General features: G+C 39.2%; 3 protein-coding genes and 1 long non-coding RNA gene across 5 annotated transcripts; all 4 read left to right on the top strand.

Annotated features, from left to right (window-relative positions):
- The first annotated feature begins 8,028 nt into the window (after window positions 1-8,028).
- Window positions 8,029-14,397, top strand: LOC104420087 (disease resistance protein RPV1). The gene is made up of 5 exons (XM_039301887.1): window positions 8,029-9,640; window positions 11,659-12,367; window positions 12,460-12,738; window positions 13,655-14,265; window positions 14,367-14,397. Exons 1-5 carry the CDS (start codon window positions 9,168-9,170, stop codon window positions 14,395-14,397), a joined length of 2,103 nt encoding a protein of 700 aa, XP_039157821.1. The 5' UTR covers window positions 8,029-9,167.
- Window positions 14,398-14,462: 65 nt separating this feature from the next.
- Window positions 14,463-20,088, top strand: LOC120288213. 2 transcript variants are annotated; one of them, XR_005546536.1, is made up of 3 exons: window positions 14,463-14,987; window positions 15,106-15,582; window positions 19,842-20,088. It is a non-coding gene; the product is annotated as an uncharacterized LOC120288213 (long non-coding RNA). The 2 variants fall into 2 exon arrangements; XR_005546535.1 differs by lacking the exon at window positions 14,463-14,987 and having other exon boundaries at window positions 15,051-15,582.
- A 10,184-nt stretch (window positions 20,089-30,272) lies between these two features.
- On the top strand, window positions 30,273-33,143 carry LOC120288243 (TMV resistance protein N-like). Its single transcript, XM_039301886.1, has 3 exons — window positions 30,273-30,540; window positions 32,258-32,961; window positions 33,093-33,143. The coding sequence occupies exons 1-3, from the start codon at window positions 30,273-30,275 to the stop codon at window positions 33,141-33,143; spliced, it is 1,023 nt and encodes a 340-aa protein (XP_039157820.1).
- Window positions 33,144-57,057: 23,914 nt separating this feature from the next.
- Window positions 57,058-57,516, top strand: LOC120288242 (toll/interleukin-1 receptor-like protein). The gene has a single exon (XM_039301885.1). It carries the CDS (start codon window positions 57,058-57,060, stop codon window positions 57,514-57,516), a length of 459 nt encoding a protein of 152 aa, XP_039157819.1.
- Window positions 57,517-72,089: the final 14,573 nt, after the last annotated feature.

Below are 72,089 nucleotides of genomic sequence, written 5' to 3'. Positions count from 1 at the left end.
GTCCCCGCCGCCGTGAGCCGCCGTCGACCTCCGCCCTAGCCCGCCGGAGCTTCGCCTTGCCTCCGCCGCCCTTGGCCGCCCGAACCGGCGCCGGATTTGCTCCCTCTCGGCCCCGAACAGCAACCCAGAAAATGGGTATGGCAGCCCCTTCGTGGCCCGTTTTGCCGCCTTCCCGAGCCCGGATGCTCGGCCCGCTTTGAGGAAAGTTGTTCTCCTCGGCGTCCCCGTCGTTTTGGTCCGCTCGGTTCGTTAATCCGGTGAGTTTAACTCACTAAACCTCGCTTAGAGGGTTAATTATGCTTTAGGTGTGCTTAGTTTATGTTAATTGTGATTAGGTGGTTGGTTTAATTTATTTAAGTGTGGATTATATCAATGTGTTTAATTAGCTTAAAGTGAGTTTAATTTAAGGCTAAATGAAGGTTTATATTAATATAAGCATTGATGTGACATAAAGGAATTTACTTTTGATTTATTTAAATATCTCGAAATTATTGAATAATTTAATAATATATTATTATTCGAAATTATTAAAATATTATTATTTACTTATTTTCGGAATAAATTTAATTATTTATTAAATTCCGAAAATTTTTGTCGAGCTTTAAATTCTCGGAATTTCGTCCGGTCGGTCTTTGTGTAGTCAGAATTTTGAAATTGACGACTGGATTTTATAAATTAAGTGTGGATCGTGAAAAATATGGATATTATTATTTAATTGATTTCGGAATAAATTTAATTATTTAATAAATTCTGAAAATTGTTTTGGGACCCTAAATTCTCAAAATTTCGTGCATTCTCTTTGTGTATTCAGATTATGAATTTGATGATTGGATAATGCAAATTGTTGTTGATTGTGAAAATGATGGATTTTGTTTAGAAAATCCCAAGTGTCGAGTTCGGCATTGAAATTGGTTTGTTAATGGTTAATATTGTAATTGGATTATGTGAGTGAAATGTAAAGTATCCAAGGATTGGTATCGAATTGTCGTGTGCTAGTTGAAAGGCTCGGGTCGCTTGATGAGTGGCTAGGCCGCGGATCCTTATTCTCGCTAGAAATGCCGTCGAGAGAGTGACGTGGCTCGGGTCGCGCAGAGTGGCTAGGCCGACCGGACCTTTGTTCTTCTAGAAATGCCGTCAAGAGAGTGACGTGGTGCCGATCGCTTGAGTAGAGGTGGGCCGACCGGATCGATGCTCCTTCGGGAATGCCGTCGACGTAGAGACGAAGCCGTGCTCCAAGGGGAGACGATGCTCCTTCGGGAATGCCGTCGACGTCTTGGGCCGCGCTCCATGAGGGGAGGCGATGCTGGCTATATGCGGTAGATAGCCCGACTGCGAGTAGGCTATGCCCTTGTGTGGCAGTGATTAATAATTGGAACGCATGATGAGTGAATTTGATGTGTCGGATTATGGGACGGAATTGTGTGGCATGGAATGGGACGTGTCATAACGATTTAGTCTTATAATCAGGACCCTGTGGTTGTTAGTTATATGAAAGTGAATGCGATCCGGTTGTTTAAGTTCTCATTATTGCATATGATTGAGTGATATGAACTGTGCTAACTGCAGAAGGAATTGAGGCGAGGTAAGTTCTCTGTGTCTTTGTGGCTAGGCCACCCAGGTGTATTTTCTTTCTAATAGGGGTTTAGGGGTTGAACTTGCTGAGACGTTGTCTCGGTGGTTATTGAATAACCATTTCGGGTCCCCACAGTGGATGAGCGGACGAGATAGCTTTGGTTGGCCTTGAGGAGTTGGAGAGGTGAAGTCATAAGGATTGGAGATCGTGTACGACTTGTAGGTCGTAGGATAACCTCTTTTTAAGGGCCAGTCTTTTGTAGACTGTTAGCCGTAAATCCCTGTTTGTAATTCTGTTGAATTATGTTTAAGTGTTATGTTGTGGTTTTGCTTCCTGCTTTTCTATCCCGTATTTTGTTGTCAGGGGATTTGTTTCGCTTCTGCATGCGTAAATAAATGAATGGGTCGGCGACGTGTCCTGGGATGTCGCATATTTGATCGACCGCTGTGGGATGTGCGCGCGCTCGGGGTTCGGGGCGTGACACTTTTTCAGGCCCTGTCCGCGACAATGCTCAAGCTATATTTAATCCTACACAAAAAGCACTTGCAATTTATCAGGGCACCACTAATCAAATGAACAGAATCTTAGCAAGCAAGATAGAGGCACATGACTTAGAGCTGACCAGTTAATAACCTAAGCATGCGCAACCAAGACAAAATACATAACAGGCCCTCGTCCTACAAGCTACAATCAATCAAGCATGTTAACCTTAACTTTTCATTAATGGGTAAGTTGGTGATTTTAAGTATGTAGGTTATTTTAAACATGTAGCCTTAGGTGATGGCGAGGTTAATTCTTTAGGTGCACATTTAGCCATTGACCAAATTTGACACAGGATATGTGATATGGTATACTTTCCATGAACCACTATATCTTTTACACGATTTTCCCTGGAAACACTATATATTTTGCCCAATTTTCCTCTATTCCCACATGTAGTTGCATGAGTGCGGGGAGTTAAGTATGGACCATTCCCATCCTTTCAGGAATGTGATTGGTGGTAAGAACATAAAAAACATGTCGCTCAAAAGGTCAAGGGGTTCCATCCAAAATAAGCTCCAGAAGCGGGAGTGAAGAGATGACAGCACGGGGCACTTCAAGCCAGCAGAAATTGAGAGTATACGTATGTACTTATGCATAAAATTGACAAGGGCAGCTTCCTCCGACATGCTAAACCAAAACAGAAGGTATAAATTCCAAGATTATAGTGCTTGAAAAGCTCAACTCTATAGAAGACGAACTGCTGGAAATAACAAATGGGAAAATGAAACATACCAAGGTTCATTGCAGAGATTGTATTGTATTAGAACTTCTCGTACAAACTGTTGTTGCCGCAGTGCATTCTAAAGGACAAAACCAATTTTATTAGATTAGCTAATTAGCATGCATATAGAGAATAATATAACATGATACAACAATGAATTCAATGGTAATCATGAAAATGAATTTGCAATCCCCAACACCTGACAACAATAGCTAAAGCCTTTTACGAACAAGGGATCCCTACATGGTTTCCCCCGGCAGAACCCAAGGCCTCATGTACCTTTTCTCAATACAGTCCCATCAAAATGTACATCTTCTGGCAAAAAAATCTCAAGGTCATTGTTTCACTTGTCCAAACCACTTTAACAAGCTTTTATTGTCTTGTCATCCTTGATAAACCGTCACCAATTCAAGTAAATTCCCTTTTACTGTATCACTTGTAATGTGCTGAACGCTGTTAAAAATTTCCCAGGTTATTGTAATTATATGGAGAGAGTTTGATGGGCAACGAATGCGAGAGAAAAGAAAGATTCCATGGTTGCTAACCCACGCAAAACCAAAGTAAAACAAAATGAGTTGAGATCGATGAGTCAAGGAGATCCTGAGATCGGGCACATTCAAGAACTGTAAGAATCCTTTATGCGTTTGGATTGTCCTTTGTTTATTTTCTTGTTGGGCTTTTAAGGTGGAATCCCGTGTGTTCTGCGTGCGTTTGCAGAATTTGATATCTGCAGGGATTATGACACCTGAAATAGTTTTTTGGTAATGTGGGTCAAGATTGAGCGCTCTGTTTTTGTTTTTCTACGATGAACCAAAATCCATGTGATGGAATGAAATCTGCTTGCTATTCGTTTTGAGTATGCCGTCCAGCTATAGCGAAATGAATGAAGAGAATATTCAGTGTCATGTAGAACGATATTGGTGGGATGATCTATTTCTTACATGATTTGTTTTTCTGCCTTCTTCTGTATGTTAATGATTTTGGGCAGTCAAGGAGATCCTGATTGAAGTCCAAACCATATGCATAAACTTTTCACGGATAAGGGAAACAGCTGGGCTATTTAGGCTTCCCAAAACGATGGAAGGATAGATTCCTTATTTACCCATCAAATTCTCAGTTTCTTCCGAAAGTTGCATGTTTTAGTTGATGATGGTTTCATTGCGAGATTTGAAGGAATTGTTGCTTCTCTCTCTCCCTCTCTCTCTAGTTGTAATAGAAAAAAGAACATTTTGAGGTTCTGTGGCACCATCTGATTGGTTCAGCCAAACAAGCCATTCTTGCACTTTGATTGGCCACAAACAACGGAGTCGTCAATGCTAGTAGAATCACACAAGCTAATATTGTTATTGGCCTTGCCGGTGGCGATTTCGGGTCATGGAAGTATTCTATCGTGTCGAATTAAAGAGCATATTGTTCTATATAAGGTTGATCCGATTATGTGCAAAGACACCTACGATCACTCCATTAACCAGGTAATTCAAGCTAACGGAAATGATCTGCTTGACTAAATACGTCAAGGGCGAACCAAATCGTTTTCATTTCATCACCTTCATCGTCATTGGCACCATTCTGTGGGCACCACGAGCACTTTCGCTTCTGTAATTGCTCGCCTGCCTGCCGTACCATAACCATGATTGGGGGTAGGTCTGTTGAATGGATGGGTGGGATTAAATGGTTCAATCCAAATAGATTTATAGCTTGTTTTGACTCATTTTCACAAAGTACAAATCTAATAATCCGTATGCGCTCGACTTATATTGGTAAAACAATTTGATATTTAATCCAATCTACGAAAACTCATTGCCAAACTGAGATGAAAGTGCGAAATGAGTGAGTGAGAGATCAAGTGAAGGCCAAAGGGACTAAAGAAAAAGTAATAGAAATGGGTTGAGTTTAAGTAAGTTGTAAATTCATTTATGACTTTTTAATACTTATATATGACTTATTTACTTAATATTATTATATCATATATAACTTATTTAACATCCATATAGGTAAAAAAAAAAAAGGATTTATGAGACATTTTGACAGGTTCAATCGCTTCAATTTTCATGAGGGTCCCCAAAGCATGAACTCAACCACCGCCTTCACTATGAACCATCACCTCAACAACCCCCAATTCCATCATCCCCTAATGTCCCGGTTATATTTTACATTTTTGGTTCCACTTCTTTGGTAGAATAGAAGTAGATTTCGATTGCTTAGACAGGCGAGTGGTCCGGGGGCTTGAATAAGTAAAAATTAGTTAACATGAGTAATGGTTCACACTGCAATTTTTTTTTTTTTAAAAGAGAGAGAGAGAGAGAGAGAGTAAAAACTACTAGACACATCCTTAACATAGTCATGCGTTGTCTAATCTCTCATAATAAAGTAAAAGAAATGCACATGGTAGATAACTTATGCAATACTCACGAACAAATTAGAGAAAATTATAAAAAAAGAAAAAATCACAAACCTATTGTATTTCTTGGTCTGCCATAGTCCAAGCCTTTGTTCTCAGCCATACTAACATTTACGTCATTCACTCCTCACATAACTAAATTGGAACAAAAAGGTGTGGGTAGGAAAACTAGCAAACACCGTTAAGAGAATGCCCAACTTCCTTCATTTCCATTTTTTCAGCTCTTTCAAGAATTTCCATCGATATACATGCCTTACCAAATAATCAAGAACCTAGTAAATTCAAGGAAAAAAAAAAAATAGGGAAAATTCCAAATAAGGACCCAAAATGAATCTATTTTCTCAAATAAATACCCAAAGTGAACTTTGTGTCAAATAAGAACCCGAAGTGGACCCATTGTTTCAAAGAAGGACCTGAAGTGAATTTTGTATCAAATAAGGACCCGAAGTGATCAAGTTAATCTCTATTAAGGACCTTAGCTCGCTAGTAGACATTTTCCATCCATTAAAATAGGGGCAATTTTGTCAAAAATTTGTTATTTGAAAAAAAATGGAAAATTCTAAATTAATTAAGTTTAGGTTATTTATTTAGATGTTTATGTTTTCTTCTTTCTTCTCCCTCGCTGTTCCTCAACCAAATCGCTGCCCGGTCGTCGTCATGACTCGATTCTCGTCACTCCTCCCCTTGCTCGACCGGCAAAGAATTTGGGTCTCCGCAAACAAAGAAAGAAGCATGGTTTTCTTCTTGTTTTTTAATCCGTGCCTCAACCGGCAGAGAATTTGGGTCTTCGACTTTGCGAAGGATGGGTACAAGGAATGGGGAGAACTTCGGTCTTTGACTTTGCAAAGGACGGGTACAAGGAACGAGGAGACCGTAGAAAACCTAGGTTTTTTTTTTTTTTTTGTTTCTGTTTTAGGATTTGTTAATTTTCCTTTTATTTTTTGGACAAAATTGCCCAAACTCTAGTCATTAGAAATGTCACATGCTCGATAGTCGGCAAATATTTGGTTGACCACTAAGCTCAAGTTCTTATTTGGAATTGATTCAACCACTTCGGCTCCTTATTTGAGACAATGGGTTCACTTTAGGTTTTTATCTGACACAAAGTTAATTTCGGGTCCTTATTTGAGAAAATTGGTCCACTTCAGATCTTTATTTGGAATTTTTCCAAAAAAATAGCAATGCTTCCTGACATCGGTTACTTCTTTATTAACCCTTCCACCGCAACTACTATTAAGGCACTATTTTGGACATAGGGTTATTTCAAGCATAGTGTTTTTTCTCTTTTTTTCTTAAGGGTGATTTTGTGGTTGATTGGAGATTAAGAAATCAATTAAGGTGTATTTGGAAAGAGCACATTGAGTGCATCCTCAAGAAAGATGTTCAAGTTACTTCTGTCGATCCATTCCATCCTTGTTGTGCAGCAATAACTTTATGATCATCAAAAGGTGACTAGTGGCTTCGTAGCTTATCATTCTAAGTCTAATAACTACGTTAAAGGCTCCTGGATACTCAGCTAATCATATCTAATCATATGTCCTTTCCTCATGACACGATTCAATATCATACCATTAGGTACATTAGAGATGCTTATTTTGTAAATTAAAAAATTCCCAGTGTGTATCTACTATTTTTCATTTTGATTACCTCTTCAGTCATTTAGAAAGTTTATTTGTATTTTTGTTGCGTGCACACAATTCCGTTTACTTTTTTCACAGGAACCGTGCCTCTTCATTTTTTTTTTCTTTCCTTTTCACTAGTTGCCAATCTCAAGCGACGGCATCCACAGCGACCCTTACGCGTCGACCTTACCTAGGCCGGCATCATCCACAAGTCTCACCCAATCAGAAGCCGGCCGGCGTCTTCGATGCACGCTCACTCTCCATTGTCAACCCCATCTCCGGAGGACACCTACGCATATTTTGCACATGACGCAGATACCGGGACGGTTGGAGCCGTTGACCCTTTTGAATCTCATCCTATAAATTAACTGATGCTTTGAGTAAGAAAAATCGAAATCTCACCTCCATATCACTCACTGACCCTTCTCTCTCTCCATCTGCGTCTCTCTCTCCGAGCTCGCGCGATCCTTCGCACTCTCAATCGCAGCATGCGATTCTCTCTTTCTCTTCGAGCTCGTGCGATCCTGCCTCTCTCTCTCTCTCTCTCTCTCTCTCTCTCTCTCTCTCTCTCTCTCTCTCTCTCTCTCTCTCTCTCTCTCTCAATCGCAGCCTGCGATTCGCAGGAACCCTCTATACACAGCCAACCTTTGCCCAGCAACCCTATATCCACCGCACCCTCGCCAGTCACCACCATCATCGTTAGCCGATTCGCCTCTTGTTGGTGCGCCGCAGGAACGCACCTCTTGTCTTCTTGTCGCTGGGCCCAGACTCGCCGCCATTGCCTCTCTTTCGCAGCTCGCCCACTCCGACACAGCTATTCCAGAGCGAGGTGAGTCCGGAATTGAATTTTTTTGGTGAACACCTTTTCCCTTTGCCTTTTTGGGAGGGTCGGAGGTTCGGTTCCGAAGGATTGGATGATCTGGGCTTTGCGGTTGTATGTTACTGACCTAAAATATAAGATTGCTCTGTTGAGAGAGAGAGAGAGAGAGGGAGAGACAGAGACTGGTGAGAGACCCAATGAGCAATATCTTACGAGGCCTCAGAGACCAGAAGTGTTACAGCTTAGAGACAAATCAAAGAGGATGAGAATTTAGGGATACGGTTGTGGTTGTATCTCTATCCTGTGGAATAACCCAAAGAAAAAAAAAAAGAATAACCCAAAGAAATATATGACGACGAGGATCCTGTGGGTGCTCAAATTCTTATATGGCACTCTTGTAAAATCTGGGAGATATGCTTCTTTTAGACCTTTGGTGGGTCTGTGTTTTTGGGAAGTACCTGGGGAATTTCTGCTTCACTAGGCCCCTCGGACTAGTTTATTATTGAACTGCTGATTAAACAATGTTTGTGTAGCTCAGTGAGAGAGAGAGTCATCCTTGTAGTCTTAAGGAAACTACACTTTGTGTTTTAGCTATGTGTGCATATTGAAGCCATGCATGTTTCACATGAAAAGCAGTGGAAACTCTTCATGCTTAACCCATCTCCTCCATTCGACCAAAAAGAAAAGCTATCTCCTCCATCACGCAAGCGCAGAGTTGATGATGATATATAAATCACAGACATTATCTAATCATCATACGTATCTTTATATACAGCATTTGGAGTAGGTATGTTAGGAATATCTTGGGAAAGCAACTTTGATGACCTTCAGTTGATTCCTTACGGTTCATGTCCATCATCAATTTCTCCAAAGCTGATGCGAAGATTCTTATGATTTCCTCACAGGTCTCGGTTGCGCTTATCTGGGGCTGGTTTGCCAAAGTTGGTAGGTTCGATTCAAGGTCTCTAGACAGCTTGCACCCTTGAAGAATTACAAACTTGGCCTGATCTTCCATAATTTGGTTGAACTCTGGGATTGTCTTGCTCTATTGGTCAGCACAAATAGAGCATTTGGACATTATTACAACTGCATGCTCCAGAGGACATATAAACTAATGGGGTGTTGATTTCCATGTTGCTGAACCACATTATTTGGCGCTTAATGTTTCAATAAAAATTAGGAGGATTACGTTGTTTTATTGCATATTAATGTAAAATTCGAAGCCTTATAGGATATCGGACGATTGTAAAACAAGTTCCAGTGGAAACAGGGTTGATCCTAGAACCGGACCAAACAGGGTGGTTCTAAAATATGGTCTAGTACAAACAGGGTTTGGTATAAGGTCCAATAAAGAAGAACCGATTATAACAAGGTCAGTACAGGGTCCATGTTTGGAACCTACCCATCCTGGACCCGATTACCCCTAGAAAACACAGCTTCAAATCTTTAGCTCACAATCATTGCCGATTACTAAACTCCATCATCCAATGGCTTCTTCATTGAAACCCAAAAAGATTTATGACGTCTTCTTAAGTTTCAGAGGGGCAGAACTGCGTCTCAACTTCATCGGCCATCTCTACCAAGCTTTAATCCGGGATGGAATACACACTTTTAGGGATAGCGAAGAACTGGAAAAGGGTGACCAGATATCGCCGATGCTTATGGAGGCCATTGAAGAATCGCACATCGCAGTCATCGTTTTCTCCAAGGACTACGCTTCTTCAGGGTGGTGCTTAGAAGAGGTGGCAAAGATTATGGAGTGCGAGGAGCAAGGGAACCTCACTGTTCTGCCCGTGTTTTATAAAGTGGACCCAAAAGAAGTGAGAGAGGGAAGAGAGAGTTATCAAAGAGCTCTAGACAAGCACGAGTCCAAGTTCGGGAAGGATTCGGACAAAGTGAAGAGATGGAAGGAAGCTCTTTTCAACGCCGGTAGCTTGTCCGGATGGCATTTGAATGATGAGTAAGTAGAGTGGAGTCCATATTTTGTGTAAGAAACTAATCTTTACAAGTACGTATAAAGATTGTTTTCACAAAAATAAATTAATTAGTTAATCAACGTACACATGATTGTAACTTTGTAAGTATATGTATAGATGCTTCATCTTGTAAATCCTAAAAATTCTTAAGTTGCTTAAGTTAAAGTTAGTAATTTCGTACATGAGTTGGTAAATCTAAGATATAGTTAAAAGCATAAACAAAAATATGGCAAAATATAAGATGAGTTGATAATTAAAAGAAAAATAAATTTGGCGAGTAATTCAAATGAAAATTGATGCTCAAAATTAGTTGATATGACAAAAGTTGGTAAATAGAATGAGGTCGTGAGTAACTCAAATGAGGCAATTTTTAAAATGAGGTCGTGAGTAACTCAAATGAGAGTTGGTTATCCAATAGAAAAGTTGGGAAATTAAAAGAACAAATAGCATTGGTAATTTGTAAAAGTTGGTAACTTCAAAACTAGTAGGTCATTAGTTAATATGACAAAAGTTGGTAAATAGCTCTAATTTATGTTGGTAATTTCATATAAAAGTTAGTAGATTGAAGGCTGTAAGTAATGAAAATCAGTTTTGTTAAGTTAGTAATTGGTTATCTGCTAATTATAAAAGAATTTGGCAATTTCATAAATTTATTAGTCTTTTTCCACCGACAATATTTTTGGCACCGAAGAAGTTATTGAAATTCACCGGCATGGAAACAAAACATCTATGAGCATGGAACAATATTATTCTGCTTTTGGCTGTTGCTAAGCCCCGTTTCATTCGGTAAGGTCTATGGCTCTTTCTTTTGGATCCTTGTTGCCCTCCTCAAAGTATAATAAAAGCTCTAACTGTTTTGTTTGTGAACTATTTGATTTGTTTGCATTTCATTTGGGTCAATTGAGTTCGACATATTTTCAATTTTGGCAACCCAGTGTTAAACTCAGTAATGGTGGAATTTTTAGTTCGAAAAATCACACATGGCTAACCATGAAATAGACTCGACCAAAAAAAAGAAAAATCATAGAATGGACACGTGGCTCTTTCTGGTAATAGAAATTAGAGATTAGGACTTTATCAGCTGAAAAATTTACAGGCTCAGTTGCAAAAGATAAAACATTAAAATTTAATCAACCAATGGACAAAATGTTTAAGTAATGTTATTGCACTTACCCCATTTCTTCTTCGGAAGGAATAAAACAGTTAGCAACGCTTGATACAGGATAATTAGTCTATACAGACCGTGTGAGGCTATGACTGCGTGCTTCAGTGTTTTTTAATAATTTTCGGATCGTAATCTTAATTGCCGTTCAAAGTTCGTCGTAAATAGCTCCTTTTGGTTAAGTGCATAAATTAATCAAAAAGAAAAATAAGTGAATCAAGAACATGAATCACTTATGTAGATAGATACATGAATCGGTTGACTAAAAGTTGAATCCTGAGCTTGTTCTCTCGGAGTTCTAATTCAACTAAGAGGGGAATACATTTTGTTTTGGCTGTAATTATCTAAAAATGTGACACACTACTTTGTTATTGTTGGCTGGTGATTGCTCGTAATTGCTTATTCAAATTGCTAAAACGATGCTATAACTTCTTTTTCCGTTTTTGTCAGAGATGAGTCGAAGCTTATACAAGACATTGTGAAACGGATCTCCAATGACCTTAACCGAATGCTTTTGCATGTTGCTAAGCACCCGGTTGAGATAGAATCTCAAGTGGTTAAGGTGAAATCAATGTTAAACCTTGAATCTAATGATGATGTTGTCATGGTGGGATTATGGGGACAAGGGGGTATAGGGAAGACAACCTTGGCGAAAGCCCTTTACAATTCTATTATGACACAATTTGAGGGTTCTTGTTTTCTGGCAAATGTTCGAGAAACATCGAAAGATTGCAAGGATCTAGCTACTTTGCAAGATATATTACTAAAAGATACATTATTACTGCAGCAAAGATTAGAAGTATCCAATGTTGATAAAGGTATTGAAATAATACAATGCAGACTTGGTCGCAAGAAAGTTCTCCTCATCCTTGATGATGTGGATGACCTGCGCCAGTTAAATGCTTTAGCAGGAGAAGGCAAGTGGTTTGGTAATGGGAGTAGGATCATCATTACCACAAGAGATAAACAATTGCTAACTTGTCAGGGGATATATCAAGATCATGTGTATGAAGTTAAAGTACTAGAGGACAGTCAAGCTCGTGAGCTGCTGAGTAAGCACACTTCTCAGATGCACCAAATCAGAATAGATCTAGTAAATGGGGCTCTGAATTATGCTAAAGGTCTTCCTTTAGCACTTGAAGTGTTGGGTTCCTTATTATGTGGTGGAACAGAAGATGTATGGAAAAGTACACTAATAAAACTTTCCAGGAGTCCTGACAAAACCATCAATAATGTGCTCAAAATTAGTTATGAGGGATTAGATGTAAATGAGAAAGAAATCTTTCTCCACATTGCCTGCTTCTTTAGGGGGTGGACAAGACAGTATACAAAGAAAATTCTCCAAAGTTGTGATCTTGAGACAGCTGCAGGATTTGAAATTCTTGTTAAAAGGTCCTTGATAAAAATTGAGTTTGACATCCTAGAAATGCATGACTTAATTCAATTGATGGGTAAGGATATTGTGAACCAAGAATGTCGCGAAGATCCCAGAAGACGCAGCAGACTATGGTTGTATGATGATGTTGACGAGGTTCTGTCACATGACAAGGTAAGAATTACTATTATGATCAAAGTCGTGCTCCTTTTCTTTGACTATAATTACTAAAAATATGTATAACCTAAATAATCTTGTGTGTGCAGGAAGATTGTGCTGTAAAAGCCATAGTGTTGAGGCTACCTGAGTGGACAGAGATGTGTATCCATCCTGATGCTTTTACAAAAATGAGAAGGTTGAGATTGCTCATCTTGCACAACCTGCAGGATTCTTTCAGAGGTCCTTTATGTCTTCCTGAGGGGCTTAAATGGTTTGAATGGCCTGGATGTGCTTGCCGGAGTATAGAATATTCCCCTGGTTCAATGAAATTAGTGGGAATTGATATGAGCAAAGCCAATTTCGGAGTAGTGCTTGAACAATTTAAGGTGAGCATTTACCTACATAGACCTCTTCATTGTCTACTTCATTTGTATGTGTATATGTGTAGGAAATATGTTTACGTGCAGCAAAATTGGCATTTAAAAATTAAGTGAAACAACTTTATTAGAAACTAATACACAATACAAAGAAATTTTATAAACATATGCGGAAGAAAAAGAATTTTCAAGGTTTGAATGCATTGCGCCGTAAAACAAGGCATTCTTAAATGCTTAAATGAGTTTGTGAAGAGCAGCATTTCTAAGTGGACGAAATTAATTATATATTAGAAACTTTGCCTGTAATGCGTGTGTGTTTAGAAATAATTTGATATACAAGATCCACACGGTATACCATACCGCTAGTTTCCTAATTGAAAGTCAAAGCTAGGTTTTGAGTTGAATATATGAACTTTTTTCTTCGAAATGTTTTAAAACGTTGGTTTCATTGTCTTTAAATGGCTTAAAAAGTTTCTTAATTTTTGGGAAAATTCATTGTGATAGAATATATATTTTGAGATAAAGCTATTAGATATAGTCTAAACTAGAAGAGAAAGAATGTTCACTTTGGTGCTCGCCACATGACATTCACTTTACTTCTACAATTGGCACATGTCATAACATGTGGTTAAATTTGTCAGTGGCCTGCCTTCACATGGTTGCCGCGTGGAGCTCCAATTTATTTTTCTGATTGCCACATGGCATGACAATAGCATACTTTTACCACGTGGCCCACTTCTGATCTATATTCATTAGCTTTTTTATTTGTCATTTCTAAATTCATTCTCTTACCACATATATGTATAGATCTATAATTATTAGTTAAGTTTCTAAGTGTTTACTTATTTCTCAATACAGCGCGCAATTCTCAGCAAATCAGTTCATAGTAACTTTGACTGAGATGTTTGTTCCGCCATATTTGCAGGACTTCCAACAATTGAAGTACATTAATTTCAGCTATTGCGAGTCCCTAATTCATATCCCTGACCTCTCATGTACTCCACATCTCGAGAAATTGGTTCTCTCTTGTTGTGAAAACATGGTAGAAGCCCATGAGTCGATTGCATATCTTAAGAAGTTACGGGAGTTGACTTTAGATGGGTGCTCTCAACTTAGTGTTTTTCCAAATGTGCTCAAGACAAAAAGACTCCGGCATCTTTATCTTAGAGATTGTAAAAATTTGGAAAGGTTCCCTGATATTCCACATAAACTTGAAAGGCTGATAGGTCTTTCATTAAGAGGGACTGCTATTAAAGAACTTCCATCATCAATAGAAAATCTTGTTTCTTTGAAGAGATTGAGCTTAACTGATTGCAAGGATCTGGTAAGTCTTCCGTCTAGTATATACGGGTTACATAACTTGGAAGAGCTGCATCTTCTCGGTTGCATATCCTTCATTGGGTTTCCAAAGTACGATGATTCTGCTGATCCATCTAGGAAGATCAGACTTTCGAGTTTAAAATATTTAGGCCTCAGTGAAACTAGTCTGACTGAATTGGAGTTTCTCGAGAATCCTTCCTGTTGTCCCAAATTGAGGTTTTTATTGCTGGGGGGGACCAGAATAACTAGCATTCCAACATCCATCGTTTACCGTGAAGATTTAGCATTGCAAATTTCGCCCCATATACATATTCCAGGCTCGAAGAAAGTCCATCTCTTTCATTCTGACGGTAATGAGTTTTGCAAGTTTGCTTTGCAAATCGCACCTTTCCAAGTAAGACTTCTCTCTCTCTCTCTCTCTCTCTCTCTCTCTCATATTAATGTGGAGTGTGTGCTTGTATATTGCAACAGCAGAAAACGATAGATAGGAAGCTTAAGAAAAGCAAATAAATCTAAAGTGGTTCTACATGTACATGCATATGATGGAGGTGGCTTCCGTTCTTTTATAAGAATCATTTCTATCACATGAGACTTGTATATTATTATAAGCAAGGATCAATGTATCTCCACTCATTTATAGAGCTCTAGTTAGAAGTGGAATTCGCTAGGATTACTTACTAAACTCAAAATTGAATTCTTCTATTCGGGTACTTTCTAACAGTTTATCTTATAACAGGATCTCGTTGTTACTTTTTTTGGAGCAGAGTTACCAAAGTGGGTCCTCCCTTTTGAAAAAGGTTTTATATCTTTTAGGGCTTCTAAGGACTTGTGTCGCCGGTTTCTTGGATTCATTCTCTGTGTTGTTCATAGTACTGATGAACAGGATCATGGGTCACGATCATACTACATGGAATTTGAAGTTAATGGCCAAATGAAGCGTAAGTATACATGGACTCCCACAAGAAATCATATCTTTAGTGTATCATTCATACCACTTAAGCTATTGCGGGGAGCAGTCAATTTTGTTCAAATTAATGAGAGTCATGTACAATTTAGTGTTAAAGTATCAGGTGGAGTTGCGAAAAAGTGTGGATTCCGAATAATTTGCAAGCCACTAGAGGAAGATTTAAAAGTTAAGCTTCAAGATCTAATGGATCCAGCTTTACTCTGTGAGTTTGGTCATGAATCAACAAATTTGGAAGCCATGGTTCCACTTATGCATGGAACGATCAAAACAGATATACAGAACGACTTGCAAGATTGTCCAGCGATGCCACTTTCAGCGTCGTGACAACTTGTCTCCCATCTGACAACACCGAGCTCTGATGGATGTAAGATCGCCACCTACCAACGATGGAGGCGACGAAGAGAAGAAGTTTGTGTCCCTGAAACAGAGTCCCTAGTGAACCGACGGCGATGGAGACTGGAGAGCAGAGGCGATGGACTACCACCGCCGACCGAGGCCATGGAAACTGATGACTTGAAGGATGTGTAGCTGAGGTTCTGGGCTTCATGCAGCTTGCTGAAGATCAGGTAACACATGGCACATCCCAATTGTATTATGTAATATTTGACCTGGACTTTGAATTCAATTCCTTGGTGCTACAATTGCATGGGAGGTTTGAACAACGTGTTGTGGAATTTGTTCGAGAGGCGTTGAATTAGTGTTTCTGCGTAACTTTTGTTTGTGGATGCTTGGTAGTGAATTCATCACTAATAGATGTTACACGCTGCTAAATCAGTAACAAATCCATGGAAGGTAGCTTTTCTTTCTTTCTTTCTTTGAGTAGGTGGCAATTTATTGAAAGAAGTTAGGTGAAGTCTAGAGAGAGGGGGACTCTGAGTGCTTTTGAGGTGCCTAGCAAATGTGGATATGGAGTATGTACCTATCATAAAGATCGTGCAGCGTGTGATAGTTTTCTCGGGACAATTCTCCAATAATTGGGATAGGACTCTGTCGCCAAGTTCTACAAGGCGCTTGAAGAGGCAAAACCATAGAGGAATGAAGAAGATGCAGTGAGACTTGAAGAAGCCACCAGTTGACAGTCGAGTTGTGACATCCTGAAATTCGACCCCGTTTCGATAAAGTGAAATGGGCATTTCGTCGACGTGCCTATGGCCCTTTTCTACGAGCTGATCACTCACGAGTTAACTAACCTATTGGGTGAAGCCGTTAAGGGATGTATCAGCTGTAAAATCCCTAAAAGCTACCTAATTGGTTGGATTGAGCTAAAATCACGTCTGATCGATTTTTAACCACGAAATTGAACTCGATTTCGGGAATCGAATTTTAAGCGCGTCATAATTCTTATTTTTAGGATCCTGTCTCATCGCTCGTCAATTTATTGACGGGTCCGAAATTTCAATAAAGAAATTATCGGAAGAAAATTGAAGCCCAAAAGAAAAGAGAAAGGAAAAGGAAAATAGAAAAGGAAAATTGAAATAAGGAATTATGCATTTCCTTTTCTTTTTCCTCTCTCTCCCTCTCTTTTCTTTTCTTTCTTTTCTCTCTTTTCTTTCTCTCTCCTCTCTCCTCTCCCCCTCCCCCTCGTGTGAATTGCCCCCACCGCCTATTCTCTCTCTCCCTTCCCTTTTTAACCGGTCAACCCTTATCCCTTCTCTCTCTCTCTCTCTTTCTTTTTCTTCTTCTTCCTCCGCACGCTCGACCGAACCAGCTTCTTTCTTCTCCTTCTTTTCTTCGCGTGCGAACCAGGATCTCGGAGCAAAAGCAGCGCAACTCGCCCAGCCGCCGCACCGCCCGCGCCGCGCCCGCGCGCCCGTCGCCGTCCCGCCGTCCGCGCACGCCCGTGCCGCGCGACCCAGCCTGTTGTTCGCTCTGTTCAGCCGTCCAGCCATCCCCGGCCACCTCCGGCCACCGCCTTGCCCCGCCGGGACCTCCCCGCGACCCCCTCGCCCTCCGCTGGCTTCCCCTCGCCGCCCTAGCCGCCGGAGCAGCCCCGATCGGCCCGTCCAGCAAGCCCACGGAGTGGGTTTCAGTGACTTCGGGCCCGCTTTTGGGCCGTTTCCGGGCCCCGGATTCGTGAGTCGCTTTGGGAACAATCGTTCCTCGCGTCGCCGCCGTCGGATTGATCCGATTTGCGGGCGATTTGGTGAGTAATCTCACTAATCCTAGATTAATTGGCTAATTATGCTTAAGGTTGGTTTAGATTTAATTAATTATGTTTAGGTTGTTAGATTAGAATAAATTAGCAATTATTAGTCAATTGTGATGCGATTTAGATAAATTGATTGTGTAATTAGCAAGTAGATGTGGTCTACTAATTATTGGAAGTGCCTCGGGATTTTTCCCGACCCTTAGTGGGCTCCAATTAGGCTTTTCGGGCCTAAGTGGATTTTTTTTTATATTTAAATATTAATTTTCGGAATTAAATTAAATAATTATTTATTTTTTGAAAATTCAACTGAGGTGGCTCGGGACCGGAAAATTATGCTGATGATCGTGGTGAAGTCCGTTTATTTAATCGGGCTTTATTTTGAGCTAAATTGAATTTTTAATATTAATTATTTAATTTTCGAAATTAATTATTTAATTAATTATTTTTCAGAAATTAAGATTTTGATGGCCGACGACTGAAATCTCGTGCTGATCGTCGTGGCGCAGTCCTTTTATTTATTTGAGCTCTACATTGTATGGAATTGAATGGATTGTGATATTTTAGGGATTTACCCTAAATTGATTGGAATCGATTGAGATTGAATTATTGATTTGGTGTTTGGCCAAGTATGTTATTCGGCATTTATAATGCTTTGTTGAGTTGATTTAATTAATTGAATGAGAAATCGTTGGGCATTGGTTGTCGGTATTGAAAGAAGATTGGTAACCACTTGAAAGAGGACACGTGGGCTCGGTGAATTGGAATGTCACCTGGAAAATGCACGTGAGTTCAGTGGTTGAATATGTCACCTTGGCGAAGAGGTCGCCTGAGAGAATGCACGTGGCTCGGAGACTCGGTATGTCGTCCTGGCGAATGCACGTGGCTCGGTGACAGAGTTTGGCATCTAAAAGGGCATGTGGCTCGGTGATCCGATGCGTCACTTTGGTAGCGAGTACCTTAGAGAATGCACGTGGGTCCAAAGTATTCGAATGGCATCTAAAAGGGCACGTGGCTCGGTGATCTGATGCGTCACTTTGTAAGCGAGTACCTTAGAGAATGCACGTGGCCCGGGCATCGTAAAAAGGACACGTGGCTCGGTGGCTTGATGTACCAGCTTGGCGAAGAGGTCGCCTTAGAGAATGCACGTGGGTCCGAGGTTTGAGGCACGTGGCTCGGAGACTTGGAAGGTCGTCCTGGAGAATGCACGTGGCCTAGCTTTTAAATATCCCACAGTGGGGATTGAATTGTATGACATGTAATCGACTAGTTCGATTTGTTTGAAGCGAATGGCTGTTTATTGTGAATTGTACTGACTTGCAGGTGGGATCAGAGGCCAAGGTAAGTCCTCTGCCTGTGCGTGTTTAGGTAGCCTTTAGTATATTGGTTTACTAATCGGGCTTAGTGGGGTAGAACTCGCTGAGACGTAGTCTCATCCCAGTTTGGGGAAACCATTTCAGGACCCCGCTGAAGAGCTGAGGAGGAGGAATCCGAGAAGGAGAACTCGGAGGTGAGATTTGAAGAGAAGGATTTTTGGAAGAAGAAGATAATCCTGAGAAGGGCCTTGAGTACGGCCCAGGTGGACTGAGATGTTATCTTCTTTGATATCTCCATTTTGATGTGAATAGAGTTTAGAATAAAAAGTTGTGAAGTGTTATGGTTTGTGTTTTGTATAAAAGTTTGGTTATAAGTTTCAATATGAAAAATATGGCCCTGCTTTTCTATCCCATCGTTTTATTGTCTGGAGATTTTAACTGCTTCCGCATGTGCTTAATAAAAGAAAGGGTCGGCGATACATTGTCCTGGGATATCGCATTATAAAATCGACCAAGGTAGAAGGATGTGTGCGTGCCCGAGGATCGGGGCGTGACACGAGTCCACCAGTTGACAGTCGAGTTCTTTTACCACTTGATAATTTTGGCAACTATAGAGAAGTGAGAAGCAAATTCACATGGAGCGTGAGAGTAATATGAACATCGGTTGTGCCCATGGATGACTGGTTAGGTAGTGATATTCTTTCACCCCATGGACTGTGGATATGAAAAAGAAAAAAGTCACGAGAAACACGAGTTTACATAAGTTATGCGGTAGAATAGTCACAAAAGCACAAGAAGCTAATTTTTTATTTTGATTTCTGAGGCCTTGGCAACAGTTTAGGATTCTCTTTTTATCCTTCTGTGCGACAGTGTTTATGAAGTCGAATGACCTAGAAGCCAAAACTCGTGGAACCTTTTGAAGGTCTTGAGTGAAACCTGATTAATGAAAGATAAAGCTTCTGAGGTACCAATGACAGGACACCCTAAAATGAGCAACATGTAGTTTCTCAAATTAGTTGCTTTATTGTTGTAGAGCCATATCGGTTTAACAGTTAGGTGGGACTTGCATCTGTATTACAGGATGAGTATGTGGTGATCATCATTGCTTGGAAGTTTGTGAGGAGCACATAATCCAGGACCTGCAAGATCTTGATAAAAAATAAAAAATGAGACATGCATTTGTTCCATGAGTAGCTGCATACTGATCTTGAATTATTTCTACTGCCGGTAAGTTGATGCTGATTTCCTCTTGAATTGCCTGTATGTATGTATGCACGCATGCATGAGAGAATTTCTGACTCTTGTCCTCATATTTCTTTTCTCCTAACAAGTAACAAGGCCTTGCTTTTCTTACATGAGGCAGAGCTTTCGTTGGACAGCCTTGAAGTTTCGGGTGGGTAAGATGCTGGTTTTCAGTAACCGGGTGCATTTCAGATATGTTACTTCATTTTCTAATTAAGATGATTAGTGTTTCAGTCTTAAGTAGTGAACGATTTCAGATTGTACTTTTTGATTGAAGAGCTGTGTAATTGTTGAGGATGGTAGCGTTGTTGTGGCAGCAAGAAACTTGACTAATGAGATACATGATGTATATTTATCATTGCTTCTCCGCCCCCCTCTACAAATTATTGCCAACAGCACTTTGTTATAGTTCCGAATGGATACCCTCGAATTATCCACTCCCAGTTTATTATTGATCATTTTATGTTTCTCCCTTTATATTTTTTAAATATTAAGAGAGAAATGTGAATGTCTTGAAGGCTTGAACAACTGACTTTGACAAGAAACTTGAACTGAGTAACAAGAACATTGAACGGACATTTTCATTTTTGCAGTTGAAAAAGTAGCACCTGCAGATGGTACTCTGGAAAATAACAAAATGTTCCATGTAGCGCTAATCAAGACGATGTACAAACTTTCGAGTCCTGTAATTTGAAAAGGTAGCTCCTGCAGATGGTACTTAAAAAAATAACAAAATCTTCCATGTAGCGCGAATCAAGATGATGTAGAAAATTTTGAGTCCTGTAATTTGTATGATCAAATTTTTAGCATCTCCGCTGCACTTCTTTTCCACGGACTATACCTATAAGAGAGTTTGGAATGACTTGAACATAGACGCAACCTTAAGGAGCATGAGTCATATATTCTGCTGAGCAATGTTCTTGCCAAGGTTTTATGTCTTTTTCCAACCTACTCAGTCCAATCCATTTGGATCCCTTAAAAGGTTCTAATCGAGAGCTAACCGATTCAGAAAATGCATACTTTCCCTCCAAAAAAAAGGCATCTCCAGTTCAGGGGAAAATTGCACGTGTGTTTCTGGCCGGGGACCCTCGGTATATTGTACTAAAACATATGGGTCTCCGTCATTTGAGTGAGATTGTCATAGCGCAAGAGCACGCATGGTCCGGAATCCCCTTGTTTCTTGTAGTGGTTATGATTTTATCTCTCATCTTCTAAGCCAATAAATATTTAGCTGAGGTCGTCACACAACTCTAATAGCCTTGCTAATGCCCAAAACAAGTCCCTAAATTCAATATAAATGCGAATTTGGTCATTTTTAGATTAAGAATTTCTATATATTGCCTAAACTTAAAGGGAGAAATTTTGCATACAAAATGCTGGGTGAAAAAGGAGGTTTGTTCGAAATGTGACTCGCACTCTATCTTAGTGGCCTTACTGGTGAGAATTCAATTGCGACCTAGCTTCATCATTTGTTTGGGACATCTCCCCATTTACTATTGAGGAATGCAGAATTCCATGAAAAGTGTCCGTCACCGATTTATTCTACCTATAGCTTCATTGAGATTTTGTTTTGATCCTCTTTTGTGGTGTTAACTGCACCTCACATCAACACCTAACGATTTTTTACCAATCCGGAAAAGACATCAGTAGTAAGATGAATTATAGAGACAGATTCAGAAAAATAAGAGGACCAAGATTCATCTAATTTATCAAGAAAAGAACATTTCGTATGTGAATTTGGAGAACAATTCAATGTCTTCAGGTGAGAACGAAAATTCCCAATAAATAGCATATGTATCTTTCGTAAGATAAATTATTTTTCAAATTCCAGGATCACTAGCCTAACTGGTATTCTTCTTGCATGACTAAAAGGATTTTGATTTCGATTCACAAGTTTCGCTGGTGTGGCCAATGATGTGAAGTGGTTCTTCAATATTACATTCCAAAAGACGTAAATTCTCAACATAAGTAGGCCTGAAACCAAAATTGATTAGATTAAAAAGATGCATTAGCTCCAACATTCTACTGAATGCTACAGAACTCCCAAGACATGAAAACTAAATTACATGTCAATTTATCAAACGAATGGTTTACATAACAAGCCAAACCTACATGACTCCAGGATATCGCATATTTACAGGCTAATTTGTGGTCAGGCTAGCTTTTCTAGTGATCTTATCCACAAAATAACTCAAGATAAAGTCCAATACACTTTCTAGTTAATTAAATCAATATGCATCCGGAATCTCTACGGTAAGTGCATGAAATAAGGACAGAGAAATAAAACAGTTACAACCAGGGCTAATTCAATGACAGAAAATGCACCCGAGCAAACGAGTATCCTTTTCCAGCTATCCAAGCCCCAGTTTGTGACCAATGCACATCCCCCCAGTCCAGATTCTCCTCCAATACCTATTCAAGAAGGGTAGAAAGATCAATGTTAAAGTTTGGGCTCCTATCGTTCTTTTTTCCTCGAAAAGAAAGATTACTTCATTTCTTGTGAGTATACTCTGCTGCTTACTTATATCACCAATTTGACCAGCATCTGAATTAAGAAACATGAACAAGGACCTTGCACATGCACAGACTATAGTTGGCAATACTCTATTCTCCAAGTGAGACATGTAGTTTTGGCAAAATGTTACACAAACCAGTGAAAAATGACATGAAGCGACATGGTGAGGATTTCTCTTTACGTGACAGCTAAATAGTGAGGGAAGAAGAGCACGTGATTTTCTAAGCTTACTGTAACAAGGTGAGATATGTACTGGAACGTTGAAATCGGTAAAAAGTCTTTGGAATCTTCCAAGTCCAAGAAATGCAAAGCACACATGCAAAATCCAAAGGAAGGAAACTAGAATGATAATAATAATAGTAATAATACCTCCAGATAGTCAGGGGGCAGAGGAATTCCGACTGAACGCTTAACTTTCTTGGGATGAGGCTTCTTACATCGAGACCACCGAAACACATCGATCACAGTATTTTCAGTGTCGTTTCTCTCTCCATTCACGGAATGTGAGTGGTGATTTAGGGATTTCTCTGTTTCAGCTTCATGCATTTGAGAAGCTGTAGTAGCTTTGACCATCTTTTCTCCAGTGAAGCAAAGCTCGTACCTTTAATGAGTCAACAAGAGAAAAAAGTCGCTCAAAAGTTGGATTGCTAATAAATAATCCAGGAGAAACTATGCTTTGTGCCTGAGTGTTCGAGTCACTCCTATATTTTTCCACAATTTTTAGTTATATGTGAAGCCAACCACAGATGCAATGAACATTCTGAGAAATAAAGGTCTCCAACAGAATCGGCAACTCAGTTTTGGCACTAAGGTTTAAATTTCAGTAGACAAGTCCCTATACCGCACAACAAGTGTGCTCCATACTCTCACTTATCAGACCAAGGTCAGCAGAAGATACATGCAGTAGCAATTGTGTGAAACAAACTCCATGAAGCAAGGATTTCATATTCCAGAAAGGCAGCTGGTAACATAAAGATTTAACATAGACTGTCCTAGCGCGCATAATCAATTGTCAACAAACATCTATGAATATGATGCTAAGTATATACCCTGCAAGAAATATGATACCTGCAGGAATGAGTCTCCAGATACGGCACTTCTCCCTTTTTCAGACGTGCAGATGTACATAGGGGCTTTTTCAGGCCCCTGTCCGCGACAATGCTCAAGCTATATTTAATCCTACACAAAAAGCACTTGCAATTTATCAGGGCACCACTAATCAAATGAACAGAATCTTAGCAAGCAAGATAGAGGCACATGACTTAGAGCTGACCAGTTAATAACCTAAGCATGCGCAACCAAGACAAAATACATAACAGGCCCTCGTCCTACAAGCTACAACTAATCAAGCATGTTAACCTTAACTTTTCATTAATGGGTAAGTTGGTGATTTTAGGCATGAAGCCTTAGGTGATGGCGAGGTTTATTCTTTAGGTGCACATTTAGCCATTGACCAAATTTGACACGTGATATGTGATATGGTATACTTTCCATGAACCACTATATCTTTTACACGATTTTCCCTGGAAATACTATATATTTTGCCCAATTTTCCTCTATTCCCACATGTAGTCGCATGAGTGCGGGGAGATCAGTATGGACCATTCCCATCCTTTCAGGAATGTGATTGGTGGTAAGAACACAAAAGACATGTCGCTCAAAAGGTCAAGGGGTTCCATCCAAAATAAGCTCCAGAAGCGGGAGTGAAGAGATGACAGCATGGGGCTCTTCAAGCCAGCAGAAATTGAGAGTATACATATGTACTTATGCATAAAATTGACAAGGGCAGCTTCCTCCGACATGCTAAACCAAAACAGATGGTATAAATTCCAAGATTATAGTGCTTGAAAAGCTCAACTCTCTAGAAGACGAACTGCTGGAAATAACAAATGGGAAAATGAAACATACCAAGGTTCATTGCAGAGATTGTATTGTATTAGAACTTCTCGTACAAACTGTTGTTGCCGCAGTGCATTCTAAAGGACAAAACCAATTTTATTAGATTAGCTAAATAGCATGCATATAGAGAATAATATAATATGATACAACAATGAATTCAATGGTAATCATGAAAATGAATTTGCAATCCCCAACACCTGACAACAATAGCTAAAGCCTTTTACGAACAAGGGATCCCTACATGGTTTCCCCCGGCAGAACCCAAGGCCTCATGTACCTTTCTCAATACAGTTCCATCAAAATGTACATCTTCTGGCAAAAAATCTCAAGGTCATTGTTTCACTTGTCCAAACCACTTTAACAAGCTTTTATTGTCTTGTCATCCTTGATAAACCGTCACCAATTCAAGTAAATTCCCTTTTACTGTATCACTTGTAATGTGCTGAACGCTGTTAAAAATTTCCCAGGTAATGTAAATATATGGAGAGAGTTTGATGGGCAACGAATGCGAGAGAAAAGAAAGATTCCATGGTTGCTAACCCACGCGAAACCAAAGTAAAACAAAATGAGTTGAGATCGATGAGTCAAGGAGATCCTGAGATCGGGCACATTCAAGAACTGTAAGAATCCTTTATGCGTTTGGATTGTCCTTTGTTTATTTTCTTGTTGGGCTTTTAAGGTGGAATCCCGTGTGTTCTGCGTGCGTTTGCAGAATTTGATATCTGCAGGGATTATGGCACCTGAAATAGTTTTTGGTAATGTGGGTCAAGATTGAGCGCTCTGTTTTTGTTTTTCTACGATGAACCAAAATCCATGTGATGGAATGAAATCTGCTTGCTATTCGTTTTGAGTATGCCGTCCAGCTATAGCGAAATGAATAAAGAGAATATTCAGTGTCATGTAGAACGATATTGGTGGGATGATCTATTTCTTACATGATTTGTTTTTCTGCCTTCTTCTGTATGTTAATGATTTTGGGCAGTCAAGGAGATCCTGATTGAAGTCCAAACCATATGCATAAACTTTTCACGGATAAGGGAAGCAGCTGGGCTATTTAGGCTATTTAGGCTTCGGAAAGTTGCATGTTTTAGTTGATGATGGTTTCATTGCGAGATTTGAAGGAATTGTTGCATCTCTCTCTCTCTCTCTCTAGTTGTAATAGAAAAAAGAACATTTTGAGGTTCTGTGGCACCATCTGATTGGTTCAGCCAAACAAGCCATTCTTGCACTTTGATTGGCCACAAACAACGGAGTCGTCAATGTTAGTAGAATCACACAAGCTAATATTGTTATTGGCCTTGCCGGTGGCGATTTCGGGTCATGGAAGTATTCTATCGTGTCGAATTAAAGAGCATATTGTTATATATAAGGTTGATCCGATTATGTGCAAAGACACCTACGATCACTCCATTAACCAGGTAATTCAAGCTAACGGAAATGATCTGCTTGACTAAATACGTCAACCGGGCGAACCAAATCGTTTTCATTTCATCACCTTCATCGTCATTGGCACCATTCTGTGGGCACCACGAGCACTTTCGCTTCTGTAATTGCTCGCCTGCCTGCCGTACCATAACCATGATTGGGGGTAGGTCTGTTGAATGGATGGGTGGGATTAAATGGTTCAATCCAAATAGATTTATAGCTTGTTTTGACTCATTTTCACGAAGTACAAATCTAATAATCCATATGCGCTTGACTTATATTGCTAAAACAATTTGATATTTAATCCAATCTATGAAAACTCATTGCCAAACTGAGATGAAAGTGCGAAATGAGTGAGTGAGAGATCAAGTGAAGGCCAGAGAGACTAAAGAAAAATTTATAGAAATGGGTTGAGTTTAAGTAAGTTGTAAATTCATTTATGACTTTTTAATACTTATATATGACTTATTTACTTAATATTATTATATCATATATAACTTATTTAACATCCATATAGGTAAAAAAAATGGATTTATGAGACATTTTGACAGGTTTAATCGCTTCAATTTTCATGAGGGTCCCCAAAACATGAACTCGACCACCGCCTTCACTATGACCATCACCTCAACAACCCCTAATTCCATCATCCCCTAATGTCCCGGTTATATTTTACATTTTTGGTTCCACTTCATTGGTAGAATAGAAGTAGATTTCGATTGCTTAGACAACTGAGTGGTATGGGGCTTGAATAAGTAAAAATTAGTTAACATGAGTAATGGTTCACACTGCAATTTTTTTTTAAAAAGAGAGAGAGAGAGAGTAAAAACTACTAGACACATCCTTAACATAGTCATGCGTCGTCTAATCTCTCATAATAAAGTAAAAGAAATGCACATGGTAGATAACTTAAGCAATACTCACGAACAAATTAGATAAAATTATAAAAAAGAAAAAATCACAAACCTATTGCATTTCTTGCTCTGCCGTAGTCCAAACCTTTGTTCTCAGCCATACTAACATTTACGTCATTCACTCCTCACATAACTAAATTGGAACAAAAAGGTGTGGGTAGGAAAACTAGCAAACACCGTTAAGAGAATGCCCAACTTCCTTCATTTCCATTTTTTCAGCTCTTTCAAGAATTTCCATCGATATACATGCCTTACCAAATAATCAAGAAACTAGTAAATCAAGGAAAAAAATAGGGAAAATTCCAAATAAGGACCTGAAATGAATCTATTTTCTCAAATAAAGACCCAAAGTGAACTTTGTGTCAAATAAGAACCCGAAGTGGACCCATTGTTTCAAAGAAGGACTTGAAAGTGAATTTTGTATCAAATAAAGACCCGAAGTGATCAAGTTAATCTCTATTAAGGACCTTAGCTCACTGGTAGACATTTTCCATCGATTAAAATAGGGGCAATTTTGTCAGAAATTTGTTATTGGAAAAAAATGGAAAATTCTAAATTAATTAAGTTTAGGTTATTTATTTAGATGTTTATGTTTTTTTCTTTCTTCTCCCTCGCTGTTCCTCAACCAAATCGCTGCTCGGTTGTCGTCGTGACTTGATTCTCGTCGCTCCTCCCCTTGCTCGACCAGCAAAGAATTTGGGTCTCCGCAAACAAAGAAAGAAGCATGGTTTTCATCTTGTTTTTTAATTCGTGCCTCAACCGGCAGAGAATTTGGGTCTTCGACTTTGCGAATGATGGGTACAAGGAATGGGGAGAACTTCGGTCTTTGACTTTGCAGAGGACGGGTACAAGGAACAGGGAGACCGTAGAAAACCTAGGGTTTTTGTTTTTGTGTTTTTTTGTTTTTTTTGTTTCTGTTTTAGGATTTATTAATTTTCCTTATATTTTTTTGGACAAAATTGCCCAAACTCTAGTCGTTAGAAATGTCACATGCTCGATAGCCAGCGAATATTTGGTTGACCAAGTAAACTCGGGTTCTTATTTGGAATTGATTCAACCACTTCGGGTTCTTATTTGAGACAATGGGTCCACTTTAGGTCTTTATCTGACACAAAGTTAATTTCGGGTCCTTATTTGAGAAAATTGATCCACTTCGGATCTTTATTTGGAATTTTTCCAAAAAAATAGCAATGCTTCCTGACATCGGTTACTTCTTTATTAACCCTTCCACCCGCAACTACTATTAAGGCACTATTTTGGACATAGGGGTTATTTCAAGCATAGTGTTTTTTTTCTCTTTTTTCTTAAGGGTGATTTTGTGGTTGATTGGAGATTAAGAAATCAATTAAGGTGTATTTGGAAAGAGCACATTGAGTGCATCCTCAAGAAAGATGTTCAAGTTACATCTGTCGATCCATTCCATCCTTGTTGTGCAGCAATAACTTTATGATCATCAAAAGGTGGCTAGTGGCTTCGTAGCTTATCATTCTAAGTCTAATAACTACGTTAAAGGCTCCTGGATACTCAGCTAATCATATCTAATCATATGTCCTTTCCTCATGACACGATTCAATATCATACCATTAGGTACATTAGAGATGCTTATTTTGTAAATTAAAAAATTCCCAGTGTGTATCTACTATTTTTCATTTTGATTACCTCTTCAGTCATTTAGAAAGTTTATTTGTATTTTGTTGCGTGCACACAATTCCGTTTACTTTTTCACAGGAACCGTGCCACTTCATTTTTTTTTTCTTTCTTTTCACTAGTTGCCAATCTCAAGCGACGGCATCCACAGCGACCCTTACGCGTCGACCTTACCTAGGCCGGCATCATCCACAAGTCTCACCCAATCAGAAGCCGGCCGGCGTCTTCGATGCACGCTCACTCTCCATTGTCAACCCCATCTCCGGAGGACACCTACGCATATTTTGCACATGACGCAGATACCGGGACGGTTGGAGCCGTTGACCCTTTTGAATCTCATCCTATAAATTAACTGATGCTTTGAGTAAGAAAAATCGAAATCTCACCTCCATATCACTCACTGACCCTTCTCTCTCTCCATCTGCGTCTCTCTCTCCGAGCTCGCGCGATCCTTCGCACTCTCAATCGCAGCATGCGATTCTCTCTTTCTCTTCGAGCTCGTGCGATCCTGCCTCTCTCTCTCTCTCTCTCTCTCTCTCTCTCTCTCAATCGCAGCCTGCGATTCGCAGGAACCCTCTATACACAGCCAACCTTTGCCCAGCAACCCTATATCCACCGCACCCTCGCCAGTCACCACCATCATCGTTAGCCGATTCGCCTCTTGTTGGTGCGCCGCAGGAACGCACCTCTTGTCTTCTTGTCGCTGGGCCCAGACTCGCCGCCATCACCTCTCTTTCGCAGCTCGCCCACTCCGACACAGCTATTCCAGAGCGAGGTGAGTCCGGAATTGAATTTTTTTGGTGAACACCTTTTCCCTTTGCCTTTTTGGGAGGGTCGGAGGTTCGGTTCCGAAGAATTGGCTGATCTGGGCTTTGCAGTTGTATGTTACTGACCTAAAATATAAGATTATTCTGTTGAGAGAGAGAGAGGGAGACAGAGATTGGCGAGGCCTCAGAGACCAGAAGTGTTACAGTTTAGAGACAAAACGAAGAGGATGAGAATTTAGGGATACGGTTGTGGTTGTATCTCTATCATGTGGAATAACCTAAAGAAATATATGACGAGGAGGATCCATGAAGGAACCGAGAGCCTTCAAGGAAACTACACTTTGTATTTTAGCTATGTGTGCATATTGAAGCCATGCAAGTTTCACGTGCAAAGCAGTGGAAACTCTTCATGCTTAACCCATCTCCTCCATCACACAAGCACAGGGTTGATGATGATATATAAATCACAGACGTTATCTAATCATCATACGTATCTTTATATACAGCTTTTGAAATACGTATGTTAGGTATATCCTGGGAAAGCAACTTTGATGAACTTCAGTTGATTCCTTACGGTTCATGTCCATCATCAATTTCTCCAAAGCTGATGTGAAGATTCTTATGATTTCCTCGCAGGTCTTGGTTGCGCTTATCTGGGGCTGGTTTGCCAAAGTTAGTAGGTTTGATTCAAGGTCTCTGGACAGCTTGCACCCTTGAAGAATTAAAAACTTGGCCTGATCTTCCATAATTTTGTTGGACTCTGGGATTGTCTCGCTCTATTGGTCAGCACAAATAGAGCATTTGGACATTATTACAACCGCATGCTCCAGAGGACATATAAACTAATGAGGTGTTGATTTCCATGTTGCTGATTATATGGTCGTAGAACCACATTATTTGATGCTTAATGTTTCAATACAAATTTTTCTCACATGTTAATGTAAAATTCAAAGTCGTATAGGATATCGGGCGGTTGTATGACAAGTTCTAGTGGAAACATGATTGACCTGGAACCGGACTAAATAGGGTGGTTCCAAAATATGGTCCAGTGCAAACATGGTCTGGTATAGGGTCCAAAAAAGAAGAATCAGTTATGACAAAGTCGGGTACAGGGTCCATGTTTGAAACCTACCCATCCTGGACCCAATTACCCCTAGAAAACATAGCTTCAAATCTTTAGCTCACAATCTTTGCCGATTGTTAAACTCCATCATCCAATGGCTTCTTCATTGGAACCCAAAAGAATTACGACGTCTTTTTAAGTTTCAAAGGGGTAGAACTGCGTCACAACCGTCGGCCATCTCTACCAAGCTTTAATCCATAATGGAATACACACTTTCCGAGATAGCGAAGAACTGAAAAAGGGTGGCCAGATATCGCCAATTCTTATGGAGGCCATCGAAGAATCGCACATTGCAGTCATCATTTTCTCCAAGGACTACGCTTCCTCAGAGTGGTGCTTGGAAGAGGTGGTGAAGATTATGGAGTGCAAGGAGCAAAGGAACCTCACCGTTCTGCCAGTGTTTTATAAAGTGGAACCAAGAGAAATGAGAAAGGGAAGAATGACTTATCAAAGAGCTTTGGATAAGCACGAGTCCAAGTTCAGGAAGGATTCGGAGAAAGTGAAGAGATGGAAGGAAGCTCTTTTCAATGCCGGTAGCTTGTCCGGTTGGCATTTGAATGATGGGTAAGTAGAGTGGAGTCCGTATTTTGTGTAAGAAACTAATCTTTACAAGTAAGTATAAAGATTGTTTTCACAAAAATAAATTAATTAGTTAATCAACACACACATGATTATAACTTTGTAAGTATATGTATAGATGCTTCATCTTATAAATCCTAAAAATTCTTAAGTTCCTTAAGTTAAAGTTAGTAATTTCGTAAAAGAGTTGGTAAATCTAAGATATAGTTAAAAAGATAAACAAAAATATGGCAAAATATAAGATACATTGATAATTAAAAGAAAAATAAACTTGACGAGTAATTCAAATGAAAATTGATACTCAAAATTAGTTGATAATTTGATTGGAGAAAAAATGTAAGCCACTCTAATTAAGATTGGCAATTTTTAAAATGAGTTCGTGAGTAACTCAAATGAGAGTTGGTTATCCAATAGAAAAGTTGGGAAATTAAAAGAACAAATAGCATTGGTAATTAGTAAAAGTTGGTAACTCAAAAATAGCAGGTAATTAGTTAATATGACAAAAGTTGGTAAGTAGCTCTAATTTTTGTTGGTAATTTCATATAAAAGTTAGTAGATTGAAGACCATAAGTAATGAAAATCAAATTTGGTGAGTTAGTAATTGGTTATTTGCTAATTAAAAGAGAATTTGGTGATTTCATAAATTTATTAGTCTTTCTCCCCCAACAATATTTTTGGCACTGAAGAACTCATTGAAATTCACCGGCACGGAAACAAAACATCTATTTTTGAGCATGGAACAATATTATTCTGCTTTTGGCTGTTGCTAAGCCCTGTTTCATTCGGTAAGGTCTGTGGCTCTTTTCTTTTGGATCCTTGTTGCCCTCCTCGAAGTATAATAAAAGCTCAAAACGTTTTGTTTGTGGGCTCTTTGAGTTGTTTGCATTTTATTTGGGTCAATTGAGTTAGGCATATTTTCAATTTTGACCAACCTAGTGCTAAAATCGTTACCGGTGGAATTTCGAGTTCGAAAAGTCACATGGCTAACCATAAAATAGGCAAGACCAAAAAAAAAAAAAAAAAAACCATAGAATAGACACGTGGCTCTTTCTAGTAATAGAAAATAGACATTACAACAAAATGTTAAGTAGTGTTGTTGCACTGAAAAAGATAAAACATTAAAACTTGATCAACCAATGGACAAAATGTTAAGTAGTGTTATTGCACTGACCCCATTTCTTCTTCAGCAGGAATAAAACAGTTCGCAACGCTTGATACAGGATAATTAGTCTGTACAGGCCATGTAAGGCAATGCCATCGTGCTTTAGTGTTTTTTTAATAATTTTTGGATCGAAATCCTAATTGCTGTTCAAAGTCTGTCCTAAATAGCTCCTTTTGGTTAAGTGTAATCATATATAATAGTCAAAAAGAAAGATAAGTGAATCGTCTTGTATAAATCAGAATAACATGAACCACTTACGTAGATAGATACATGAATCGGTTGACTAAAAGTGGAATCCTAAACTTGTTTTGATTGGTGCTGAGCTCTCAGAGTTCTAATTCAACTAAGTGGGAATACATTTTGTTTTGGCTGTAATTATCTAAAAATTTGGCACGCTGCTTTGTCCTTGTTGGCCAGTGATTGCCTGTTGATTGCTTATTCAAATTGCTAAATCGATGCTATAACTTCTTTTTCCGTTTTTGTCAGGGATGAGTCAAAGCTCATACAAGAAATTGTGAAACAGGTCTCCAATCACCTTGACCGAACGCTTTTGCATGTTGCTAAGCACCCGGTTGGGATAGAATCTCAAGTGGTTAAGGTGAAATCAATGTTAAATCTTGAATCTAATGATGATGTTGTCATGGTGGGATTATGGGGACAAGGGGGTATAGGGAAGACAACCTTGGCGAAAGCCCTTTACAATTCTATTATGACACAATTTGAGGGTTCTTGTTTTCTAGCAAATGTTCGAGAAACATCGAAAGATTGCAGGGATCTAGCTACTTTGCAAGATATATTACTAAAAGATACGTTATTACTGCAGCAAAGATTAGAAGTATCCAATGTTGATAAATGTATTAATATAATACGATCCAAACTTGGTCGCAAGAAAGTTCTCCTCATCCTTGATGATGTGGATGACCTGCGCCAGTTAAATGCTTTAGCAGGAGAAGGTGAGTGGTTTGGTAATGGGAGTAGGATCATCATTACCACAAGAGATAAACATTTGCTAACTTGTCAGGAGATATATCAAGATCATGTGTATGAAGTTAAAGCACTAGATGACAATCAAGCTCGTGAGTTGCTTGGTAAGCATGCTTCTCAGACGCACCAAATCAAAATAGATCTAGTAAATGGGGCTCTGAATTATGCTAAAGGTCTTCCTTTAGCACTTGAGGTGTTGGGTTCCTTATTATGTGGTAAAACAGAAGATGTATGGGAAAGTACACTAATGAAACTTTCCAGGAGTCCTACCAAAAACATTAATGATGTGCTCAAAATTAGTTATGAGGGACTCGATGTAAATGAGAAAGAAATCTTTCTCCACATTGCTTGCTTCTTTAGGGGGTGGACAAGACAGTATACAAAGAAAGTTCTCGAAAGTTGCGATCTTGAGACAATTGCAGGATTTGAAATACTTGTTAAGAGGTCCTTGATAAGAATTGAGTTTGACATCCTAGAAATGCATGACTTAATTCAATTGATGGGTAAGGATATTGTGAATCGAGAATGTCCTGATGATCCCAGAAGACGCAGTAGACTATGGTTGTATGATGATGTTGATGAGGTTTTGTCCAATGACAAGGTAAGACTTATGATTACAATTAAAGTTGTGCTCCTTATCTTTGACTTTAATTACTAAAAATATGTTTACTCTAAATAATCTTGCATATACAGGAAGATTGTGCTATAAAAGCCATAGTGTTGAAGCTACCTGAGTGGACAGAGATGTGTATCCATCCTGATGCTTTTACAAAAATGAGAAGGTTGAGATTGCTAATCTTGCACAACGTGCAAGATTCTTTCCAAGGTCCTTTATCTCTTCCTAAGTGGCTTAGATGGTTTGAATGGCCTGGATATACTCGTCAAATTACTGAATATTCCTCTGGTTCAATGAAATTAGTGGGAATTAATATAAGCAAAGCCAATTCCACGGTAGTGCCTAAACAATTTAAGGTGAGCAATTTACCTACATAGACCTTTTCATTGTATACTTCATTTGTATGTGTATATGTGTATTACATGTACTAGAACACGAAACGAAGTGGTTTTACCTAGTTTTTGAAGCCACTTCTCTCTTCTTCTTTTTTTATCCCTTTCAAAATGACCTAATTACTCGCGTAGGAAATATGTTTACGTGCAGCAAAATTGGCATTTAAAAATTAAGTGAAACAACTTTATTAGAAACTGATACATAATACAAAGAAATTTTATAAACAAATGCCGAAGAAAAAGAATTTTCAAGGTTTGAATGCATTACACTGTAAAACAAGGCATTCTTAAATGCTTAAATCAGTTTGTGAAGAGCAGCATTTCTAAGTAGATGAAATTAAATATATATTAGAAATTTTGCCTATAATGTGTGTGCATTTAGAAATAAATTGATTTACAAGATCCACACGGTATACCGCTAGTTTCTTAATTGAAAGTCAAAGCTAGGTTTTGAGTTGAATATATGGAATTTTTTTTCTTCAAAATGATTTAAAAAGTTCGTTTCATTGTCTTTAAATGGCTTAAAAAAAGTTTCTTAACTTTTGGGAAAAATTCATTGTGATAGAATATATATTTTTGACATAAAGCTATTCTATATAGTCTAAGATGTTCATTTCAGTGCTCGCCACATGACATTCACTTTACTTCTATAATTGGCACATGGCATAACATGTGGCTTAAACTTGTTAGTGGTCTGCCTTCACATGGTTGCCGCGTGGCGCTTCATTTTATTTTTCTGATTGCCACATGGCATGACACATGGCATGCTTTTACCACGTGGCCCACTTCTAACCAATATCCATTAGCTTTTTTATTTGTCATTTCTAAATTCATTCTCTTACCACATATATGTATAGATTTATTATTATTAGTAAAGTTTCTAAGTGTTTACTTATTTCTCAATACAACGCGCAATTCTCAGCAAATTAGTTCATAGTAATTTTGACTGAGATTTGTTCCGCCATATTTGCAGGACTTCCAACAATTGAAGTACATTAATTTCAGTTATTGCAAGTCCCTAATTCGTATCCCTGACCTCTCATGTGCTCCACATCTCGAGGAATTGGTTCTCTCTTATTGTAGAAACTTGGTAGAAGCCCATGAATCGATTGCATATCTTGAGAAGTTACAGTTGTTGACTTTATCCGGGTGCTCTCAACTTCATGTTTTTCCAAATGTGCTCAAGACAAAAAGACTCTGGTGTCTTGAACTTACATATTGTAAAAATTTGAAAAGGTTCCCCTGATATTCCACATAAACTTGAAAGCCTGAGAGTTCTTTCCTTAAAAGGGACTGCTATTAAAGAACTTCCTGTATCAATAGAAAATCTTGTTTCTTTGGAGAAATTGCGCTTATCTTTTTGCAAGAATCTGGTAAGTCTTCCATCTAGTATATACAAGTTACATAACATTGAAGAGCTGCATCTTCATAATTGCAGATCCTTCATTGGGTTTCCAAAGTACAATGATTCTACTGATCCATCTATGAAGATTGGACTTTCAAGTTTAAAATATTTAAACCTTGGTGGAAGTAGTCTGACTGAATTGGAGTTTCTGGAGAATCATTCCTGTTGTCCCAAATTGAGTTTTTTAAGGCTGTTGGGGACCAAAATAACTAGCATTCCAACATCCTTCGCTGGGCGCAAACATTTAACTATTCAAGCGGCGCGCCATGTTCATATTCCAGGCGGGAGGATTGTCAATCCCTATGCTTCTAACGGTAGACAATTTGTCGAGTTGGCTTTGCAAATGCCGCCTCTCCAAGTAAGACTCTCTCTCTCTCTCTCTCTCTCTCTCTCTCTCTCTCTCTCATATTAATGTGGAGTGTGTGCTTGTATATTGCTACAGCAGAGAACGATAGATAGGAAGCTTAAGAAAAGCAAATAAATCTAAAGTGGTTCTACACGTACATGCATATGATGGAAGTGGCTTCCGTTCTTTTATAAGAATCATTTCTATCACATGAGACTTGTATATTACTATAAGCAAGGATCAATGTATCTCTACTCATTTATAGAGCTCTAGTTAGAAGTGGAATTCGCTAGGATTACTTTCTAAACTCAAAATTGAATTCTTCTATTCGGGAACTTTCTAACAGTTTATCTTATAACAGGGTTGCTTTGCTACTTATCTTGGAGCAGAGTTACCAAAGTGGGTCCTCCCTTTTGAAAAAGGTTTTGTATCTTTTAAGGCTTCTAAGGACTTGTGTCGCAGGTTTCTTGGATTTGTTTACTGTGTTGTTCATAGTACTGATGAAGAGGATCATGGGTCATAATCATACGACGAGGAATTGAAAGTTAATGGCCGAATGATGCGTAAGCATAGATGGATTCCCGATGCAAATCATATTCTGGCTGTATCATTTATACAGTTTAAGCTGTTGCTGGGAGCAGTCAAATTTGGTCAAATTTATGAGAGTCATGTACAATTTAGTGTTAAAGTATCAGGTGGAGTTGCAAAAAAGTGTGGATTCCAAATAATTTGCCAGCCACTAGAGGATGATTTTGAAGTTGTGCTTCAAGATCCTATAGATCCAGCTTTACCCTACGAGCTTCGTCTTAAATCAACATATTTAAAACCCAAGGGTCCACTTATGTACGGAACCATCAAAACAGATATACTGAACGACTCGCATGATTGTCCAGCAATGCCACTTTTAGCATCACGACATCTCGTCTCCCATCCAACAACACTGAGCTCTGACGGCTGTAAGATCGCTACCTACCAACGACGGAGGCGACGAAGAGAAGAAGTTTGTCTCCCTGAAACAGAGTCCCTAGCGAAACGACGGTGGCGGAGACTGGAGAGCAGAGGCGACGGACTACCACCGCCGACCGAAGCCATGGATGTGTAGCTGAGGTTCTAGGCTTCATGCAGCTTGCTGAAGATCAGGTAACACCTGGCACATCCCAATTGTATTTTGTAATATTTGACCTGGACTTTGAATTCAATTCCTTGGTGATCCAATTGCGTGGGAACTTTGAACAACGTGTCGTGGAATTTGTTCGAGAGGCGTTGAATTAGTTTTTCTTCGTAACTTTTGTTTGTGGATGCTTGGTAGTGAATTCATCACTAATCGATGTTACACACTGCTAAATCAGTAACAAATCCATGGAAGGTAGCTATTCTTTCTTTCTTTCTTTCTTTGAGTTGGTGGCAATTTATTGAAAGAAGTTAGGTGAAGTCTAGAGAGAGGGGGACTCTTGAGTGCTTTTGAGGTGCCTAGCAAATGTGGATCTGGAGTATGTACCTATCATAAAGATCGTGCAGCGTGAGATAGTTTTCTCAAGACAATTCTCCAATAATTGCGATAGGACTCTGTCGCCAAGTTCTATGAGGCGCTTGAAGAGGCAAAACCATGGAGGAATGAAGAAGATGCAGTGAGACTTGAAGAAGCCACCAGTTGACAGTCGAGTTCTTTTACCACTTGATAATTTTGGCAGTTATGGAGAAGTGAGAACCAAATTCACATGATGCGTGAGAGTAATGCGAACATCCTTTGTGCCCATGGATGACTGGTTAGGTAGTGATATTCTTTCACCCCATGGACTGTGGATATGAGAAAGAAAAAATTCACGAGAAACACGAGTTTACATAAGTTATGCAATAGAATAGTCACAGAAGCACAAGAAGCTAATTCTATTCCGATTTCTGAGGCCTTGGCAACAGTTTAGGATTCTCTTTTTATCCTTCCGTACCAGTGTTTATGAAGGAGAATAACCTGGAGGCAAAAACTCCTGGAACCTTTTGAAGATCTCGAGTGAAACCTGATTAATGAAAGATAAGCTTCTAAGGTACCAATGATAGGACATACTAAAACAAGCAACGTGTAGTTTCTCAAATTAGTTGCTGTTTTCGCTTTAATTTTGTTAGAGCCATATTAGTTTAACATTTTGGGGGACTTGCATCTATATTACAGGATGAGTATGTGGTGATAACAATTGCTTGGAAGTTTGTGAGGAGTATATAGTAAAGGACCTGCAAGATCTTGATCCGAAAAAAAATAAAATGAGACGTGCATTCGTTCCATTAGTAGCTGCATATTGATCTTGAATTATTTCTACTGCTAGCAAGTTGATGCTGATTTACTCTTGAATTGCCTGTATGCATGTATGCATGCATGCATTAAAGAATTTCTGACTCTTACCCTCACGTTTCTTTTCTCCTAACAAGTAACAAGACATTGCTTTTTTTTTTTTTTATGTAAGGCAGAGCTTTTCTTGGACAGCCTTGAAGTTCCAGCTAGGTAATATGCTGGTTTTCAGTAACCTGGTGCATTCACATATGTTACTTCATTAACTAATTAAGATGATTAGGGCGTGTTTGGTAACGTTTCTGTTCAAAAATTGTTCGAAACAGAAATAGAAAAAGTGCTTCGTTACGAGGAACAATTTTTGACCGAAAGATGCGTTTGGTAAACTTGTTCCAAGAATAAAAATGAATAGAAACACGTTTGGTAAATTTATATTCTTTTTTGTTTCTTTTAATTTTTTAATTTTTTTTTCCTTTTTTCCTTTCTTTTTATTTTTTCTTCTTTTCGACCGTCGCCGGCCTCAAGCAACCGGCCGACAGGGCCGACAACCTCACCTTGGTTGGGCGAGCTCGGGCTCGCCGATCCTGGGCCGAGGTCGCCGGCCCTCGGCGACGGCCGGTCGCCGGCTATGGCCGAGGCCGAGCGACCAGCCAAAGAAAAAGAAAAGAAAAGAAGAAGAAAAGAGAAGAGAGAGAAGAAGAAGTGTTTCTTCAAAATCGTTTCGGAACAAAAAACAATCTTTTTTGTTTCTTATTTCTGTTCTTTTTGTATTCCTGGAACAAAAAATCTGATTTTGAACAAAAACGCAAACAAACGCGTTTCTATTCTTTTTGTTCCCGAGAAAAAAAAACAAAATTTCTGTTCGTAAACAAAAAAAAGAACGAAAAAACATGCGGGCCCCTTAGTGTTTCAGTCTTGGTTAGTGAATGATTTCAGATCGTACTATTTGATTGAACAGCTGTGTGATTGTTGAGGATGGCAGCGTTGTTGCAGCAGGAAGAAACTGGACCGATGAGACGCCACAGCACTTTGTTATAGTTCTGAATGGATGCCCTCGAATTATCCACTCCCAGTTTATTATTGATCATTTTATGTTTCACCTTTTATTTTTATTTTTATTTTTTTATAATATTAAGAGAGGTGTGAATGCCGGGCTTGAACAACTGACTTTGACATGAAACTTGAATTGAGTAACGAACCTTGAACGGGCATTTTCATTTTTGCAGTTGAAAAAGTAGGTCCTGCAGATGGTACTTTGGAAAATAACAAAATCTTCCATGTAGTACCAATCAAGACGATGTACAAACTTTTGAGTCCTGTAATTTGTATGATCAAATTTTTGGCATCTCTGCTACACTTATTTTCCACGGCCTATACCTATAAGAGAGTTTTGAATGACTTGAATAGAGACACAACATTAAGGAGAATGAGTCACATATTCTGCTGAACACTTTTTTGCCAAGGTTGTACGTCTTTTTCCAACCTACTGAAATCCAATCCATTTGGATCCATTAGTGGTTCTAACCAGAGAACAGATTCCAAAAATGCACAATTTCCCCCCAAAAATAGCTTCTCCAGTCCAGGGGAAACTTGCACCTGTGGTTCTATCTAGAGGCCCTCGGCATATTGTGCTAAAAGGTGTAGTTCTCCGTAATTTGAGTGTGATTGTCATAGCGCAAGAGCTGACATGGTCCGGTATCCCCTTGTTTCCTGTAATAATTATGAATTGATCTCTCATCTTCTGAGCCAATAAGTATTGAGTTGAGATCTGTTGGAAGATATGCATTAGATCATATCCCGGAGATATGCTTGGAATCTCGGTTGATTGTAATTGTGCATAATTTAGTTAGGAAATTAGATTATGATTTTATTATGATTTCCAAGATATATTTCTTCCTTAAATTGTATCTAGTCTGTATTATAATTACAAGACAAATGTACAGCAGGATATAGAATGAGAATACAATTCTTCCATATTCCTCTCGTCTTCTTCCAATATCTCGTCTCCTTTCATGGTATCAGAGCCACCTTGGCTTCTGATTTTTTTCCTTCGCTTCCGCTTCTGATTGCCCACCAGAGGAGTTCTCTGCAAAACAGAACTGCCATCCGGTAGTGGAATCACCTTCGAGGAAGAAGATAAAATTTTTTTACCTTCAATGGCCGACGATCAGTCCATCACAGAGAATCCTTTGCAGTCGCAGATCCAAAGCTCACCTGCCACAACACAACAACAACAGCAACTCCAGACCCAACCCATACAATGGGTACCCACGCAAGCTCAGTATAATCTGGGGCAACCCGTTTCGGGCCAGCCTCTCCAGTGGGTACCTTACCCATGGTACCTTGGGCCAAGCCCAAATACATCATTGCCTGGTTATGTAGGGCACCAAGGAGCCCACGTCCAATCCGAAGGGAGCCCACCAGCCGTAAGTGGGGCAAGCTCGACCTCCGGATTGGAGCAGACGAGCGGGTCGGGAGAACCGGGTCGGGGCACAAATCCCTACCCGGGAATTTTCAATGTGGGGCATCAATACGGATCGGGCGAACCGAGTTCAAGGTCAAATCCCTACCTGTCGGGTTCAGGGTCAAATCCCTACCCGAACTTTGCACCCGGTTTCTTGCCGTTCCCAATTGGAGCCGTCACCAGTCGACCGTAGCTCGGAGACCCCCTGTTCGTCTCGACAGCCGACGATCCCGAGTTGCGGTTGATCAACCTCGGTTAACCGGGCCAGAAAACTACTCCAGGTGGTCCCGAGACTTCCGGCGAGCCTTGGTGACGAAAGACAAGGATGGGTTTCTAGATGGAACTGTCTCGATCCCCGCCGACAACCGGCGGCCCGACATTAGAGGAAATGCAACCAGCTCGTCCGCACTTGGATCGCAACATCGCATCTCCCAGATGTCGCGGCCGGCCTTCCACCGACGGAAGATTTGAAGAGCATGTGGGATAACATTAAACAAATGTACGGCAAGTTAGACCGAGCACGGATTTTCTCTTTGATGCAGGAACTCAGTGAGTTAAAACAAGGAAATATGACGATTTCAACATGTTACAACAAACTATCATCCCTGTGGAATGATCTCGAAGCCGCAGAGGAGAAACTCGAGGGTCCAGAGGAGACACTCGCCCAATTCCGATCAATGAAAGAAAGGGAAAAGGCAACCCGTTTTTTGTTGATTTTGAACGATTCGTACCCGACTTTTCGTTCTCAGATCTTGGCCATGGATCAAGTGCCGCCTCTTGGACGGATTTTTCAGTTGGCCGTGCAGGAAGAAAGCCAGCGGCTTGCATCTTCGGACTCGGTGAGAGGAAGAGAGAGTTTCGCCCTAGCAAGCTGCGGGGAGAGGCGGAACACGGGACCGAAAACCCTAGCAAATGAAAAAGGCGCAGGAGGAAGGGTTAGGGTTTCCGTCCAAGGATGCTCGACTCCTTAAAAGGGGAGGAATGGGCGGTCCAGATTTTCGCGCGGAATGAGCGGCTCAAATCTTTCACGCGGAATGGGCGGACCAGATCCCTCGCGCCGATCAGACGGTTCGAAGGGCTTCATCCACTCGAGTGGATCGGACGGTGGTGATGAGTCCCATGGACGAGGATCCAACGGTGGAGGATTTATCTCAGCATCTGCAAAAAATTTTAATTCAAGAAAAGGTAAATTATATTGTGAATTTTGCAGACGTCCACATCACACAATAGAAAATTGTTGGAAACTGCATGGTAAACCTAGAGAAAAGGAAAAAAGGAAGGAAATTTCTGCAGCTTATCAAATCAGTGGTGCTAATGCTGATTGGTCTATCACAAATGAACAATACCAACAGCTGATGCAGGCACTACAGAAATTAGACACCTCAAGCAAGGGAGGAAATTTCTCGGGTATTTCGTTGACGATTAATAATGTCTCAAGGAAATCGGATTATTGATTCGGGGCAAGTGATCATATTGTTTGTGAAAGGGCATTATTCTCAGATATACATGAGAATTTGGATTTTCCTATTACTGTGCAATTACCCAATGGGAATGTCACTTATGTTACAATCACTGGCACAGTCAAACTCAATCCACAAATTATACTCCAAAATGCTCTATATGTCCCAGAATTCCGGTTTAACCTTGTCTCTGTGTCCAAAGTCTGCAAGGAAAATTCATGTCGTGTCTTGTTTGATTCTGACACTTGCTTCTTTCAGGCCCTTTCGATCAAGTGCGAATGATGGGCTTGGGTAGTCTCTACGAAGGGTGTTCCTTTGGACAAATTTTCCAAGTAATCTTGATTTAGTGTCATCTCTTTCAAATAAAATGTCATTGTGTAACACGACTACCAATGATAGAGATTATTTTATGCATTCAAGATTGGGACATAGTGCTTCATTTCCTTACTCTAAGTGTCAAATATGTCCTCTTGCCAAACAGTCACGCATTCCATTTCCTTCTAGCAAAAGCCGTGCCAATAACATTTTTTCCTTGATTCATATGGATGTATGGGACCCTTATCATACCCCACATCATGATGGGTCAAGTTATTTTTTGACAATTGTGGACGACTATTCTCGTGCCACCTGGGTTTTTCTGATGCAGTCAAAGGGACAAGTTTCCTCACATTTGAGAACTTTTATCACCCTTTCCAAGAACCAATTTGGGAAATCTATTCAGCGAATCCGGACAGACAACAGGAAGGAATTCTTCAACAATGACTGCAACTTTCTTCTATCATCTCATGGGATTCTCCATGAAAGTTCATGCGTCTATACCCCACAACAGAATGGAGTAGTAGAACGTAAACATCGCCACCTACTGGAAGTTGCACGAGCATTGAAGTTTCAAGCATCTATTCTCGAGCTTTACTGGGGCGAATGCATAATTACTGCAGCCTATCTAATCAACCGGATGCCAACTCGAGTACTCAATGGCAAAACTCCGTTTGAGTTGCTTTTCAAGAAGAAACCAGCATTGGAGCACTTAAGGATATTTGGATGCCTGTGCTTTGCATCTATCTTGGGTCCCCGTGACAAAATGGGTCCTCGAGCTCGACGTTGCATCTTCATGGGCTATCCGAACCTCCAAAAAGGATATCGTGTCCTTGATCAGTCAACTGGGGAATTCTTCATTAGCAGAGATGTCATTTTTCATGAAGACATTTTTCCTTTTCATGACAAGGAATTTTCGGGAGAAAAACAAGATAATTTCATGCCTCCTGATAACTCCCTATCTTTAGAAGAATCGACTCCCTGCTATTTCCTGACAAAGACTCCATAACAACCTGTTCCAGTAATAAGTCCAATTTCTACTGAGGATGTTACACCAGAAGCTATTGTGGATACAATCGAAGGCAATTCTCAAGACCCTTCAAATGAAATTGATGTTGGAGCAAGATCTTCTCCATCATCTACTTCACCACATGGAGATCCCCCTCGACGATCAGGTCGTTCTACACGACCACCAGCTTGGACAAAGGATTATGTTTGTGCATCCATGAATTCACCAGGTATTCACTACCCGATTTCATCTTATGTTTCATTTCATAGACTTTCGCCGAAACATAGATGTTGCGTTAGTCAAATATCAGAAGATATCAAACCATCCAGTTATGAAGCAGCAGCTAATGATCCACGATGGCAAGAAGCTATGGGAGCTGAATTACAGGCATTAATTGCCAATCAGACCTGGGATTTGGTCTCTCTACCTCCAAATAGGAAACCTATTGGATGCAAGTGGGTCTATAAGATCAAGTACCGAGCTGATGGGTCCATTGAGCGTTACAAAGCTCGGTTGGTAGCAAAAGGATTTACTCAACGGGAAGGTTTTGACTACCATGAAACTTTTTCCCCAGTTGCTAAAGATGTCACTGTAAGATCTTTTCTATCTGTTGCATCTATTAATGATTGGGCATTGCATCAAATGGATGTGCACAATGCTTTTCTGCATGGAGATTTAGATGAGGAAATCTATATGGATATTCCTCAAGGATTACGGAGACAGGGGGAGAATAGAGTATGTCGTCTCCACAAATCCCTCTATGGTCTTAAGCAAGCCTCCAGGCAATGGTATGCCAAATTTGCTGATGTTCTCATGTCTGCAGGATTTAAACAGTCCATATATGATTATGCCTTATTCACATGGACTCAAGGTATGTCATCTATTTACTTGATGATATATGTTGACGATATTCTCATCATGGGCAATGATAGTACTGCAATAGAAAGATTCAATAAATATTTGCATTTTACCTTTCATATTAAAGACTTGGGGGCACCAAAGTACTTTCTTGGAATCAAGATTGCTCGATCTGATAGTGGCATATCTCTTAGTCAACGTAAGTTTGTCCTGGAAATTATATCAGAGGCTGGCTTATCGGGATGCAAACCTTCGGTCATTCCAATTGAGCAAAATACTAAGTTGACTACCAAGGATTATGATGTTGGAACATCTGAGAATCATGACCCTGCTCTCAATGATCCTTCAAGTTATCAGAAGCTCGTTGGGAAACTCATATATTTAACCATGACCAGACCTGACATATCATATGCAGTACAAACTTTGAGTCAGTTCATGCACAGTCCAAAATTGTCTCATATGAATGCTGCTTTGAAAGTCGTGAAGTACTTGAAAAGGTGTCCAGGATTGGGGATTCTTTTGTCCAGAAAATGTAATATGGAAATGTCGGCATACTGTGATGCAGACTACGCAACATGTCCTATGAGCCGAAGATCTATTACAAGCTTCTGCATTAAGCTTGGAGAATCTCTCCTTTCATGGAAGACCAAGAAGCAAGCAACCGTATCGTTATCCTCAGCCGAAGCAGAGTATCGAGCCATGGCAAAGACTACCTGTGAGATTGTATGGATACGGGGATTACTTCAGGATCTCGGGATAAAATTGAAGGGTCCGACAAAATTGTTCTGCGACAATGATGCGGCGCTCAAACTTGCAGGGAATCCCATAGTGCATGAAAGAACGAAGCATATAGAAGTGGATTGTCATTTCACTCGAGATAAAATTCAAGAAGGGATAATTGAGACAAGAGGAATTGGAACAACAGAGCAACCTGCTGATATTTTTACCAAGCCTTTATGTCAAAGACAACATGCATATCTATTGAGCAAGCTAGGTGTCTTAGATATCTACCGGCCACCAGCTTGAGGGGGAGTGTTGGAAGATATGCATTAGATCATATCCCAGAGATATGCTTGGAATCTCGGTTGATTTTAATTGTGCATAATTTAGTTAGGAAATTAGATTATGATTTTATTATGATTTCCAAGATATATTTCATCCTTAAATTGTATCTAGTCTGTATTATAATTACAAGACAAATGTACAGCAGAATATAGAATGAGAATACAATTCTTCCATATTCCTCTCGTCTTCTTCCAATATCTCGTCTCCTTTCAAGATCGCTCGACTCTAATAGCCTTGCTACTACTCAAAACAAGTCCCAAGATTCGATATAAATGCGAATTTTGTCATTTTCAGAATAAGAATTCTTATATATTGCCTAAATTTAGAGGGAGAAATTTTGCGTGCAAAATACTAGGTGAAGCAGGTGTGTTGGAACTGTCATTCACACTCATCTCAGTGGCCTTACGGGCAAGAATCCAATTGCGACCTAGCTTCATAATTTGTTTGGGACATCTCCCCATTTACTATTGAGGAATGCAGAATTCCATGAAAAATGCCGGTCACCGATTTATTCTACCCATAGCTTCATTGAGATTTTGTTTTGATCCTCTTTTGTGGTGTTAACTGCACCACACATGAACAATTACATGATTTTTTACCAATCCAGAAAGACATTAGTAGTCAGATGAACTATAGAGACAGATTCAGAAAAATAAGAGGACCGAGATTCATCTAATTTATCAAGAAAAGAACATTTCATATGTGAATTTGGAGAACAATTCAATATGTCTTCGGGTAAGAATGAAAATTCCCAATAAATAGCATATGTATCTTTTGAAAGATAAATTATTTTTCAAATTCCAGGATCACTAGCCTAACTGGTATTCTTCTTGCATGACTAAAAGGATTTTGATTTCGATTCACGAGTTTCACTGTCGTGGCCGATGATGTGAAGTGGTTCGTCAATATTACATTCCAAAAGACGTAAATTTTCAACATAAGTGAGCCTGAAACCAAAATTGATTAGACTAAAAAGATGCATTAGCTCCGACATTCTGCTGAATGCTACAGAACTCCCAAGACATGAAAACTGAATTACATGTCAATTTATCAAACAAATGGTTTACGTAACAAGCCAAACCTACATGACTCCAGGATATTGCATATTTACAGGGTAATTTGTGGTCAGGCTAGCTTTTCTAGCGATCATATCCACAAAATAACACAAGATAAAGTCCAATACACTTTCTAGGTAATTTAAATCAATATGCATCCAGAATCTCCACAGTAAGTGTATGAAATAAGGACAGAGAAATTAAACAGTCACAACCAGGGCTAATTCAATGACAGAAAATGCACCCGAGCAAACGAGTATTCTTTTCCAGCTATCCAAGCCCCGGTTTGTGACCACTGCACATTAGGGGTGGCAAATGGGTGGGTCGGGTCGAAAATGGTTGGACTCATATTTGTCTCATTTAACCCGTTTTAACTCATATTCTTGTAGTATAAATATAATGACTCATACCCGACCCGACCTGTATTGCTAAAACCTATTAGCATTTTAAGAAAAATCATTTCTACTATATGCTAATTGGATTAAAACTTCAAATTAAATTAAAAATAGTAAATAAAATAAAAATAAAAAAGTTTAAAAAAACCTATAAATTGAAATATTTATAAAAAATTAGACTATACACATGCTTCTCTTATTTGAAGTAAACATACCATTGAATAACTAAAAACCGTAACATGAAAATTTTTTTAATTAAACCTAAAAAAGCTCATTTTATGATTCTTTTTTATAAAAAAAAAGTATTGTTAAAACATTTTTATGCAATACAAATTTAATGGAATTTTTATAATTATTTTTAAAATATTTATAAAAAAATCGAATTTTTAACTTTTTAAATATAATTTTTATAATTTTTATTTTTAAAATATAATTTTTATTTTTAATAATTATTTTTTATTTTTTCTCTTTCTCTTTTATTTTTTTCTTTATTCAGCCGATCGTTGGCCACAACGACAGCTGGCAACTAGCCACAAGCGAGATCAAGCTCGTCGGCATCGAAGCGAGGGCTCGATCTCGCCGATCAAGCGAGGCCGAGGCCCCACCCAACGCCAACAAGCTCGAGTCTCGCTAGATCCGGCAAGGCTCGAGCCTCGCCTAGCTTGTCGGTAGCCGGCCGTCACCCCTGCGGCTCGGCTAAGGAAGGAAGAAAAAAAATGAAAAAAAATGAAATATGAAAAATAATTATAATTTTGATTTTTTATAAAAAAAATTATAAAGTTAAAAAATGCCATGGGTTTAAACTTTAAAGTGGGTTTCTTAATAACTCATTTAAATCTATTTCTTTTTGTGTTTTACTTTCTTAAACCCATTTCGACCCATATTTAACTTTACTTGACCCATTTCTAACATATATTTAATTTTCACTTGACTCATTTCAGACCCATATTTAACTTTTACTTGACCCATATAACTAAAAATGGATGATAATATGGGTTTATGACCCATTTTGCCAGCTCTACTGCACATCCTCCTAGTCCAGATTCTCCTCCAATACCTATTCAAGAAGGGTAGATAGATCGATGTTAAAGTTTGGGCTCCTATCTCTCTTTTCTCCTTGAAAAAAAAAAAATACTTTATTTCTTGTGAGTATACTCTGCTGCATACTCATATTACCAATTTGACCAGCATCTGAATTAAGAAACATGAACAAGGACCATGCACACGCACAAGACTATAGCTAGCGATACTTTATTCTCCAAGTCAGAAGTTTATTTTTGGCAAAATGTTAGACAAACCAGTGAGAAATGACATGAAGAGACGTAGTGAGGATTTCACTATGTGTGACAGCTAAATAGTGAGGGAAGAAGAGCACGTGATTTCTCTAAGCTTAATATAAGAAGGTGAGATATGTCCTGGAATGTCGAAATTGGTAAAAAGTACAAGGAATCTTCCAAGTCCAAGAAATGCAAAGCACACATGCAAAATCCAAAGGAAGGAAACTAAAATGATGATGATGATGATAGTAATAATACCTCCAGATAGTCGGGGGCAGAGGAATTCTGACTGAACGCATAACTTTCTGGGGAAGAGGCTTCTTACATCGAGACCACCGAAACACATCGATCACAGTGTTTTCAGGGTCGTTTCTCTCTCCATTCATGGAATGTGGGTGGTGATTTTGGGATTTCTCTGTTTCAGCTTCATGCATTTGAGAAGCTGTAGTAGCTTTGACCATCTTTTCTCCAGTGAAACAAAGCTCGTACCTTTAATAAGTCAACAAGAGAAAAAAGTTGCTCAAAAGTTGCATCGCTAATAAATAATCCAGGTGAAACTATGCTTTTGTGCCTGAGTGTTCGAGTCATTCCTATATTTTTCTGCAAGTTGTAGTCATAAGTGAAGCCAACCATAGAAGCAATGAACATTCTGAGAAATAAAGGTCCCCAACAGAATCGGCAACTCAGTTTTGGCACTAAGGTTTAAATTTCAGTAGACAAGTCGCTATACCACTCAACCAGTCTGCTCCATACTCTCACTTATCAGACCAAGGTCAGCAGAAGATACATGCAGTAGCAATCGTGTGAAACAAACTCCATGAAACAAGGATTTCCTATTCCAGAAAGGCAGTTGGTAACATAGGCTATCCTAGTGTGCATGATCAATTTTCAACAAACATCTATGAATGATGCTAAGTACATACTCTGCAAGAAATATGATACCTGCAGGAATGTGTCTCCAGATACAGCACTTCTCCTTTTTTCAGACGTGCAGATGTAAATAGGGGCTTTTTCAGGCCCTTGTCCGCAACAATGCTCAACCTATATTTAATCCTGCACAAAAAGCACTTGTAACTAATCAAATGGACAGAATCATAGCAAGCAGGATAGAGGCACTTGACTTAGACTTGACCAGTTAATAACCTAAGCATGTGCAACTAAGACAAAATACATAACAGGCCCTCGTCCTACAAGCTACAACCAATCAAGCATGTTAGCCTTAACTTTTCATTAATGGGTATGTTCGTGATTTTAAGTATGCAGGTGATTTTAAGCATGTAGCCTTAGGCGACGGCAAGGTTAATTCTTTAGGTGCTCATTTAACCATTGACTAAATTTGATACATGTGACATGTGATATGGTATACATTTTTATGAACCCCTATATCTTTTACACGATTTTCCTTGGAAAACTAGATCTTTTGCCCAATTTTCCTCTATTCCCAGATGTAGTTGCATGAGCGCGGGGAGATCAGTATGGACTATTCCCATCCTTTTAGGAATGTGATTGGTGGTAAGAACACAAAAGACATGTCGCTCAGAAGGTCAAAGGGTTCCATCCAAAATAAGCTCCAAAAGCGGGAGTGAAGAGATGACAGCATGGGGCTCTTCAAGCCAGCGCAGAAATTGAGAGTATACATATGTACTTATGCATAAAATTGACAAGGGCAGCTTCCTCCGACATGCTAAACCAAAACAGAAGGGATAAATTCCAAGATTATGGTGCTTGAAAAGCTCAACTCCCTAAAAGACAAACTGCTGGAAATAACAAATGGGAAACTAAAACATACCAAGGTTCATTGCAGAGATCGTATTGTATTGGAACTTCTCGTACAAATTGTTGTTGCCGCAGCGCATTCTAAAGGACAAAACCAATTTTATTAGATTAGCTAATTTGCATGCATATAGAGAATATTATAATATGATACGACACTGAATTCAATGGTAATCGTGAAAATGAATTTGCAATCCCCAACACCTGACAACAATAGCTAAAGCCTTTCACGAACAAGGGATCGCTACATGGTTTCCCCTGGCATAACCCAAGGCCTCATGAACCTTTCTCGATGCAGCTCCATCAAAATGTACATCTTCTGGCAAAAAATCTCAAGGTCATTGTTTCACTTGTCCAAACCACTTTAACAAGCTTTTATTGTCTTGTCATCCTTGATAAACCATCACCAATTCAAGTAAATTCCTTTTTACTGTATCACTTGTAATGTGCCGAAAGCTGTTAAAAATTTCCCAGGTTATGTAAATATATGGAGAGAGTTTGATGGGCAGCAAATGCGAGAGAAAAGAAAGATTCCATGGTTGCTAACCCACGTGAAACCAAAGTAAAACAAAATGAGTTGAGATCGATGAGTCGAGGAGATCCTGAGATCGGGCACATTCAAGAACTGTAAGAATCCTTTATGCGTTGGATTGTCCTTTGTTTCTTTTCTTGTTGGGCTTTTAAGGTGGAATCCCGTGTGTTCTGCGTGCGTTTGCAGAATTTGATATCTTAAGGGATTATGACATCTGAAATAGTTTTTTGGTAATGTGGGTCAAGATTGAGCGCTGTGTTTTTGTTTTTCTATGATGAACCAAAATCCATGTGATGGAATGAAATCTGCTTGCTATTTGTTTTGTGTATGCCGTCCAGCTATAGCGAAATGAATAAAGAGAATATTCAGTGTCATGTAGAACGATATTGGTGGGATGATCTATTTCTTACGTGATTTGTTTTTCTGCCTTCTTCTGTATGTTAATGATTTTGGGCAGTCAAGGAGATCCTGATTGAAGTCCATGCCTTCTGCATAAACTTTTCACGGATAAGGGAAGCAGCTGGGCTATTTAGGCTTCTCAAAACGATGGAAGCATCAAATTCTTAGTTTCTTCCGAAAGTTGCTTGTTGGAGATAATGATGGTTTCATTGCGAGATCTGAAGGAATAGTTGCATCTCTCTCTCTCTCTCTCTCTCTCTCTCTCTCTCTCTCTCTCTCTCTCTCTCTCTCTCTCAATCGCAGCCTGCGATTCGCAGGAACCCTCTATACACAGCCAACCTTTGCCCAGCAACCTTAGATCCACCGTGTTGGATTTTTGATGTCTCAGTGCTGCTGTTTTTAGACTAAAGCTACTCTGTTCTGTTTTATATTGTTTTAGTTTATTTTCTTACTTAGTCAATTATGTTATGCAGTTATTGTTGTGTTATTTAGGAAGTTAAGTACTTGTTCGGGTGCAGTTACAAGCTGAACATGTGTGTGTGCAGTTATTGTTTTTTTCTTTTTAGTTTAAGTCGTGTTTTGTACTTGACTTTTTACCAGAGAACCGTAGAAGGCAGTTTTTATGCTCTGTTCTCTCCGTTTCCTCTGTTTTTCTTCTTTCTTCCTCGATATCTATAGTTCTGGCATTTCTGCTTCTTTGTTGCTTTGATCAGCATCAACAGTGGTATCAGAGCATCGAATGATCTTGAGGGACTGTGAGGTGAAGCAAGTATTGTAGTGCAAAGAGGTTAGAGGGTGATGGAGACAGGTTCAAGTGGTTTTCTGCGATGGCTTCTCCAGTATTTTGGAGAGAATTATCAAGCATGGTCTGTTAAAATGAAAGCATTTCGGAGGGTCATGATTTGTGGGAAGGCGTGGAGGATGATTATGAAGTTTCTCCACTTCCAAATAATCCGACCATGAATCAAATCAAGCTTCATAAAGAGAGAACCACAAGGAAAGCCAAGGCAAAATCTTGCTCGTATCTGCCGCTGTCTCGCCTACCATCTTCACTAGAATTATGAAGTGTGAATCTGCGAAGGTCATATGGGATTTCTTGAAGGAAGAATATGAAGGAGATGAGAAGATAAGAGGTATGAAGGTGCTGAATCTCTTGAGAGAATTTGAGAGACAACAGATGAAGGAATATGAGTCAGTGAAGGAATACTCAGATAGGCTAGTGGGAATAGCTGATAAAATCAGAGTTTTGGGAAGGCGACTTGAGGGATGATAGGCTTGTTCAGAAGATCCTAGTGTCTCTTCCAAAAAATTTGAAGCAACTATAGCTTCTCCGGAAAACACAAGGGACTTGGCTGATATAAAACTTGCGAGTTGCTTTGAATGCTTTGCGAGGCACGGGAGCACAGAAGACTAATGAGGAGAGAAGATCATGTTGAGGGGGCATTGCAAGCCAAAGTAAAGCAAAATGATGGAGGCAAAGGAAGAAATGGATTCAGTTTAAGGGAAATGTTGCTGATTCGAAATTTTTACCAAAAAGAAGGAAATCTTTGGTGGATCTAGCAAATGGAAAAATAATAAAAGGCCATGTCAAAAAAGATGGTGGTGGAACCAACCATCGATCCTTTAGATGCTGGAAAAGGCCAGATGCGAGGTGCGAAGATGCCACAAGTTGGGTCATATGGAAGCTATTTGCAAAGGGAAAGCCTATCAAAAACGGGAGAAGCACAAGTGGCGGTGAGTGAAGTTGATGAAGAGCACTTATTTATTGCTTCAGCTGGTGAATATTTAGTCGAAAATAGTACATGGTGATAGATAGTGGTTGTACTAATCACATGATTTGGCAACTTAGAGCTATTCAAGAGCATAAACAAAACAGTAAAGTCCAAAGTCAGAATTGGCAATGGACAGCATATTAAAGTTCAGGGTAAAGGTGTAGTTGCTATTAAAGGAAACCAGGGGGTGAAGTTAATTAGGGATGTCCTCTTTGTGCCAAACATTGACCAGAATCTGTTAAGTGTTGGTCAGTTAGTGGAGAAGGGCTATATAGTGAAGTTCGAAGGAAGGGAATGTCTCATTAAAGATACTGACAGCAATGAAGTCTTGAGAGTTCAAATGAGGGATAAAAGTTTTGTGTTCAAGCCAAATGAGATGCAACAGATGGCTTTGAAGTGTACAAAAGAGAATATAGAGTGGCACAAAAGATTGGGGCATGTTCATAGGAGGAGTATGCTGGTTATGCAGAAAAATGGCACAGTAGATGATTTACCAAGCTTGAAGGAAGAGCTGCCACAATGCGGGGTAACCCGCCTTCTTGGCAAACAAGCCGATTTCCCTTCAAAGGAGGAGTCTCAAGACATATCAAAAGCTGGAATTAGTTCACACACTGATGTGTGTGGACCTATGTTTGAACCTTCTTTAAATGGAAGCATGTATTTTATTACTTTTTTAATGATCCGACTAGAATGAGCTGGATCTATTTCTGCAAGCTAAGACCGAAGTAGGCGATGTATTTACGAAGTTTAAAGCATTAGTTGAAAATCAAAGTGGGAAGAGAATCAAAGCTCTCAGGTCAGACAATGGATCTGAGTATACAGCTAACAAATTCAAACTGATTTGTGAGCAAGCTGGAATTGTACAACAATTTACAGCCCCTTACTCACCTCAACCGAATGGGGTTAGTGAGAGGAAAAATAGAAGCATTATGGAGATGGCCGGATGTTTGATGCGGGAAAAGAATTTGCCAAAAGTTTCGGGGCTGAGGCGGCCAACACTTTGCTGTATTTCTTTTAAATAGATTACCTACAAAAGTTTTAGAGAAACTAACACCTCTCGAGGGGCAAGACACTAAACCTTCTGTGAAAAATTTGAAGGTTTTGGAAGTTTGTGTTATACTCATATTCCGATGTCAAAAGGATAAGCTTGATAAAAAAGGCTGAGATTGGAATTTTTGTTGGATATAGCTCTCAATCAAAGGCTTACGGGGAATTTTCTATCCAAAGACAAGGAAGATTACCGTGAGCAGAGATGTTATGTTCTTAGAGGAAGATGAATGGAATTGGTTAAATGGAAGGAACACTGAATTGAAGCACTTTGAAAGACAACCTGAAACTGATGTGGAGACTAATGAAATTATTGGGGGAAATGGAAGAAAATATAGATGATGAACCCGTAAGAGGCACAAGGTCACTTGCTGAGATCTATGAAAGGAGTAATGTGGCGTGCTCGAACCATCAAATTTTGCTGAAGCCAAGGAAGATCGAAGTGGTTTGCAGCAATGCAGGGGAGATGACAATGATTCAAAAAAATCAGACTTGGGAATTGGTAGACAGGCCATTAAATAAGAATGTAATTGGAGTTAAGTGGGTCTTTAGGACAAAACTCAATCCCGATGGCTCTGTCAACAAGTATAAAGCAAGGCTGGTTGTGAAAGGCTATGCTCAGGTATGGGGAGTAGACTATTCTGAAACTTTTGCTCCGGTTGCAAGGCTGGACACAAGTAAGACTCCTGTTAGCAATTTGCGTAGAAGGGTTGGACTATTTTTCAGCTTGATGTCAAGTCCGCATTTCTAAATGGTGAGCTTGAAGAGGAAATTTTTGTTGAACAACCTAAAGGGTTCTATGTTAAAGGGCAAGAAGAGAGTGTATACAAATTGCACAAAGCTTTATATGGTAGAAGCAAGCTCCAAGAGCCTGGTATGGAAAAATTGATCGATATCTACTCGGATTTAGGTTTTAAAAGGAGCTTGAGTGAGTTCACTCTTTATATTAAGAAAGTGAATCATAGTGTGGTAGTTCTGTCTCTATATGTGGATGATCTTTTGGTAACGAGGAAATGATGTTCAGCTGATATAAAATGTTAAGCAAGGCTTATTTCTTTGGTTTTGAGATGACAGACTTAGGAAAAATGACTTACTTCTTAGGTCTGGAAATCAAGCAAAGTCCTTATGAAATCTTCATTTGTTAGAGGAAGTACTTAAAGGAAATTTTGAAGAAGTTTCAGATGGAAGAATGTCGAAGTGTCAGTACACCTATGGCAGCAAAAGAGAAGTTGCAGAAGAGTGATGGAACCGAAGGCATGGATGTCTCGATGTACGTAAGTCTAATAGGTTGTCTCATGTACCTCACGGCAACCAGAACCCGGACATTCTATTTGCTGTAAATGTTCATTCAGATTTATGAGTGATCCAAGTCGGCTTCATTTGATTAAGCTAAGAGGATTTTAAGGTATTTGAAAGGAACCATGCTTTTTGGAGTGAAGTTTCAAAGGAGTCAAGAATTCAATCTACAAGGTTATTCGATAGTGATTGGGCTGGCTCGATGGATGATATGAAGAGTACATCTGGTCTTTGTTTCAATTTAGGATCAGCTTGTTTCACTTGGTGTTCTAAAAGCAAGAAATTGTAGCTCAATCTACGCAAAAGCAGAGTTTATAGCTGCTCTTTGCAGCTGCAAATCAAGCCTTATGGCTGAAGAAGATAATGAAAGATCTTTGGATGAACTCCAATGAATGTATCAAGATCAATGTGGATAACCAAGCTGCAATTGCAATATCTCAAAACCCAGTTTTTCATGGCAAAACTAAGCATTTCAAGGTCAAGTTCTTCTTTCTACGTGAGGTGCAACAAAATGGTGAGATCATGCTAGTTTATTGCAGATCCGAAGATCAACTTGCGATATGTTCACTAAACCACTTCAAGCTGGAAGATTTGAAGCATTGAGAAAGAAAATTGGAGTATGCAACGGCCCTCGATCCAAGGAGGAGTTTGTTGGATTTTTGATGTCTCGGTGCTGCTGATTTTAGACTAAAGCTACTTTGTTCTGTTTTATATTGTTTTAGTTTATTTTCTTACTTAGTCAATTATGTTATGCAGTTATTGTTGTGTTATTTAGGAAGTTAAGTACTTGTTCGGTGCGATTACAAGATGAACGTGTGTGTGTGTGCAGTTATTGTTTTTTCTTTTTAGTTTAAGTCGTGTTTTGTACTTGACTTTTACCAGAGAACCGTAGAAGGCAATTTTATGCTCGTTCTCTCCGTTTCTCTGTCTTTCTTCTTTCTTCCTCGATATCTATAGTTCGGGCATTTCTTCTTCTTTTGCTTTGATCAAAGCATCAACACACCACACCTCGCCAGTCTCCACCATCGTCGTTAGCCGATTCACCTCTTGTTGGTGCGCCGCAGGAGCGCACCTCTCATCTTCTTGTTGCTGGACCAGACTCGCCGCCATCACCCTTCTTTCGCAGCTCGCTGACTCCGACACAGCTATTCCAGAGCGAGGTGAGTCCGAAATTGAATTTTTTTGGTGAACCCCTTTTCCTATTGCTTTTTTGGGAGGGTCGGAGGTTCGGTTCTGAAGGATTGGCTGATCTGGGCTTTGCGGTTGTATGTTACTGACCTAAATTGTGAGATTGTTCTGTTGAGAGGGGGGTTGGAGAGAGACAGAGACTGGTGAGAGCCAATGAGCAATGTCTTAAGAGGTCTCAGAGAGACCAGAAGTGTTACGGCTTAGAGACAAAACGAAGAGGATGAGAATTTAGGGATACGGTCGTGGTTGTATCTCTATCCTGTGGAATAACCCAAAGAAATATATGACGATGAGGATCTTGTGGGTGCTCAAATTCTTATATGACACTCTTGTAAAATCTGGGAGATATGCTTCTTTTGGACCTTTGGTGGGTCTGTGCTTTTGGGAAGTACCTGGGGAATTTCTGCTTCACTAGGCCCCCGGACTAGTTTTTTATTGAACCGCTGATCAAACAATGTTTGTGTAGCTCGGTGAGAGAAAGAGAGAGTCATCCTTGTAGTCTTAAGGAAACTACACTTTGTGTTTTAGCTATGTGTGCATATTGAAGCCACGCATGTTTCACATGCAAAGCAGTGGAAACTCTTCATGCTTAACCCATCTCCTCCATTCAACCAAAAAGAAAACCTATCTCCTCCATCATGCAAGCGCAGGGCTGATGATGATATAAATCACAGACGTTATCTAATCATCATACGTATCTTTATATACAGCTTTTGGAGTAGGTATGTTAGGGATATCCTGGGAAAGCAACTTTGATGACCTTCAGTTGATTCCTTACAGTTCATGTCCATCATCAATTTCTCCAAAGCTGATGCGAAGATTCTTATGATTTCCTCGCAAGTCTCGGTTGCGCTTATCTGGGGCTGGTTTGCCGAAGTTGGTAGGTTCGATTCAAGGTCTCTGGATAGCTTGCACCCTTGAAGAATTAAAAACTTGGTCCGATCTTCCATAATTTTGCTGGACTCTAGGATTATCTTGCTCTATTGGTCAGCACAAATAGAGCCTTTGGACATTATTACAACTACATGCACCAAAGGACATGTAAACTAATGGGATGTTGATTTCCATGTTGCTAATTATACAATCATAGAACCATATTATTTGGCGCTTAATGTTTCAATACAAATTAGGAGGATTATGTTGTCTTCTCGCATATTAATGTAAAATTCGAAACCATATAAGATATCGGGCGGTTGTAAAACAAGTTCCAGTGGAAATAGGGTTGATCCTGTAACCGGACTAAACAGGGTGGTTCCAAAATATGGTCGTGTACAGAGTCCATGTTTGGAACCTACTCATCCTGGACCTGATTACCACTAGAAAACACAGCTTCAAATCTTTAGCTCACAATAGTTACCGATTGTTAAACTCCATCATCCAATGGCTTCTTCATTGAAACCTGAAAAGATTTACGACATCTTCTTAAGTTTCAAAGGGGTAGAACTACGTCACAACTTCGTCAGCCATCTCTACCAAGCTTTAATCCAGAATGGAATACACACTTTCCGGGATAGTGAAGAACTGAAAAAGGGTGACCAGATATCGCCGATGCTTATGGAGGCCATCGAAGAATCGCACATTGCAATCATAGTTTTCTCCGAGGACTACGCTTCCTCAGAGTGGTGCTTGGAAGAGGTGGCGAAGATTATGGAGTGCAAAGAGCAAAGGAACCTCACTGTTCTACCAGTGTTTTATGAAGTGGAACCAAGAGAAGTGAGAAAGGGAAGAATGAGTTATCAAAGAGCTCTAGATAAGCACAAGTCCAAGTTCGGGGAGGATTCAGAGAAAGTGAAGAGATGGGAGAAAGCTCTTTCCAATGCTGGTTACTTGTACGGTTGACTTTTGAATGATGGGTAAGTAGAGTGGAGTCCATATTTTGTGTAAGAAACCAATCTTTACAAGTAAGTATAAAGATTGTTTTCATAAAAATAAATTAATTAGTTAATCAACGCACACATGATCGTAACTTTGTAAGTATCTACATGGATGCTTCATCTTATAAATCAAAAAATTCTTAAGTTGCTTAAGTTAAAGTTAGTAATTTCGTACATGAAACAATATTATTCTGATTTTGGCTGTTGCTAAGCCCGTTTCATTCGTAAGGTCTATGGCTCTTTCTTTTGGATCCTTGTTGCCCTCCTCAAAGTATAATAAAAACTCTAAACGTTTTGTTTGTGGGCTATTTGAGTTGTTTGCATTTCATTTGGGTCAATTGAGTTCAACATATATTCATTTTTGGCAACCTAGTGTTAAACTCGTTACTCACACACGGCTAACCACGAAATAGACTCGACCAAAAAAAAAAAAACCATAGAATGGACACGTGGCTCTTTCCAGTAATAGCATTTAGACATTAGGACTTTATCAGCTGAAAAATTTACAGACTCAGTTGAAAAAGATAAAACATTAAAATTTAATCAACCAATGGACAAAATGTTTAAGTAGTGTTATTGCACTTGCCCCATTTCTTCTTCAAAAGGAATAAAGCAGTTAGCAACGCTTGATACAGGATAATTAGTCTATACAGATGTAAGGCAAAGACATCGTGCTTCAGGGATTTTTAATAATTTTCAGATCGAAATCTTAATTGCCGTTCAAAGTTCGTCCTAAATAGCTCCTTTTAGTTAATAGTCAAAGAAAAGTAAGTGAATCAAGAACATGAATCACTTATGTAGATAGATACATGAATCGGTTGACTAAATGTTGAATCTTGAGCTTGTTATCTCGGAGTTCTAATTCAACTAAGTGGGGAATAGATTTTGTTTTGGCTGTAATTATCTAAAAATGTGACACACTACTTTGTTATTGTTGGCCAGTCATTGCTTGTAATTGCTTATTCAAATTGCTAAAACTTTTCTGTTCTTGTCAGAGATGATTGTGAAATGGATCTCCAATCATCTTGACCGAATGCCTTTGCATGTTGCTAAGCACCCAGTTGGGATAGAATCTCGAGTGGTTATGCCAAAATCAATGTTAAACCTTGAATCTAATAATGATGTTGTCATGGTGGGATTATGGGGACAAGGAGGTATAGGGAAGACAACCTTGGTGAAAGCCTTATACAATTCTACTTTTAGACAATTTGAGGGTTCATGTTTTCTAGCAAATTTTTGAGAAACATCAAAAGGTTGTGAGGATCTAGTGAGTTTGCAAGAAATATTATTAAAAGATACATTATTACTGCATCAAAGATTAGAAGTGTCCATTGTTGATAAAGGTATTAATATAATACAACGCAGACATGGTCACAAGAAAGTTCTCCTAATCCTTGATGATGTGGATGACCAGCGCTAGTTAAATGCTTTAGCAGGAGAAGGCAAGTGGTTTGGTAATGGGAGTAGGATCATTATTACTACAAGAGACAAACATTTGCTAACTTGTCAGGGGATATATCAAGATCATGTGTATGAAGTTGAAGCACTAGATGACAGTCAAGCTTGTGAGCTGCCTAGTAAGCATGCTTCTCAAACGCACCAAATCAGAATAGATCTAGTAAATGGGGCTCTGAATTATGCTAAAGGTCTTCCTTTAGCACTTGAGGTGTTGGGTTCCTTATTATGTGGTGAAACAGAAGATGTATGGGAAAGTACACTGATGAAATTTTCTAGGAGTCCTAACAAAAACATTAATAACGTGCTCAAAATTAGTTATGATGGACTAGATGAAATGAGAAAGAAATCTTTCTCCACATTGCCTGCTTCTTTAGGGGGTGGAAAAGGGAGTATACAAAGAAAGTTCTCGAAAGTTGCGATCTTGAGACAACTGCAGGATTTGAAATTCTTGTTAAGAGGTCCTTGATAAGAATTGAGTCCGACATCCTAGAAATGCATGACTTAATTCAATTGATGGATAAGGATATTGTGAACCAAGAATGTTGCGATGATCCCGGAAGACGTAGCAAACTATGGTTGTATGATGATGTTGATGAGGTTCTGTCCAATGACAAGGTAAGAATTACGATTACGATCAAAGTTGTGCTCCTTTTCTTTGACTTTAATTACTAAAAATATGTATAACCTAAATAACCTTGCATATGCAGGAAGATTGTGCTGTAAAAGCCATAGTGTTGAAGCTATGTGAGTGGACAAAGATGTGTATCCATCCTGATGCTTTTACAAAAATGAGAAGGTTGAGATTGCTCATCTTGCACAATGTGCAGGATTCTTTCCAAGGTCCTTTATGTCTTCCTAAGGGGCTTAGATGGTTTGAAAGGCCTAGATGTGCTCACCTGATTACTGGATATTCCTCTGCTTCAATGAAATTAGTGGGAATTGATATAAGCAAAGCTAGTACCACGGTAGTGCCTAAACAATTTAAGGTGAGCATTTACCTACATAGACCTTTTCATTGTCTACTTCATTTGTATGTGTATATGTGTATTACATGTACTAGAACATGAAACAATGTGGTGTTCCCTAGTCTTTGAAGCCACTTCTCTTTCCCCCTTTCAAAATGACCCTAATTACCCGAGTAGGAAATATGTATACGCGCAGCAAAATTGGCATTTAAAAATTAAGTGAAACAGTTTTATTAGAAACTAATACACAATACAAAGAAATTTATAAACAAATGCCGAAGAAAAAGAATTTTCAAGGTTTGAATGCATTACGCTGTAAAACAAGGCATTCTTAAATGCTTAAATCAGTTTGTGAAGAGCAGCATTTCTAAGTAGACGAAATTAAATATTTATTAGAAACTTTACCGTAATGCGTGTGCATTTAGAAATAACTTGATATACAAGATCCACACGGTATACCGCTAGTTAGTGAACCTTTTTTCTTCAAAATGTTTTAAAAAGTTGGTTTCATTGTGTTTAAATGGCTTTAAAAAGTTTCTTAATTTTTGGGATGTCGCGACCCGATCTTGCCGCCCTCGAATGTCCAAGGGGGAAAAGGTCGGGTTTAGGGAAATTAATCTCAAGATCGCGAGCTCTTCCAAGCTCGTACCCCGCATGATAGTAAATTTATTTATGCGATCTAGTTATTTATAACAACCTAAAAATATACAGGAGTCGCCACTAGCCTCATTCTTTGGGGGTCAGCTAGAAAACCCAATCGAGGGTCAGGAGAGTTTCCTCGATTCCTACGCAACCAGATATCTAGATTCGGGGACTTGGATTACGCTAATATAACTATTAGCGTCCTTTTAGTATCTAAACAGTATATTGTGTTTTTCCTAACATGTCCATGCGTCTCCTTTTACATCTTCGAGATCATCATTTTTACACTAAGTGATCATGCGTGGTAGATTACTTTCATTCTATTCTATTCCTAAAAAAAATAAGAAAGGAAAACAATCAATGAAATTAAAATTGCAAGACATTAAGTAAGCAATCAAGGAAAGCAGTAAATCTATCATGCAATCCTAAAGAGTATAAAAGAGAACACAATTAAAAAAAGAAAACCCGCAACTTGTCGGGTTTTATACAGCAAATGGAACTCGAGACTTATGTCGGGAAAATGAATATTACATGAAAATTGTCAGAATGGACATCGACCTCTACCATCTTCATGCTTTCATCATCTTTGGGATTCTAATCTAATCCTAGCTAAGAAATCTTATAACTAGGTGCATACAAATGAAAGAAACAAATGTGCATATCAAAACAACCAAAAACAAGACATCTTTTGTGCTCACAAATGGTGACTAAAGTCATGAAGTCCCTAAATCAAATTCTAGGTGATATCCCAAGGTTAAGCATTATTATGGGTTGCACCTAAATCATTCATCTAACGATCACATGCGAAGCGTATAACATGACAAGCATTCAAGCAATATGACCTTGGTTCTCAATTAATCAAACAAATGAGTGAGCTGACGAATGATCACTTACTAAACATCTGCATCACTGAACATGTTCATGCAACATGTATATTCATGAAGAACAAGGCAGTCAGTATGCAATTCATGTGATACCCAAAACTCGCAACTTCGAGAAATCATGTCAAGTCATAAAGAAAGGCTAAACAACCTTGATGCAAAGTATTTTTTCACAAAGGTATCATATGAACTATTAAAATTGTGAACAAGTTCAAAGATAGTGTCAAGAAATCAAAATTCCAAAACATCCTGCAAATTTAAGAAGGTCGACAAGAACAGCAAATCATGCTTTCATTTCAACAAATTTCCCACAATGAAGTTCAGCATATCCCAAACAAATCTTATAGAGACACTATCATCTTATCAACACATGAATTTCCAAAAATACTAAAACATGAACTAGTCAGTCTATAATAGAACAGTGCAATATGTAACACAGGCATTCTACAACATATTGAAAGTAGCTGGACACATCTACTATTACATTTCAAGACTAACATCAACTAGCCACAGAAAAGACAGCATTACAGTTCAAGATAAATTCCAGATTTCAAAGCTCAATTAAAAAAAAATGGAAAGGTAGGGCAAATGATGAACAAATCGCACATATAATGTCTATGGAAAGCTTGAGAAGTCTATTACGAATCTAGAAGACATTAATCCTAATAACATCATCTACCAGCTTGTTCCAATTAAAACAGAAAATCGCAGTAAGTCAGAACAGCAAATCAACCTAAAAAAAAAAAAAACTACTGCAGAATCAACAGATTTTGTAGGTGTTTTTTGATGACCAAATGACGTCCTCTCAGGGCATGTGAACTATCAAATTGAAGCTTGAGAAATCTATTTTCTATGTCTAAAAGGGCTCAAGACCATAAAGCCTCATCTATCACCTCATTTAAGCCAAAACAGAAAGTGACATATCAGGTATACGAAATTGCAAATCAAGGCAAATCAAGTTCAATCAACTTCAAGCTCATCATCAATAATCATCAACTCATTGCAAATCATGTGAGATCAGCATCATAGGAAAGATTAAAACGAGCTCACTTCTTAAGAGAAGTTGAGTCCAATTGACGTCAAATTGATAGTAAAAAAATGATCATCATGAGGACATACAAATCAGCCACAAATGAATTAGAACATAATGCATAATTAATGGTTTATAAAACCATCCAGACAATGCACAAAGAGTAGTTCTAAAAATGAATCACGGCAAACCCTACAACCTTAAAAGGGTCGACAAAAGTAACAAACCATGTTTTTATTTCTACAAATTTCTGCTTACATCCGCCAACTTCAATCGTCAGTTTTATCGATCAATAGATCTCTGCTTGATTGAGAAAACTTCCCAAATTTGAGTAAAAAAAAAAACCAGAACAGAGATGTATTACTTTCTAAAACTCCATCTAGTTCGAAGTGGAAATGAATATCACTCAAAGTCGACAAGGCCAATGAGCACATGTTTTAAGCATGCCATAATGCTAAAATTGCTCAGATTGATTAGATCAACAGTAAGCAAGATGAAGTCAATATGAGCATCATGATTTAAGTAAGCCATGAACATCTTGCATATTACATATACACTGATACACTGATGAAGACACTATGCAGATATTCATTCAGGTATTTTCACAAACATATGGCAAGCATCTCAACTTAGTGACCAAAATACAAGGGCGAATCAGCAACTTAAAATCACGCGACCACAATATCATCCAAGATGGCTCAAATCAATAGCATATCCTCAATAAGATGTTGTTTTCACTCTAGAGTTCTCGGTTTCTATCTCACGTATGAAGCAACAGAAATGAAGTGTAAGCAATCCTTGAATGACGATGGAATCGCAGAGAGAACTCGTCAGAGACAATGACACTGAAGATTGAAGCCAGTAAAGGAACAATGAGCAAATTGACATTTCTTCGAGCTTACTGACTAGAAAAGAGGGAGTGGCTAGTGCACCTCCAGCAACTGCAACAGTACCCGAGCTGATGATTTCAGAAAAAGTGTCAGATCTGAGAAGTTAAACTCCGGCGCCGCGGATTTCGAACGATGGATGAATCCTCCGATCACAATCGCCGATTGCTATGCTTCGTCTTCTATATCCGAAAATAGTGAGAGATGAGGCAGGTCTCCTAGAAAGAGCTATATCTAGAGAGCCAAATAGGGTGATTTGCAGAGAAAGAGTCGGATCCGACGAAGAGCCGGATCGAGCCACAGATCGGGAGCCGCTGTCATCGCTGCCGTCATCGCCGCCTCTGTCGCCGCCATCGCCAGTTGGCTTCGGATCTAAGCCCCGCACCTCGAGCTCCTTAGCCGGCAGTTGCTTTGTCTTCTGGGGCTCGAGAAGATTCGAAGGAGGAGGATTGAAAACGGAAACTAGCCGCTCTCTAATTCCGAGCGACAAGTCCGACGACAGGAACCAGAAAGATGTGACGACGGAAACGGAGGAGAAGGATTAGGGTTTCGAGATCTGCCATGGAAGCTCCATCGAGCAATTACAAAGAGAGGGAGAATCAAGAGAGAATCTGTGAGAGAGAGAATCCAAGAGAGAGTGAGAGAGTCCGTTTGGTCGTTTTTCCGAGAGAGTCGAAACCCCGGGGGAGAGAGAGAGAGAGAAAATGAAGGTAAAGAGAGCCTCCGGGAGAGCGGGAAAGAGAGAATCGATCGTGAAAATGACACCCCTTCGCACAAGCGTTTCCCCTTTTTCATTTTGTTTTTTCTCTCTTCTTTTTTTTTCTTTTTTCCTTTTTTTAGTTTTCTTCTCTCTCTTTTTTATTTTTTTTTATTTTCATGCAAAATGAATGTTTAAAACATCGACAAAAATTTCGGGTGTCAACATGAGAAAAGTTCATTGTGATAGAATATATATTTTTGACATAAAGCTTTTAGTTATAGTCTAAACTAGAACAAAAAGAATGTTCATTTTGGTGCTCGCCACATGACATTCACTGTACTTCTACAATTGGCACATGCCATAACATGTGGCTTAAACTTGTTAGTGGCCTGCCTTCACATGGTTGCCACATGGCGTTTCATTTTATTTTTCCTATTGCCACACGGCATACTTTTACCACGTGGCCCACTTCTGACCAATATCCATTAGCTTTTTTATTTGTCATTTCTAAATTCATTCTCTTACCACATATATGTATAAATTTATAATTTTGAGTAAAGTTTCTAAGTGTTTATTTATTTCTCAATACAACGCGCAATTCTCAGCAAATTAGTTCATAGTAACTTTGACTGAGATGTTTGTTCCGACATATTTGTAGGACTTCCAACAATTGAAGTACATTAATTTCAGTTATTGCGAGTCCCTAATTCGTATCCCTGACCTCTCATGTACTCCACATCTCAAGGAATTGGTTCTCTCTTATTGTGAAAACTTGGTAGAAGCCCATGAGTCAATTGCATATCTTGAGAAGTTACAGGTGTTGACTTTAGATGGGTGCTCTCGACTTGGTGTTTTTCTGAATGTGCTCAAGACAAAAAGACTTCGGTGTCTTCATCTTACAAATTGTAAAAATTTGGAAAGGTTCCCTGATATTCCACATAAACTTGAAAGCCTGACACTTCTTTCAATAGAAGGGACTGCTATTAAAGAACTTCCATCGTCAATAGAAAATCTTGTTTCTTTGGAGAAATTGAACTTGTCTGTTTGCAAGAATCTGGTAAATCTTCCGTCTAGTATGTACAAGTTACATAACATTGAAGAGCTACGTCTTCAGGGTTGCATATCCTTCATTGGGTTTCCAAAGTACGATGATTCTATTGATCCATCTATGAAGATCGGACTTTCAAGTTTAAAATCTTTAGACCTTGTTGGAAGTAGTCTGACTGAATTGAAGTTTGTCGCAACTAAATTTTCGGGTGTAAATCACCTAGGGTTTGACTAATGGATTGTTAAGCCTAGACTTAACTCAGGCTTTCCCAAGCCCATACCAACTCACAACTTAGGTTCAAGTTTTTAAACATGCAAATAAATTTTATCTAGGAGTCGCCACTAATCTATTTTTAGTGGGTCGATTAGAAACCCAAGTAAAATAACGGGAGAATTATTTTACTCCTACGAACTAGAGACTTTAGGTATAGGGACTTGGTTATACTAGACTTCTCTAATGCCCTTTCGGTACCATTTCTTTTTACTTTCAAAAAGTATTTTGCAAGCAATTTGGATTGATTTTAGATCTATTTTCCTAATATGTAAGGTGATCATGTGGGTGCGCAATCCACCAATTTAACACCCAGATAAACGATAAATAAATTGCAAAAACTTGCCTCAAAGCAACAAAAACATCTACAATGTTAAATTAAAATTCACATCAACAACCCTAAATATGGTTTCTAATTAACACGCAATTTCTTTTTTTTTATTTTCACTTAATTAATGAAAATGATGCAATATGCAATGCAATATTGACTAAATGACCTAATTCTAATGACATGTAATTTCTAATTAAATGGGCCTAGCAAAAATACTAAATGACATGCATCTCAGTGAATCTAACCCTAATGACGTGCACATGACATTTTTTCCTTTTCCTAAAAGAATGCATTTTATCCTAAATAATAAAACTAATTTAACCTATGACATTTTTTTTTTGTATTTTTCATGAAATTCGAAATTTGGTGAAATGTGAAAATTACATAACTAGATTAAGATCCTATTTAATTTATATTAGGAATTAGGTTGAGCTAAATCCTAATTTAAACTAAAACATTATCTTAACTTAAATAATCCTAAAATGCAATATATCTAAAAAATACCGAAACTTATAATAAATCAATGAAAATATTATCTAGAATTAAATTAAGTGCAATTTTACCCTAATATGCAATGACGTGCAAAAAGATGCCCTAACTCTACATGACATATGCATGATTTTTTTATTTTTTAATTAATTTCGAAATTTTAAAAATGTCAAATAATTAAACATGCAATTCAAATTAATGAAATGAAAATCTAACATCCTATTCATGTTTTTGGTATTTTTTTTATTTCAAAAATTCAGAATAAATAAAATGATTAGTCTACATATGTAAATTACCCTAAAGCATGTGATATTCTAACTCAAACGCATTTCAAGATAATTAAAGCAATTAAGACAAAATAGATCATCCAAAATTATTGAAAATATCACACATCATTCGAATCAAAGGGTAATATTTCGCTAGTAAAATCGATAAATTGATCTTAAGCCTTAAAGATCAAGATATCAATTTTATTCCCGCTCGATTAATTATTTCATCTAAAGCCTTATAGATGAAATAGAAAAACAGGTGCGGTTGCGAATCAAGTGGTGTGTTTGAATTTCCAATCATATATTCAAGGCTAATTATACTAAAAAGAGCAAATAAAGTAAAATAACAAAAATAACATAAATAAAATAAGATAAATAAATAGAAGAAAAAGCTACCTAAATTGATTTTTTTTTTTTTTTTTTCTTATTTTCAGGCAAAGATGATGGTTACTCCGATGAGGGGATTCGTTGGCAACGGACTCCGGCGAAACAGGGCAATGGTGAGGGGTGTCACGGGGGAGGCTACGGCGTCGGAGCGAGAGGAGGGTCGCGGGCGTCGAGCACGGTGGTAGACGCAAGTGAAGCGAGCAACGGTGGCGTGGGTGCGAGGCTGGCTGTCTAGCGCCGGGCGAAGGCGAGCAATGGCACTGCGAGTTCCGGTGGCCTCAAATCGCGGCAAGGACAGCGGCACGGGGCGGCCGAGCATCGAGCGAAGGCGAGCGGGGCAGTGTGATCTCCTCGTGTTGCAGATCGGCGACAACAGAGGCGGAGTTGGGGCGCTCGGGATGCGGTGGTGGGGAGCGAGGACTCAACGCAAGCTCGCGGGGGGGAAAACCTCAGAGTGGCAGTCCGGAGTCGCGAGTGCAACTATCGGCGTCTGCGAAGGTGCGGTTAGGTCACGGTTGTAGTGGTGGGCGCGAGGAGCAAACCGGCGAGGTGGCAAGGCGCGACAGTGTCCGGCATAGTGGTGCCAACGCAGTGGTCGGCGTGGGCACGGGCTGTCGCGGACAGGGGAGCCCTTGTGAAGAAGAGGACACTGTAGCCTTTTTTCTTTTTCTCTTTTTTTTTTTTTTTCTCTCCTCTATGTCGCACGTCCCTCTCTATCTCTATACTCTCTCTCTACCGTTTCCCTTCTACAGACATGACTTTTCCCTCTTTTTGACTTTTACTCTTCAAGACAAACCAAAGAAAAATGTGCTTAATGGAAGAAAACATTTTTTTCTCGATTTTCCCTTCGAATTTTCTTCCCCGGAACCCTGTGCAGGTCAACTCCTTTTTATAGTGGTTCCGATCGGCCGCTTTCTATGGCAAATTTTAAACTTCCATCTTCTGTTGCATTAAATCATGGATGCAAATCGAAGCATGATTTCGCAATCAGCTCAATTTTGCACCGATTCTTTCCATTTTATCAAAATCCTTGCCCTTTGTTCACCTGATTTTTAATTGTTTTTACATTTATCAAAATCTGAATATCCATTAGAATTTCAAATTTCCATGCATAATCAATCAAATCAGTTTCCTCCATTTTTTTTTTCATTTTTCCTTTTATTTATTGTAATGCAATTTTTATTTTCTTTATTTTCCTAAATTTTCTAAAATTAAGTGTCAATTTTGCCCCTCTTTGAAGGTGAGCTCGTAGAGGTTGCCTTCAAAGACAAGTTGAGACCTAAATTTTGATCATGCATATGCACTAAATGACCCCCTTTTTTAATCCGATGGGTGGATTTATTAATTACAATTCCAAGGGTTTTCCTATGGCAATGATGTATTCTTCCAGAGTCGAAGTCAGCTCATGCTTACCAAATATAAATGTTGATGTTCGGGGCTCCAGAGATGAGCAAGTGCTTGCATGACGCCACGGACATCAATGTTAAGGAAGGGAACAAGGCGACCAAGTCTGCTCTCTACATAGCTTTGGCCCTCGTGGCCTAGACGATCCCGCCATGATTTGAGTTCAACCTTTGGTGCAGGCACAAATCGAATGTCGAATCTTCCCATTGTTTATAAACCAGGACTCGACCAATCCTAATGTCATGGACCGACCAAAGACGTAAATTAGTAAATTGCAAGAGTAAAGGATAGAGAGCTTACTTTACTATACAATTAAAGCAACCACATAGACAAACGCATGAAGTGTGAGGCTCGATTTCTATCTAGACGGCTTAGCAAAATGGAGTTAAAAGGGTGGGATGACTTAGTTGCAGCCTCGCATACTAAGTCAAGTCCTCCTAACTCCGACTCAGTCAAGAATGATACCCCAATGCGACGCAGCCTCGTAGGCAGAGGTAAACATTCTTGACACCAAGAAAAACTTTCGGGATTGAGTTGGGCAACCTCTACTACGCGGCCTCGCGGTCGAAGTAGTATCCAACTCAACACCATCCTAAATTTCTTAGTGCAGCCCAGGTCCGACGGCAGGTTGTGTGTGCGATATTCTAGTGCTAAATGCAAGGCATGCACAACAATTTAAATCAAGCAACACTTCAATAACTTGAATTTAAAACATTCATCCCTAACTCCAACATGTAAGGCAAGGGTTAGCAAAAACTACTCCCATTATATCTCCATCTGCAAAAACATTTAACACCTTAAATGTTAGGAACGTACCTGGGATCCTTGCTGCCAAACAAAAACATTTTTTCAAAAAATAAAATTGGCTTAAGTCCACTAAGAGTTTCAACGCAAGTCCCCAGCGGAGTCGCTAAGCTGTCGCGACCAAATTTTTGGGTGTAAACCACCTAGGGTTTGGCTAATGGATTGTTAAGCCTAGACTTAACTCGGGCTCTCCCAAGCTCATACCAATTCGCAACTTAGGTTCAAGTTTTTAAACATGCAAATAAATTTTATCTAAGAGTCGCCATTAATCTATTTTTGGTGGGTCGATTAGAAACCCAAGTAAAATAATAGGAGAATTATTTTACTCCTATGAACCAAAGACTTTAGGTACGGGGACTTGGTTACACTAGACTTCTCTAATGCCCTTTCGGTACCATTTCTTTTTACTTTCAAAAAATGTTTTGCAAGCAGTTTGGATTGATTTTAGATCTATTTCCCTAACATGTAAGGTGATCATGCAGGTGCGTAATCCACCAATTTAATACCCAGATAAACGATAAATAAATTGCAAAAACCTATCTCAAAGCAACGAAAGCATCTGCAATGTTAAATTAAAATCCACATCAACAACACTAAATATGGTTTCTAATTAACACGCAATTTCTTTTTTTTTTTATTTTCACTTAGTTAATGAAAATGATGCAATATGCAATGCAATATTGACTAAATGACCAAATTCTAATGACATGTAATTTCTAATTAAATGGGCCTAGCAAAAATACTAAATGACATGCATCTCAGTAAATCTAACCCTAATGACGTGCACGTGACATTTTTTATTTTTCCTAAAAGAATGCATTTTATCCTAAATAATAAAATTTGGAGCTAGGGCGGGTGAAGCGAGCAATGGCGGCGTGGCTGTGAGGCTGGCTGTCAAGCATCGGGCGAAGGCGAGCAGCGGCGGTGTGGGTTCCGATGGCGTCGGATCGCAGAAGGACAGCTGCACGGGGGCAGCGAAGCGTCGGGTGAAGGCGAGCAGAGGCGATGTGATCTCCTGGTGTTGTAGATTGGCGACGACAGAGGTGGAGCTGGGGGCTCGGGTTGCGGTGGTGGGGAGCGGGGACTCAACGTGAGCTCGCGGGGAAAACCTCAAAGTAGCGGTCCAGAGTCACAAGTGCAGCTGTCGGCGTCTACGAAGGCTCGGCTGGGTCACGGTTGAGGTGGTGGGCGCGAGGAGCAAACCGGCGAGGTGGCAAGGCGCAACGGTGTCCGGTGTCGTGGTGCCAATGCAGTGGTCGGCGCGAGCACGGGCTGGCACGGACAAGGGAGCCCTTGCGAAGAAGACGACACCGTAGCCTTTTTTTCTTTTTCTTTTTCTTTTTTTTTTTTTCTCTGCCTCTATGTCGCATGTCCCTCTCGTCTCTGTACTCTCTCTCTCTCTACTGTTTCCCTTCGCAGACATGACTTTTCCCTCTTTTTGACTTTTGCTCTTCAAGACAAACCAAAGAAAAATGTGCTCAACGGAAGAAAACAATTTTTTTTTCTCAATTTTTCCTTCGAATTTTCTTCCCCGAAACCCCGTGCAGGTCAACTCCTTTTATAGTGGTTCCGATCGGCCGCTTTCTATGGCAAATTTTAAACTTCCGTCTTATGTTGCATTAAATCATGAATGCAAATCAAAGCATGATTTCGCAATCAGCTCGATTTTGCACCGATTCCTTCCATTTTATCAAAATCCTTGCCCTTTGTCACCCGACTTTTAATTGTTTCTGCATTTATCAAAATTTGAATATCCATTAGAATTTCAAATTTCCATGCATAATCAATCAAATCGGTTTCCTCCATTTTTTTTTCATTTTTTCCTTTTATTATTGTAATGTGATTTTTATTTTCTTTATTTTCCTAGATTTTCTAAAATTAGGTGTCAACAGAGTTTCTCGAGAATCATTCTTGTTGTCCCAAATTGAGTTCTTTAATGCTGGGGGAGACCAGAATAACTCGCGTTCCAACATCCATCTTTGAGCGCAAATATTTGGAATTCTTGGGTCTACCAACCCATATTCCACCCCCGTATCCCTATACGATTGTCGATCCCTATGGTTCTGACGGTGGAGAGTTTGTCGAGATGGTTTTGCAATACCCGCTTCGCCGAGTAAGATTCTCTCTCTCTCTCTCTCTCTCTCTCTCTCTCTCTCTCTCTCTCTCTCTCTCTCTCTCAAACACACACACACATATTAATGTGGAGTGTATACTGGATTCAGTGTGTGCTTGTATATTGCAACAGCAGAAAACGATAGATAGAAAGCTTAAGAAAAGCAAATAAATCTAAAGTGGTTTTACACGTATATGCATATGATGGAGGTGGCTTCCGTTCTTTTATAAGAATCATTTCTATCACATGAGACTTGTATATTATTATAAGCAAGGATCAATGTATCTCCACTCATTTATAGAGCTCTAGTTAGAAGTGGAATTCGCTAGGATTAGTTACTAAGCTCAAAATTGAATTCTTCTATTCAGGTACTTTCTAACAGTTTATCTCAGGGTCTCTATGATGCTTATCCTGGAGAAGAGTTACCAGCGTGGGTCCTCCCTATTGAAAAAGGTTTTGTATCTTTTAGGACACTTGTGTCGCAGGTTTCTTGGATTCATTCTGTGTGTTGTTCATAGTGCTGACGAACAGGATCATGGGTCACAATCATACGACGTGGAATTAGAGGTTAATGGCCGAATGCTGAAAAAGTATGGATGGACTCCCGTTGCAAATCATAGCTTGGCTGTATCGTTCACACCATTTGAGCCGTTGCTGGGAGCAGCCAATTTTGTTCAAATTTATGACAGTCATGTACAATTTAGTGTTAAAGTAATAGGTGGAGTCGCAAAAAAGTGTGGATTCCGAATATTATGCAAGCAACTAGAGGAAGATTTAAAAGCTGTGGTTAAAGATCTTATGGATCCAGCTTTACTCTGCGAGTTTAGTCATAAATCAACGTATTTAAAAGCCAATGGTCC

The sequence above is a fragment of the Eucalyptus grandis genome, chromosome 9 (genome assembly GCF_016545825.1).
Source record: "Eucalyptus grandis isolate ANBG69807.140 chromosome 9, ASM1654582v1, whole genome shotgun sequence".
Lineage (NCBI taxonomy): Eukaryota > Viridiplantae > Streptophyta > Magnoliopsida > Myrtales > Myrtaceae > Eucalyptus > Eucalyptus grandis.
The sequence above is the reverse complement of the archived record's forward strand: the minus strand, read 5'-3'. Positions and strand labels throughout refer to the sequence as shown.

Excerpts from the sequence above, each read along its gene's own strand:
- LOC104420087 (XM_039301887.1), top strand. The coding sequence starts at position 9,168 with ATGGCTTCTTCATTGAAACCCAAAAAGATTTATGACGTCTTCTTAAGT. Across the intron at positions 12,739-13,654 it reads TAGTGCTTGAACAATTTAAG|GACTTCCAACAATTGAAGTA; the intron begins GTGAGCATTTAC and ends CCATATTTGCAG. Across the intron at positions 14,266-14,366 it reads TCCTGTTGTCCCAAATTGAG|GCTCGAAGAAAGTCCATCTC; the intron begins GTTTTTATTGCT and ends TACATATTCCAG.
- LOC120288243 (XM_039301886.1), top strand. The coding sequence starts at position 30,273 with ATGGAGGCCATCGAAGAATCGCACATTGCAGTCATCATTTTCTCCAAG. Across the intron at positions 30,541-32,257 it reads GGAAGCTCTTTTCAATGCCG|AAATTGTGAAACAGGTCTCC; the intron begins GTAGCTTGTCCG and ends AGCTCATACAAG. Across the intron at positions 32,962-33,092 it reads TATGTGGTAAAACAGAAGAT|GGGGTGGACAAGACAGTATA; the intron begins GTATGGGAAAGT and ends TTGCTTCTTTAG.
- LOC120288242 (XM_039301885.1), top strand. The coding sequence starts at position 57,058 with ATGGCTTCTTCATTGAAACCTGAAAAGATTTACGACATCTTCTTAAGT.